We start from the raw sequence: 67805 nt of genomic DNA, 5'->3' as shown, positions 1-67805 counted from the left end.
TTTGTACACTGCCGATGTTATTCTCCCAAATATACCGTAATCAAATTCGATGGTACTCATTCTAGGTCCAATGACCTCACCTCATTAAACCTAACCACTTTATTAACATTCAACCCCAACATTTCTAACCAACTCCTCAAATTTCGTGAAAAGAATAATCATAGGTGCATGTGCTCAATTCCTCAAATACCATACTCAATAATATTATAGCATGTAGAGGAAGGAAAGACAATTAAATCAGATATGAGAAACATCACAACTTAAAGTTCAACAGTCGATTCCAGGCTTATTATAGCCCAAACGCAATCTGTGCATGGATAAATAGCCCTCTAAAAAGTCCTCGATGACTTAACCATAACCCGTACTATTATCTAGTTAACTTGTCCACACCTTCTTAGTCCGCAGCCCCAAACAATTTGCTTCTGAGAACTCCCAGTCCCCAAATCCACATAACATATGAACCGATATAGTCGATCCCAACTCCAACAGTTGAATGACTAACACACCTTTCATGCCCGATCATCCATTAGGAATACTTCCATAATTCTTTCTTGCCACATAACAATAATTTGAATATTAGCAGTCTATCAACCAGGTGAGTATCGCAATACCAGTGAACATCTGTAAGTCAAAACACAGTGTGCCTTTTGAAATGCGCACTATTCTCAAGATTTACCAAGCAGTTATAACATTCATCTAAGTGTCTAAAACTGGCCATGTTGTCCAAAATTCGTGACCTTCCATTCAAGACTGAACTGCTACCTTGCAAATGTAAGTCTTAATCCCGCATAACACACCACATCTATCATGCAATCATGTGAAAGGCACGAGAATCTCATTATCAACTCTGAGTCACCAGCAAATTACATACTCGGTTAGTTATAGACCTTCCATTTGCTCCCTTCCAGGAGGAAATCATAATACACAACATGTTCCTCACACAGGTAGAAATATCTGGTTCAAACCATCAAGGACACTTTAAAATCCATTCGCACATAACCAAGCTATATGAATTGAATTTTTCTAACTCAACCAAGCCATGCTTGTCACCAAATCCTAGTGTATTGCCACGAAACACTCGTAAGGCCTCGTTATAAGACATCCTAACTTAGAACCACACCGCCTAAGGCCCATAAGCCGTTGTATTCCTTCTTAAGCACCCTATAAGTACCACCACCGAGACACACACTCTGAAGAGACCTTATGTGAACTTTAAAATTATTCTTTTACCTTTCTTATACTGGAATGTAGAATCCATAGTCATACAGAATTACTGCGAGTCCCGACACCATCAAACGCAAATCTCAGATTCTATCCATACACAAGTCCAAAATTTTTTTTAATTGCTATATATAAATCTCGGACCCATTAGAACCTTCTCGGGAGTCACCCACTCGGCTCAAAATTGAATTGCACCGCTCAAACGGGCCAAAAGACACATGCCCCATTAGCACAACAATACTCAAAGAAATAATCCTGCCTTAACGCCACCGATCAAATTCATACTTTGTGCGCACTACATCACTCACAAATAACAACTCACTCATCCCATAATTTTTATATACTCATAAAGCACAATATAACCCGTATCTAGGAATTTCCTTACCCGAGTCACCCTTGATCTCTACCTCGGCAAGTCATAACTAACCCACAAGTATGCCTCAGACCAAAATTAAAATTTAACATATATCCATGAAATTTAATTGTCAATAGCAGGCTCCCCCACTTGGCTTAAAACCATAGAACAAAACACTCGATAACTCACAATACCCATACTTTATTACTATCATAATACTGCATTCAGTTCAACAAAAATTCTTCTCAATGCAACACCCACCATAAAATACCTCAATCATCCGTTAAGTTCGCATTTACTCTCGTGACAGTCAAATCAACTTTCTCAACCAGATTCAAATTCAAATCTCAACACATACGTCCTGATGGAAGAAAAGAAACTCCCCACTCCACATTATAAGTAACACACCTACGTAGATTACTCCGTAGGGGATAACCCACCTGCTTAGCCTCAAATTGGCATCTTGTTATACCATTTCACATTCAAAATTACTATACAATTACTTAATCTTTCTGAGTCCAAACTCATTAACAAGACATGTGTATTTAATTTGTCCCAAAATTTAACAACGTGAAATATCCTTCAAAACATTCATACTCGAGACTGTACGTCACATCAAAATGAAAAATCAAGAACCTAATGGATCTTTCTTTACATTTCAAGGAAACACTTCTCGTCACATTTAAATCGTCTTAACACCTCCCGCAGTCACATCATACTCATCACAAAGCCATTCCACCGCTCATCGAGCCATAAATTCCACTCGTGGGGACATTACCGAACATATGAGTCCAAATGTACAAGTTACAACTGAAGCTACCGAGCTTAAGCTACGGTCTAACCTTGGCCTTAAGTCCTCTAGACTGGAACATCAACAAAACACATAATACTCATCTCGAACCTCGTTCGTGGAATCATAAGTCGGTGATGCATAGTTGATACCGAGCGCTCATGTGCGCATACAAATACGTGGAAGGAATTCAAAGAGTTATGTCTCAAGATGAATCAATTCCACATGATAAGGAAAGAAAGATAGGAAGTATATATCCTAAATGCCCTGTAGCCTCTCGAAGATAAGTATGGACGTCATCATACCGATCCGCAAGACTCTACTAGACACTTGCTCATGACTCGTGAGACCTATGTAACCTAGGCTCTAATACCAACTTGTCACGACCCAAAATCTCACATGTCGTGATGGCGCCTATCTCAATACTAGGCAAGCCGACAATCTCAATAAACTGCCATATCTTTTAAATTTGAACACATAATTATTAAATTCAGCGAAAGAAAACCTCACAAACACAAATATAAACACTCCTAAAATCTAGTGTCACTGAGTACATGAGTATCTAAATGAATACAAAGTCTGACTGATAAAAATTACTGTGTGAAATATAGAACAGTACAATAACTAAACAGGAAGAAAATTAAGTCTGCGGATGTCAAGCAGCTACCTTGATAGTCTCCAACAGAAATAACTCTGAAATCTAGCAGTCGTCATATCCGGAAGCACCTAGATCTGCACATGCGGTGCAGAGTATAGTATGAGTACAACCAACTCAATAAGTAACAAGACTAACCTTTGGGCTAAAAGTAGTGACGGGCTCCACAGGTACAATGCAATACATAAATAATGGTACAGGAATGTAGGCAAGCTTTCAAGTTCAACAATTGCTTTCAATACAAATAAAACAGATCAATTCTGAACAATACGAGGAATATGACATCTCTGTATCTACGTGCCAATGTACATACTGTATGTGATGCACCTTAATGAAAATTTTGTGCATTCACAATCTAAAATACTCAATTACTCAGTACTGTATCAAGTCTGTTGCGACTCACCAAGTACTGTATATGGCCAATCCAGCCCAGGGAAGATCCATCCCAAAATATATATATGTATATCCATCAACTGACAGTCAGTCACTCAGTACTGTATAAGGCCAATCCAGCCCAAGGGAAGATCCATCCCCAAATATCAATGATTCGGACAAGATCCATGTCCAGGGAAAAATCCATCCCCGAATATCAATGATTCGGACAAGATCCATGTCCAGAAAAAATCCATTCCTCAATATAAATGCTTCGGGCAAGATCCATGCCTAGGGAAGATCCATCCCTCAATATATATATATATATGGCAAGATCCATGCCCAAGAAAGATCCATCCCAGATATATATATATCAACTACACTCACTGAGGGGCGTGCAGACTCCTGAGGGGCTCCTTCAGCCCAAGCGCTATAATAAGCCAGATTCAGGCCGAAGCGCTATAATAGCCAGATCCAGGCATAAATAAATAAACATAACTACCACTCAGAATCTCCAGTCTCTCGGTCTCTCAATGACATGAAAAATCAACCCGATATGATGATATGAAGTATCAATGAATGACAACAGAGACTGAGATATGATATGCAAGTGATAGATGTGACTGAGTACAAAACTGTAAATTTAAACAAATAGTTCAACAACAATACGACCCTTGTGTGTCCCAAAATATATAGGTGCATAGTCAAATCATGATCTTTAACATGAGTCTCAACTCAATTTCTCTAACGCGTGGAGGATATGCGGATAATGACATTTATTTAATTATGCAACTCCACGGAATCAATTAAGTCACAATTCCTATGATGCACGCTCACACGCCAGTCACCTAGCGTGTGCGTTATCTCCAAATAATTCATACAACATGTAATTCAGGGATTCATACCCTCAGAACCAAGTTTAGAAGTGTTACTTACCTCAACAAGACGAACCCAATGTCGAGCAAGCTAATCAATGCTCAGGAAATTTCATTACGCGCGTATCCACCTTTGAATGCCTTCTTGTCTCCTCAATTCAATGCCAACGATCCGAAACTGAAATTCACCCCTTAATGATACTACACCGATATACTATACTTAGCAACTTCAATCTACAATATCAACATCCAATGGAACCAACATTAGTAACCAATTCCATAGTTTAGGCCATTTAGACAATTTACCAAACACCTAGTGGGCATATATTTATACATTTCTTAACCATAGAATTAGTTCTTCCAACTACTATCATTTACCAACAATCCATCCCACCATCATTCTTTTAAAACTTATAATCTTAACATCATATGTGTGACCAACCATTCCCACCCAACCAACAAAATTTCATCAAATAATCAATTTTCAATTTCTACAATGGGTATTCATTTAAATTGAGAATTTATGGCTTCCAACCATTATACCATGAGTTCAAATATTTGATTCATACTCATATTTTCATAATAAATCCATACATGTATACATAATACTTTCACACCCAAGAATCATACTTCTTATGACCTACGTTTAATCCAAATCCCGAAATTGAAAATTAGGGTATGGAACCTTACCTCTTTGATGAAGAACTTGAGGGAATCTTGTTGGATTTCAAGGCTTGGACAAGAATTTGATGAACAAGACACTTCATCTCTCTATAACACCCTCACTTCTCTCTAAAATCATCAGTTAATTTCCCCAAAATAAGCTCCAAAGCCTATTTATCAAAATGGGGTCGGGTTATGAAAATAGAAAAATTAACCCTCCGAAATCAGGTCTGCGGTCGCATAATGGACCGCAGAATGGGTATGCGGGCCGCAAAATCGATGCCCAGAAATGGGCTTCAATGGACAGGTCTGCGACCATTTTGTGGTCGCATAACTACTTCTGTGATCGCAGAATTGGTCGCAGAATCGCATTTTTTCAGCCTTTGGTAATTTGGTCATAACCTCTTGTAGGAATATCCAAATGACGAACGGTTTGAAGCGTTAGAAACTATACTCAAAGATCTTTCATTTGATAGGTAGATCATCACATAACTCCATATATATATATATATATATATATATATATATATATATATATATATATATATATATGTAGATATGCTCGTTCAAAGTTGAGTCTTATGCGTACCCATTTAAAACTTTAGTCTATCATGAAATTTCCAACTTGACTTGGACTTAGGGCTCTTCTTAGACCATAAACCATTCTTAATGCACCTCATACATATGTTATCATGATCAATTAATATCATTCATATAATAGTCCTTGTCTATACACAAAATAATACAATTAGCGCACATCAACGTTCTTAATAGCGCTTAATTACTTCGAAATTTTTCGGAGTATTACAGTAACGAAACCGGTCGGTTCCCTTTTCCTCAACCCCTATCCGGCCCGGACCCTTGACACCTATACTTGGGGCTAACAGATACTCATATTTTATCTGAAAAAATTAGATATGCTTTTATAGTGGACTTGGACAGGTCAAAGAAATTAATCTCGAAATTGGTTAGAAATTTCCACCACAAAAAAATAATTAGTTTTGTGATAGAAATGTAATGATAACAATTGTACAAGCTTTTAAAAATGCAATCATAAAACATCTTTCTCAATCTCAATTGCCTTACAACTTATAATGTGGAAGCCAATATGTGAACTTCTTTGTACTCTGTTCACTTAAAAAGCAGAAACCAAATCCCATACCTCATCTCCGCCGTAGAAATCGCAAAACTAATTCTTGACAGAGATGAGAGGCTCTGCATTTCTGTCCGCATCATGAAGTTTCCCATGGACTTCGGGAGTCAACCCTACGTCGAATCCCTCTCTTCTACAACCCGCTTGCAGTTTGTCGACATCACACTAGACGAGAAAACTGTTGCTGAATTCTTGTCAAATAAGGAGACTTTCTTCATAGATTTCATTCGAGGTCACAAACCAAAAGCAAATGACTTGATTAATAACATGAGCTCTAATTCTCGGCTCGTGGGCTTCGTTCTTGATATGTTCCACACCCCCATGATAGACGTGGCCAATGAATTTTCTGTTCCAAGTTACATTTTCTTCACCTCAAGTGCTGCTTTACTCCTTTCATTTTGAGTCCCTAAAAAAAGATCATCATATATTTGTAGACACGTCCAAGTTCATGAATTCCGATGAGGAATTGGCAATCCCTCAAATATCGATTTTGTAATATTAAAAACAGCGGTAAATTACCAACTACAACATGTAACAATGAGTTGATGATGTAAAATTGCTTATAAGTGCTAAACAATCAATTAATTAGTAACTAATTTTAAAAGAAGATTGTCACGACCCAAAAATCCCACCACAGGCGTCGTGGTGACACTTAGTCTCTAAGACTAAGTAAGCCAATTACAATTACAGCATTTTTTTAAAAAAAATATATAATTTAATACACGTGTCGAAACCAACAACGGAAATAATTTTTACATCTTCCCAAGACTGGTAATACTGAGTCACGAACTCTAACTGAATACACGCAATGAATCTCAAAGATCGAATATACAATACTGTTCGAATAAGAGTTGACAGTACAATAAAATGGAAAGACTCAAAGGGACGGCAACGACCAAGCAGCTCTACCTTGAATTCTTGCGATCAACACACTAACTCTGCCCGAGTCCGATATTTTCAATACCTGGCTCTGCACAAAAATGCGCAGAAGTGTAGTATGAGTACATCACAGTCGGTACCCAGTAAGTATCAAGACTAACCTAAGTGGAGTAGTGATGAGGTACAGTCAAGATACTCGCTTGTCAAATAACCTGTGCAATATAGCAGTATACAATAGTACTGAAAAATATCTAGCAATGATAACAACAAAATCAACTAGTGATATAACAGCAAGGCAACAACAACATCATAATTATTGCTCAGACGAAAAAGGAACACAAGTACAACCAATTAGACATGTCCTTCAAATATAAATCTTTCACATATAATTCTTTCAAATAAATACCTTCCGAATATAATTCTTTGAAATAATATTTTGAATATAATTCTTTCAAATAAAAGTCTCGTGACACCTCATTTCATATTCATAAAAATATGGGTCTCAACCCACTTTCATATTTCCACGGCACCTCGTGCCCATAACTACACAGACAACTCACGTGCCAAAAATATCAATATATAAAAGAATTCGGACGATCAATTTACTTTAGAAATAGTTTGAGTGAAAAAAATGACATTTGCACTTAAATTAAAGCATCAGATAAACTACCAATTTGTATGTAATACTTATAAATTTAAAATATAATAGAATTTTTCTTTTATTTAAAATAATTCAATCATCAAAAATCAGTAAAAATCAGAAATATAAATCTTCAGAGTCTCGTACTAAAAAGACCAAGCCAACACAATACAACAAGGAGCATAAAACACATAATAATAATAATGTCAACTAGTACATCACCGAAGAAGACAAACAAAATAACCAAAGGCAAGTGCATCCATAGAAAAATATCAACAAAAGAGCACTCCCGAGGTACCGTGTCGTAGTCCCAAAAGTAGATATGCAAGACAGAGGGATCTCCCGGAATACCGTTCCGTAGTCCCAAAGTAAATATGCAGGGCAGGGGGATCTCCCGAAATACCGTTCCGTAGTCCCAAAGTAAATGTGCAGGATAGGGGAATCTCCCGGAATACCGTTCTGTAGTCCCAAAGTAAATATGCAGGACATGGAGATCTCCCGAAATACTGTTCCGTAGTTCCAAAGTAAATATGCAGGGCAGAGGGATCTCCTGGAATACCGTTCCGTAGTCTCAAAGTAAATATAATTTCAACGACTGCACATCAAGTGCTCACATATCACAAATGGCTCATCAAGTGCTCAAATATTACAACATATCACAAATTTCATTCATTGTTTGCAGATGAAAAATTCATAATAAAATTATCTCCAGGAAATAACAACTCAACAAAAATCAGGGATTCACATAACAATCAAAGTGGCAATCTTGCCACCAAATTATCATATTAAAACAAATTCAACAAACAAGGAATGAGGCATTTTAAATCAAGGATTTACTAAGTTCCAACAATTTTCCAATTTAATACATACGGGGGTCTACGAATTTCAACCAGTGTAATTTGCACATATAAACCAAGTACGTACTAGTCACCTCGTGTACATGATTTTTCAATTACACAATCTCCACATAAGACTCAATGCCTAATGGGTAATTCCCCCACTCAAGGGTAGGCAAGATACTTACATTTTTTTGAAGTTAGGCTGATATTCCAAAATCGTCTTCTTGCTTGAATTGACATCCGGAGAGCTCAAATCTAACCAAATTAATTCAATTCAGTGAATACTAATTATAGGAATTAATTCCATATGAAAATATTAATTTTCCAACAAAATCTGAAATTTAACTCAAAACTCGCCATGGGGCCCACGTCACAGAATCCGACGAAACTTACAAAATTCGACAACCCCTTCAATTATGAGTCCAACCATACCAGTTTCACTCAAATTCGACTCTGAATCGACACCGAAATCTCAAAAAATTATTTTTGTGAGATTTCAAAAATTTTCCCAAATTCTTTTCTCAAAACACTAATTAAATGGTGAAAACAAATGATGGATTCGGGTAATCTAACCATAATTGAGTTAAGAACACTTACCACGATATTTTCTCTGAAAATCTCTCAAAAATTGCCTCTCCACATGCTCCAATTTGACAAAATAGAAAATGGGACGAAGTCCCATACTTTATAACTTACAATTCTTCCCGGGCCTTGGCCTTCGGTCGGTCCTCGGCCTTCGATCGGTCCTCGGCCTTCGGTCGGTCCTCGGCCTTCGATTTTTCTAGCAGCTGTTTAAATCCAAATTTTGATTCGTTAACCATCCGAAACCTCCCAGACACAAACCATATATGAATTTTAATCATAAAATACTCTATGGACCTGCTCGCGCACTCAAAACACTGAAAAGAACTCGTCTTGGCCCGATATTGACCATGGTCAAACTCCCAAATTTCTTAACCTTACTAGTCTCTTAACCAATGATCCAAAAAGAAATACACCCAATCCCCTCGGAACTTGTCAAATCATATCAACAAGTCATATAACATCATACGGACTTAGTCGAAACCTCAAATCATATCAAACAACGCTAAAATCATGAATCTTACCCCAATACAAGCTTAAGGAACTTAAGAATTTCCAACTTCTACATTCGATGTCGAAACCTATCAAATCAAGTCCGATTGACCTCAAATTTGGCACACGAGTCATAAATGATATAACGGAGCTATGAAAAATTTCGAAACTGGATTCCGACCCCGATATCAAAAAATTAACTCCCCGATTAAATTTCCAAATTTAAATTTCTATTTTAGCCATTTCAAGCCTAATTTAACTACGGACTTTCAAAAATATTCCGGACACGCTCCTAAGTCCAAAATTACCATACGGAGCTATTGGAATCAGCAAAATTTCATTTCGGGATCGTTTGCTCAAAAGTCAACTCTCCGGTCAACTCTTTCCATTTAAGCTTCAAAAATGAGAATTGTTCTTTAAACTAAATTCTGAATCTTCCGAAAACCAAACTCGACCATACACACAAGTCATAATACATATTACGAAGTTGCTCGGTACCGTAAGTCGCTGAACGTCACATAAATTCTTAAAATGACAAGTCGGGTCGTTATATTCTCCCCCTCTTAAAACATACGTTCGTCCTCGAACGTGCCAAGAATTATTCTGAGGACATTAAATTACCGAGTGTATTATTACACACATACCCACGGGTGATTCTATGTTTCGCAATTTAACATGGATCCGACAACACCATCTCAGTTGAGATTATTTTTTTTATCCATACTTATAAACTTTATAACCAATTTCTTACACTCCAAACATTTTCAAAAGGCTTGATTTTCACATCAACGCACTGTATTAGTCTCAATTGGCTATATTAACTTGTGCATACACTGACATCAACTTTCTTGATAGTGTTGAAGTATTTCGGGGTGTTACATTCTCTCCCACTTATGATCATTCGCCCTTGAATGAGAAGTAGAGTCCACCCTCAAATACATAGCATAACTTATCTCTTTTTTCGCATGTCTCAATCCCCCAAATTTTATTAACTCCCAAAGTTTTCAGAAATTTCGGCAGAGTCTCCCCTGTAATTGGGCCTATCCACCTGTCAGAATAATACCAAAACAACTCCTAATAACACATCTACAGTATTACAAGCACTGCATTATCATAATGATATCTGGACATGAAACACATCATATGTATGTCCATAACCACATCTTTGGTCATAATAGTTGTTTATAATTAACTTTAGCATCCTCAATTAATCTTATCTTAACCAAAATCTCATATCTAATTTTCACAACACTGACGGCAATACGCGAGGCATGAAGACCTCATAATTATTTACTCGGGTTAACGAGCCATATTTAATGCCACCTGGGCGGGCACCTACCTCGTAGGTTAAAACTCAATAATTACAACACGAATTTGGCAAGTATGCACAGAGAATTTCATATAAGAATTTTCAAATAAGCCTAAAGGCATGACTCCCTATTAGTACTATAGTACAAATTTAATTTCACAAGGGAGAACTTAAATACAAAAATTTTTCCTCACAAGGATCTCGTCCTTATATAACTTCCACCGCAGCTCGTATCCCGGTTTAAACATATCAATTTATATTAAAAATGCGAGGATCTCGTCCTCAGTTCTGAATCACAAGTATTTTGCACATCGTGCGAACTGATTTTTTTTTCAATTTTCTTTCTTTCTTCTTTTCAATAAATTCCGTAAACGATTTTCATAATACATAATAAACCCCTATATCGGCAGGGCATATAATTCATAAAATTAAACTCAATTATTCTGAAATCAAATCAAAACCCATTGTAGAGAGTAATAGAAAGTCACTTTTGGACTTATAGTCCTCAATGGTGTACAATATAAAAATGATAGACACGGGATAATCTCATCAAATCTCCCAACAAGGATAACATAAAAGTGATTCACAAAATTATGAACCTCACCCATAAGCGGAGCATAATAGGAGGACTCGCTTCAATATTCAGAAGCGAATCAAATTAAGGACAAATATTCTTTTATAACATATCAGGATCATATCTGTAATGACACCATCTGGTGTAGTGGCTTCAGCCATACCAAAGCAAATATATCAACGGACTGGGCCTCCCCCTCTAGGGAGCCCTTTACCCGCCTGTTCTCCACCTCTAACTGGTTGTGCACGTGGAGTATTAACTGGAATAAAGCTTGTAGCTTAAGTGCTCTGATGAAATCCACCCCTCCCAAGTCTGGGACAATTTCTCTTGATGTGTCTAGTATCACCACACTCGTAACAATCCCTCTGCAGGTTCGGCTGCTTATACTGAGTCTGTGCCGGATAACTGGCATAACCATTATAGGAACCCTGTGCCGATGGTGCATTAAAAGAACTTACTGGAACACTTCGAGTATTCTAAAATGGTTTCCATGACCACGTTGATACTGAAAATGTAGAATTAATAAGGACGCGAGAGTACCACAAGTCCTAGCATCATCCCATATAAATCTCAACTCTTAATCATATACAAGTTTCGGAGAACCTTTCAATACCACATAAATACATCTCAGGACAAAACTGATATAACACATGACCCCGCAATCTGATCGTTGATAGTGTACTCCATTCACTTGGCGCAAAGCCATAGGACACAGTCCGATGATCCATAATACTAACCTTCATCACTCGTACGACACTAGTCATAAGACACCTCAAGCCATTTATTTGGCGTATGTCATCCTCGTGACAATTAAACTCACTTCCACCAGTGACTTGACTGCTATTATGTACCCTTAACTAAATGGAAATCCCATACAAACCACATAGTCCCTAATACCACCAACTATCTTCAAAACTACATCCACCTCGTGACCCTACACGATTGTGATGATTAGGAAACCAATTAAACTTTCTGAAGATCGTATATATCAACTAGATGTCAGAACCTGTTGCACCCCCATATGCACAACTAAATGATCTCTCAATACTTTCGCATCCTTGATCTGGATGACATATTATAACAATGGTCGAGCAACCTTGGATCCCTTATAACCCCTATGTAGTATCACTGTAATGATCCATCCGGTCATTTCGAGAGTTACAGCCCCGTTCCCCTATTTTGTGCTTCTTTTTATGTTCTTCACCTATTTTGGGTTTGAAGTGGCTTTGGAGTGAATTGAGACACATAGTCTCTTAGTTGAGAGCTTAAGTTAGAAAACTTGACCAGATGTTGATTTATGTGTAAACGACCTCGGATTTGAATTTTGATGGTTTTGTTAGCTCCGTTAAGTGATTTTGGACTTAGGAGCGCGTCTGAAATGTGATTTGGAGGTCCGTGGTAGAATTAGGCTTGAATTGGCAAAAATTAAATTTTTGGCGATTTTGGCTGGGAGTGAAAATTTTGATATTGGGGTCACATTGAATTTCTGGAAGTTGGAGTAGGTTCGCTGTGTCTTTTCTAATTTGTGTGCAAAATTTGAGGTCATCCGGACGTGGTTTGGTAGGTTTCGGCATCGTTTATGGAATACGGAAGTTTAGAAGTTCTTAGGCTTGAATCCGAGAGTAATTTGGTGTTTTGATGTTTATTTGAGTGATCCGAAGGTTTGACTAAGTTTGTATGAGGTTATAGGATATGTTGGTATGTTTGGTTGTGGTCCTGAGGGCCTCGGGGTGATTCCGGGTGGTTAACGGAAGGTTTGGAGTTGGAGAAGTGCAGCTGAAGCTGCTGCTACTGGTGCTTTCCGCACCTGCGAAGTGGAAACCGCATGTGCGAGGATGCAGGAGCGAAGGAAGAGCCTCAGGTGCAACTAAGGGAGACCAGGGCTATGATTGCAGGTGCGATGGAAATCCCGCATCTGCAGTGGTCGCAGAAGCGGTTTGGGAGGCGCAGATGGATCGCAGGTGCGACTTGGGTCTCGCATCTGCAATAACGCAGATGCGATCATGTGATCATAGGAGCGGAGTCAGGCTCTTAATGAATTTCCGCAGAAGCGGAGCCCGGTTCGCAGATGCGGTTCCGCATGTGCGGTTTTAACTAGGCAGAAAACCCCAGCTCGAGGTTTTGTCTTCCATTTTCAATTTTGGACTTGGGGAACCGAGAGAGAGGAGATTTTTCGAAGGTTTTCAAGGAGGATGTTAGGGTAAGTGATTCTACCCCGTATTGGTCTAATTTTCGTGAATCTATGGCTTTGTTCATCATTTAATTAGGGATTGGAATTTGGAAATTTAGGGATTTAGGGCTTGGGAATTGGAGAGTGAAATTTGGGTTTTTAGAGGGGCAATTAAGGTAAGATTTTGGTAAATTTGTATGACTAGACTCGTGAGCGAATGGGCTTTCGGGTTTTGTAATTTTTGTTGGATTCCGAGACGTGGGCCCGAGGGGCGGGTTTGAGCCGCTTTCTGATTTTGGCTATAATTTGGTATTGTTCTTGTGGACTTGGTTCCTTTAGCTTATATTGATCGTACTATATTACTTGTGGCTAAATTCAAGACATTTGGAGGCTGATTTAAGAGGCAAGGGCATCGCGAAATAGGAGTTTTTCTTGGTTTGAGGTAAGTAACGCTTACAAACTTGGTTTTGAGGGTTCAAAATCCCAAATTACATGTTATGTGACTGGTATTGAGGTTACGCACATGCCAAGTGACGGGCGTACGGGCGTACACCGGGAGAATTGTGGCCTGGGTGATTCCAAGGCACCGTTTAATGACTCTATTCTGTTAATATACATGCTTTCATCACGTGATAAAGTAATTGAGTTTTAAATCATGCTAGATATCATGTTTAAGCTTGATGCTGGTATTGTTGGGACTCTTAGTGGTCATTTCTTGATGTCATCTCATTATTTTCATTAATGCTAGATATCATGTTTAAGCTTGATGCTGGTATTGTTGGGACTCTTAGTGGTCATTTCTTGATGTCATCTCATTATTTTCATTAATATTCCGTACTCAATCATGTTCATGTATTTTTATATCATATCTCAGTCTCGATTAGTTATTGAGTCATCATATCATTGTTCCGGGTTTGTTTTCATGACATTGTGAGCCCGTGGGTGAGACTGGAGAGGTTGATGACTAAGTGAGGCCAAGAGCCTGGTTATGAGTGACGGTCATGGGATCGGGCTGCACGCCGCAGCAGTTATATTGATGTTTATGATAGCATTTGGGCTATAGGAGCTCCTTCGGAGTCTATAACACACCCCCAATGAGCGTGGATGATATTATTGAGGGATGGATTTCCCTGGACATGGATTTGTCCAAAGTACTTGATACCTGGAGATGGATTTATCCACAGGGTTGGATTGCCTTTTTTCTTGGTACTGGTGACTTATAGTCAGTATTGTATATGTTCCGGGATGGATTTCCCTTGGCCAGATGGCCATATATAGTACCGAGTGGTTGGATACTTGAGAGTGGAGCACATGGTGCATTTCATAGAGTGTGCATTGGTATGTAGAGATAGCTTAGTTGTATACCTTACACAATTCAGATCTGTATTTCCTTTACTGTTTGAGCTGTATATTTGACTTGAAAGCATGCCTTTGTTTCTGCACATTGATTTCTGTTATACCTGTTGAGGTTGAGTTTATCACTACCTTTCAGTCCAAAGTTTGGACTTGTTACTTACTGAGTTGGTGTACTCACGTTACTCCCTACACTTCGTGTGCAGATCTGGGCGATACCGGTCGTAGCGACGATTGATGATTGAGGATCCTAGAATTTTGGAGACTATCAAGGTAGCTGCACTACATTCGCGGGCCTTGACTCTCCTTCTTTATCTTTGTCATACTTTCAGTTTATATCTCTAGACACTGTAGTAGATCGTATTTCTGATCTAGACGCGCATGCACTCAGTGACACCCTGGTTTTGGGCTAGATTGTATCACTTTGGGATTTTTTTATGTTTCGAACAGTTTTTCTTTAATGTTAAATGCTTCCGTTAACGTTTTCAAAATTATTGTTGTTGGTGTTGGGTTGTTGAGTTGAGGTTGGCCTAGTTCCATGATAGGCGCCATCACGACGTTTGATTTTGGGTCGTGACAAGTTGGTATCAGAGCCTAGGTTACATAGGTCTCACGAGTCATGAGCGAGTTTAGTAGAGTCTTGCGAATCGGTACGGAGACGTTTGTACTTATCTTCGAGAGGCTGCAGAACCCTTAGGAAATTCCACATTCTTGAATTCTTGTCGTGCGAATCTGTTGATTCTAGTAACTAAACATTTGTTGTTTCATTCTCTCATAGATGGTGAGGACTCGTACTACCGGGCAGAATGGATAGCCACCAATACCACCAGCCAGGGCCGCGGTAGAGGCCACGGTAGGGGCAGAGGTGCAGCCCGCACAGCAGCTGGGACAGTACCTGCAGATCCACCAGTTGCCCCATATCAGGACCAGATTCCAGTTGTTGATGCACCAGCTCAGGCACCACCTGTGCCTATTGTGATTCCAGACCATTAGGAGGCCTTAGCTCAGATTCTGACAGCGTATACCAGTCTTTCAAAGGCGGTCTTTGTTCCGGCCACAGCAGCCACTTCTCAGGTCGGGGGAGGTGCTCAGACTCCCGCTGCCCGCACACCAGAGCAGGTGGTACAGGGATTCTAGACACCGGGGGAACCACCAGCCCAGCCGATTGCAGATGCTTAGGACTATCTGGTTCTTGCTATGCCTGAGGATGAGCAGCGTTGATTAGAGAGGTTTGGGATACTTCATCCTCCATCTTTCAGTGGTTCAGAGGCAGAGGATGCACAGGGTTTCTTGGACAGGTGTCAGAGGATACTCTGTACAATAGGTATTCTGGAGACCAGTGGGGTCTCGTTCACTACCTTTCAGTTCTCTGGGGCTGCATTCAGTTGGTGGGAGGCTTACAAGAGGTGTAGGCTGGTCGCCTCAACGCCCCTTACCTGACAGCAGTTCTCAGTTATATTTATGGAGAAGTTCGTGCCTCAGTCCCGTAGAGAGGAGTTGTGCAAGCAGTTTGAGCAGCTTCATCAAGGTGATATGTCTGTGATGTAGTATGAGATGCGATTCTCGGAGTTGGCACGTCATGCTATCTGGTTGGTTCCACGTACAGGGAGAGGATCAGGAGGTTTATAGATGGCCTCACCTATCAGCTGCGATTGCTTATGACCAGAGAGAGAGTATCTGGTGCTACTTTTGATGAGGCTGTCGACATTGCTCATCAAATTGAGATGGTTCACAGTCAGGAAAGGGTTGAGAGGGAGGCCAAGAGGCCTCATGGACATGGATGATTTAGTGGTGCTCCTTCTAGGGGTCAGTTACAACACGGTAGAGGTCATCCTTTCAGGCATGCTCAGACGGCTCGCCCAATGCACTGAGGTGCATCATCCGGTCATGGGCCTCATGGTTATCACTAGGGCCAGACATCATTCGGTGCGCTACCAGCTCAGAGTTCGTCTCATGCACCATTAAATCAGGGTTTATCTGTGTTAGGACCATCTAGCGGTTATTCCAGTGCTCGGGGTTCCCTTCACTCCATAGTGGCCGGTAGATGTTGCTTTGAGTGTGGGGATTTGGGTCATATCAAGAGGTATTGTCCCCGCTTGACGGGAGGTTCATCTCAGCAGAGGAGTCAGCCTTCGATTTTAGCACTAGTTCCTCCACCACCCGCCCATCCAGCTAGGGATCGCCCGAGAGGGGGAGGCAGATCAAGGTGTGGCCAGGCCTGTTTCTATGCCCTCCCTACCAGACCAGATGCCATTCCTTCAGATGTTGTGATTACAGGTATTGTCCCAGTTTTCCATAGAGATGCCTCTGTATTATTTGACCTTGGGTCCACTTATTCATATGTTTCCTTGTATTTCGCTCATTTTCTGGATATGACCCGTGAGTCTTTAGTTTTATTTGTTCATGTATCTACTCCTGTGGGTAATACTATTATTGTGGACCACGTATATCGGTCATGTATGGTGACCATTGGGGGTTTGGAGACCAGAGTGGATCTTTTGCTGCTCAGTATGGTCGATTTTGATGTGATATTGGGTATGGATTGGTTGTCTCCATGTCATGTTGTTCTAGATTGTCACGCTAAGACTGTGGAGTTGGCGATGCCGGGGTTGCCGAGGGTTGAGTGGAGCGGTTCTATAGACTATGTTCCCAGTAGAGTGATTTCATACTTGAAGGCTCAGCAAATGGTTGAGAAGGGATGCCTATCTTATTTGGCTTTTATGAGGGATGTTAGTGCAGAGGTCCCTGCTATTGATTCTGTTCCTGTGGTACGTGATTTTTCGGATGTATTTCCTGCAGACCTGTCGGGCATGCCGCCTGACAGGGATATTGACTATGGTATTGATTTGGTGCTGAGCACTCAGCCCATTTCTATCCCACTGTATCGTATGGCACCGGCGGAGTTGAAGGAGTTGAAAGGAAAGCTTCAGGAATTCCTTGATAAGTGGTTTATCCGACCTAGTGTGTCACCTTGGGGTGCACCGGTCCTATTTGTGAAGAAGAAGGATGGTTTCATGAGGATGTGCATTGATTACAGGCAGTTAAACAAGGTCACAGTCAAGAACAAGTATCCTTTGCCTCATATTGATGATTAATTTGACCAGCTTCAGGGAGCGAGGTTGTTCTCCAAGATTGATTTGAGGTCTGGGTATCACCAGCTGAAGATTCGGGATTCGGATACTCTTAAGACAGCTTTCAGGACCTGATATGGCCATTATGAGTTCTTAGTGATGTCTTTTGGGCTGACCAATGCCCTAGAAGAGTTCATCCATTTGATGAACAGTGTATTCCTGCCCTATTTGGACTCATTCGTTATTGTATTCATTGATGACATCCTAGTATATTCTCGTAGCTAGGAGGAGCATGCTCAGCATCTGAAGATTGTATTACAGAGATTGAGGGAAGAGAAGCTTTATGCAAAGTTCCCCAAGTGTGAGTTTTGGCTCGGTTCAGTAGCATTCTTAGGGCACGTGGTATCCAGTGAGGGTATTCTGGTGGATCCGAAGAAGATAGAAGCGGTGCAGAGTTGGCCTAGACTGTCCTCCGCCTCGGAGATTAGGAGCTTCCTTGGTTTGGCCAGCTGTTACGGTCGCTTTGTGAAGGAATTTTCATCTATTGCATTGCCCTCGACCAAATTAACCCAAAAGGGTGCTCCATTCAGTTGGTCGGATGAGTATGAGGAGAGCTTCCAGAGGCTCAAGACTACTTTGACCACAACTCCAGTTCTAGTTCTGCCGTCAGCTTCAGGTTCTTACACCATGTATTGTGATGCTTCGAGGATAGGTATTGGATGTGTTCTGATGTAGGAGGGTAGGGTGATTGCCTATGCCTCGCGTCAGTTGAAGACTCATGAAAATAACTATCTTTTCCATGATCTTGAGTTAGCGGCTATTATGCATGCCTTAAAGATTTGGCGGCACTATTTGTACGAGGTTCATTGTGAGATCTATACTGATCACCGGAGTTTGCAGCACCTGTTCAAGCAAAAGGATCTTAATTTACGCCAGCGGATATGGTTGGAGCTTCTCAAGGACTATTATATCATTATTTTGTACCATCCGGGGAAGGCCATTGTGGTGGCCGATGCTTTGAATCGTCGGGCGGAGAGTTTGGGGAGCTTAGCATATCTTCCAGCAGTAGAGAGACCTTTGGCATTGGATGTTCAGGCCTTAGCTGGACAGCTTTTCAGATTGGATATTTCGGAGACGAGTTAATTATTGGCTTGTGTGGTCTCCAGGTCTTCTCTTTATGACCATATCAGGGAGCGTCAGTATGATGACCCCCACCTGCTCGTTCTTCAGGACAAGGTTCAGCGAGGTGATGCTAGAGAAGTGACTACTGGTAATGATGGCGTGTTGAGGATGCAGGGCCAAATATGTGTACCCAATGTGGATGGGCTTCGGGAGTTGATTCTTGAGGATGCCCACAACTCGCGGTATTCCATCCATCCGGGTGCCGCGAAGATGTACCAGGATTTGAGACAACACTATTGGTGGAGGCGGATGAAGAAGGATATCGTTGGGTTTGTGGCTCGGTGCCTCAACTGTCAGCAGGTTAAGTATGAACATCAGAGGACGGGTGGTTTGCTTCAGAGGTTAGAGATCCCAGAGTGGAAGTGGGAGCGGATCACCATGGACTTCGTAGTTGGGCTGCCACGGACTTCGAGAAAGTTCCATGCTATTTGGGTTATTGTGGATCAGTTGACCAAGTACGCGCACTTCATTCTAGTTGGTACTACTTACTCTTCATAGAGGTTGGCGGAGATTTACACCCGAGAGATTGTTCGCCTACATGGTGTCCCAGTTTTCATCATTTCAGATAGGGGCACTCAGTTTACATCGCAGTTTTGGAGGGTCATGCAGCGAGAGTTGGGTACTCAGGTTGAGTTGAGCACAACCTTTCACCCTCAGACGGACGGACAGTTTGAGCTCACTATTCAGATATTGGAGGACATGCTACGCGCTTGTGTCATCGATTTTGGGGGTTCATGGGACTAGTTTCTGCCGCTCGCGGAATTTGCATATAACAACAGTTATCAGTCAAGCATTCAAATGGCTCCGTAGGAGGCTTTATATAGAAGGAGGTGTAGATCTCCAGTAGATTATTTAAGCCGGGTCAGGCTAGGCTCTTGGGTACACACTTAATCCAGGATGCATTAGACAAGGTGAAATTGATTCAAGATCGACTTCGCACGGCGCAGTCTAGGTAGAAGAGCTACGCGGACAGAAAGGTCTGTGATGTTTCTTTCATGGTCGGAGAAAAGGTTTTGCTGAAGGTATCACCCACGAAGGGTGTTATCAGGTTTGGGAAGAGGGGCAAGTTGAGCCCCCGGTTCATTGGGCCTTTTGAGGTGCTTCAGAGGATAAGGGAGGTGGCTTATAAGCTTGCCTTGCCACCCAGCTTGTCGAGTGTGCATCCAGTGTTTCACGTTTCTATGCTCCGAAAATATATTGGCAATCCGTCCCATGTTTTGGACTACAGCACAGTTCAGTTGGATAGTGATATGACTTATGATGTGGAGCCGGTGGCCATTTTGGAGCAGCGGGTTTGGAAGTTAAGGTCAAAAGATATAGCTTCAGTGAAGGTGCAGTGGAGAGGTCAGCCTGTGGAGGAGGCCACCTGGGAGACCGGGTGGAAAATGCAGAGTAGATATCCACACCTATTTGAGGCTCCAGGTATGTTTCTAGACTCGTTCGAGGACGAACGTTTGTTTAAGAGGGGGAGGATGTAACGACCCGGCCGGTCGTTTTGAGAGTTATAGCCCCGTTCCCCTATTTCCGGATTCTTTTTGTGTCATTCAGATATATTATGATATATCGGTGTAGTTGGTTCGGTTTCGGAGTGGTTTCAGAGTGAATTGAGACACATAGTCTCTTAGTTGAGAGCTTAAGTTGGAAGAGTTGACCGGATGTTGGCTTATGTGTAAATGACCTCAGATTTGAATTTTGATGGTTTCGTTAGCTCTGTTAGGTGATTTTGGACTTAGGAGCGCATCTGGAATGTGATTTGGAGGTTCGTGGTAGAATTAGGCTTGAATTGGCAGAAATAAGAATTTTGGCTATTTTGGTCGGCAGTGAAAATTTTGATATCGGGGTCGGATTGGATTTCTAGAAGTTGGAGTAGGTTTGCGGTGTCATTTCTAATTTGTGTGTAAAATTTGAGGTCATCCAGACGTGGTTTGGTAGGTTTCGGTATCGTTTGTGGAATTAAGAAGTTTAGAAGTTCTTAGGCTTGAATCTGGGCGTCATTTGGTGTTTTGATGTTGATTTGAGTGATCCGAAGGTTCGACTAAGTTTGTATGACATTATAGGATATGTTAGTATGTTTGGTTGTGGTCCCGAGGGCCTCGGAGTGATTCCGGGTGGTTAACGGAAGGTTTGGAGTTGGAGAAGTGCAAATGAAGCTACTGCTACTCGTGCTTTCTGCACCTGTGGAATGGGAACCGCAGGTGCGAGGACGCAGGAGCAAAGGAAGAGCCGCATGTGCGGCTAAGGGATACCTGGGCTCAGACCACAGGTGCAATGGAAATCCCGCATCTGCGGTGGTCGCAGAAGCAGTTTAGGAGGCGCAAATGCGCAGATGGATCACAGGTGCGACTTGGGACCCGCATTTGCGATAACCGCAGATGCGGTCACGTGATCACAGGAGCGGAGTCAGGCATTAATGAATGTCCACAGAAGCGGAGCCCGGTTCATAGATGCAGTTCTGTAGGTGCAGAACTAGGACCGCAAGTGGGGTTTTAACTGGGCAGAAAACCTAGCTCGAGGTTTTGTCTTCCATTTTCAATTTTGGACTTGGGGAGCTCGAGAGAAAGGCGAGTTTTTGAAGGTTTTCAAGTAGGACATTGGGGTAAGTGATTCTAACCCGTATTGATCTAATTTCCGTGAATCTATGGCTTTGTTCATCATTTAATAGAGATTGGAATTTGAAAATTTGGGGATTTAGGGTTTTGGAATTGGAAAGTGAACTTTGAGGTTTTGGAGGGGAAATTTAGGTCAGATTTTGGTAAATTCGGTATGACTAGACTTGTGAGTGAATGGGCTTTCGGATTTTGTGATTTTTGTTGGATTCCAAGACATGGGTCCGGGGACCGGGTTTGACCCGATTTCAGATTTTGGCTATAATTTGGTATTTTTCTTGTGGAATTGGTTCCTTTAGCCTATATTGATCGTATTGTATTGCTTATGGCTAGATTCGAGACGTTTGGATGCGGATTTGAGAGGCAAGGGTATCGCGGAGTAGGACTTTTTCTTGGTTTGAGGTAAGTAACACTTCCAAACTTGGTTTTGAGGGTTCGAAACCCCAAATTACGTGTTATGTGACTGGTATTGAGGTCAAGCACATGCCAAGTGATGGGCGTGCAGGCGTGCACCGTAAGAATTGTGACCTGGGTGATTCCATGGCATAGTTTAGTGACTATATTCTGTTAATATCCATGCTTTCATCACGTGATAAAGTAATTGAGTTGTAAATCATGCTAGATATCATGTTTAAGCTTGGTGCTGGTATTGTTGAGACCCTTAGTGGTCATTTATTGATGTCATCTCATTATTTTCATTAATATTCTGTACTCAGTCATGTTCATGTTTTTTATATCATATCTCAGTGTCGATTAGTTATTGAGTCATCATATCATTGTTCCGGGTTTGTTTTCATGACATTGTGAGCCCGTGGGTGAGACTGGAGAGGTTGATGACTAAGTGAGGCCGAGAGCCTGTTATGAGTGACAGTTATGGGATCGGGCTGCATGCTGCAGAGTTTATATTGATGTTTATGATAGCGCTTGGGCTGTATGAGCCCCTCCGGAGTCTATAACACACCCCCAATGAGCGCGGATGATATTATTGAGGGATGGATTTCCCTGGATATGGATTTGTCCAAAGTACTTGATACCTGGAGATGGATTTATCCACAGGGTTGGATTGCCTTTTTTCTCGATACTGGTGACTTATAGTCAGTATTGTATATGTTCCGGGATAGATTTCCCTTGGCCGGATGGCCATATATAGTACCGAGTGGTTGGATACTTGAGAGTGGAGAACATGGTGCATTTCATATAGTTTGTGCATTGGCATGTAGAGATAGATGAGTTGTATACCTTACACTATTCATATCTGTATTTCCTTTACTGTTTGAGCTATATATTTGACTTGAAAGAATGCCTACATTTCTGCACATTGATTTATGTTATGCCTATTGAGGTTGAGTTCGTCACTACCTTTCAGTCCAAAGTTTGGACTTGTTACTTACTGAGTTGGTGTACTCACGTTACTCCTTACACCTCGTGTGTAGATCTAGCCGATACCAGTCATAGCGGCGGTTGCTGATTGAGGATCCTAGAGTTTTGGAGACTATCAAGGTAGCTGCACTGCGTTCGCGGGCCTTGACTCTCCTTCTTTATCTTTGTCGTACTTTCAGTTTATATCTCTAGACACTGTAGTAGACTGTATTTCTGATCTTGACACTCATGTACTCTGTGACACCCTAGTTTTGGGCTGGATTGTCTCCCTTTGGGATTTTCTTATGTTTCGAACAGTTTTTCTTTAATGTTAAATACTTCCGTTAACGTTTTCAAACTTATTATTGTTGGGTTGTTGAGTTGAGGCTGGCCTAGTTCCACGATAGGCACCATCACGACGGTTGATTTTGGGTCATGACAATCACGAACCGTTGGTGCATAGTTGATACTGAGTGTGCAATTTCATACATGAGTGGATGCAAAAGAACATAAGATATATGCTTCAAGCTGAATAAATGTCGCACGATAAGGAATGAAAGAAGTGAAAATTTTCCTACTAGCTCTGTAGCCTCTCGAAAATAAGTACAGACGTCTCCGTACTGATCCGCAAGACTCTACTAAACTCGTTCGTGACTCGTAGAACCTATGAACCTAAAGCTCTGATACCAACTTGTCACAACCCAAAATCTCACCACAGGCGTCGTGATGGCACTTAATCTCTAAGACTAGGTAAGCCAATTACAATTACAATTCAAGTCATTTTTTTAAACATATAATTTAATACACATGTCGAAACCAACATCGGAAATAATTATAACACCATCCCAAGACTGGTAATACTGAGTCACGAAATCTAACTGAATACACGCAATGAATCTCAAAGATCGAATATATAATATTGTTCGAATAAGAGTTGACAGTACAATAAAATGGAAAGACTACAAGGGACGGCAACGACCAAGCAGCTCTACCTTGAATCCTTGCGATCAACAAACTAACTCTGCCCAAGTCTGATATTTTCAATACTTGGCTCTGCACAGAAATATGCAGAAGTGTAGTATGAGTACACCACAGTCGGTACCCAGTAAGTATCAAGACTTACCTCGGTGGAGTAGTGACGAGGTACAGTCAAGACACTCACTAGTCAAATAGCCTGTGCAATATAGCAGTATACAATAGTACTGAAAAATATCTAGAAATGATAACAACAAAATCAACCAGTGATATAACAGCAAGGCAACAAGAACATCATAATTATTGCTCAGACGAATAAGGAACACAAGTACAACCAATTAGACATGTCTTTCAAATATAAATCTTTCACATATAATTCTTTCGAATAAATACCTTCTGAATATAATTCTTTGAAATAATATTTTGAATATAATTCTTTCAAATAAAAGTCACCTCGTGACACCTCATTTCATATTCATAAAAATATGGGTCTCAACCCACTTTTATATTTCCACGGCACTTCGTGCCCATGTTTCTATCACAACTGCACGGACAACTCACGTGCCAAAAATATCAATACATAAAAGAATCTGAGATCAATTTACTTTAGAAATAGTTTGAGTGAAGAAAATGACATTTGCACTTAAATTAAAGCATCAGATAAACTATTGTTTTGTATGTAATACTTATAAATTTAAAACATAATAGAATTTTTCTTTTATTTAAAACAATTTAGTCATCAAAAATCAGTAAAAATCAGAAATATAAATCTTCAGAGTCTCGTACTAAAAAGCCCAAGCCAACACAATACAACAAGGAGCACAAAACACATAATAATAAAGTCAACTAATACTCACCGGAAAAAACAATAATTTATAAATCACGGAAAAACAAAATAACCAAAGGCAAGTGCATCTATAGAAAAATATCAACAAAAGGGCACTCCCGAGGTGCCGTCTCGTAGTCCCAAAAGTAAATATGCAAGACAAGAGGATCTCCCGGAATACCGTTCCGTAGTCCCAAAGTAAATATGCAAGGCAGGGGGATCTCCCGGAATACCGTTCCATAGTCCCAAAATAAATATGATTTCAACGATTGCACATCAAGTGGTCACATATCACAAATGGCTCATCAAGTGCTCAAATATTACAACATATCACAAATTTCATTAATTGTTTGTAGTTGAAAAATTCATAATAAAATTATCTTCAGGAAATAACAACTCAAGAAAAACACGGGATTCACATAACAATCAAAGCGGCAATCACACCAAATTATCATATAAAAACAAATTCAACAAACAAGGAATGAGGCATTTCAAATCAAGGATTTACTAAGTTCCAACAATTTTCATATTTAATACATACGGGCATCTACGAATTTCAACCAATGTAATTTGCACATATAAACTAAGTGCGTACTCGTCACCTCACGTACGTAGGTTTTCAATTACACAATTTTCACATAAGACTCAATGCCTAAGGGGTAATTCCCCCACTCAAGGATAGCTCAAATCTAACCAAATTAATTCAATTCAGTGAATACAAATTATAGGAATTAATTCCATATGAAAATACTAATTTTCCAACAAAATTCGAAATTTAACTCAAAAATCGCTTGCGGGGCCCACATCTCGGAATCTGGCGAAACTCATAAAATCCGATAACACATTCAATTACGAGTCCAACCATACCAGTTTCACTCAAATCCGACTCTGAATCGACGCCTAAATCTCAAAAATTCATTTCTATGAGATTTCTAAAATTTTCCCAAATTTCAATTTCAAAACATTAATTAAATGGGGAAAACAAATGATGGATTTAGGTAATCTAACCATAATTGAGTTAAGAACACTTACCCTGATATTTTTTCTTAAAATCTCCCAAAAATCGCCTCTCCCCAAGCTCCAATTTGACAAAAATAGAAAATGGGACAAAGTCCCCTGCTTTATAACTTACAGTTCTGCCTAGGCCCTCGACTTTCGGTCGGTCCTCGGACTGCGATCGGTCCTCGGCCTTCTATCGGTCCTCGGCCATCGATCAGTCCTCAGCCTTCGACCGGTCCTCAGCCTTCGATTTTTCCAGTAGCAGAAATTTCCAGTAGCTGTTTAAGTCCAAATTTTGATCCGTTAACCATCCGAAACTCACTCGAAATCGTCCGGACACAAACCATATATGAATTTCAATCATAAAACACGCTACGGACCTGCTCGCGCACTCAAAATACTGAAAAGAGGATGTCTTGACCCGATATTGACCATGGTCACACTCCCAAATATTTTAGCCTTACTAGTCTCTTGACTAATGATCCAAAAGGAAATACACCCAAGCCTCTCGGGACCTGTCAAATCATACCAACAAGCCCTATAACATCATACGGATTTAGTCGAAACCTCAAATCATATCAAACAACGCTAAAATCATGAATCATACCCCAATTCAAGCTTAAGGAACTTAAGAATTTTCAACTTCTATATTCGATGCTGAAACCTATCAAATCAAGTTCGATTGACCACAAATTTTGCACACAAGTCATAAATGACATAACAGAGCTATGAAAATTTTTGGAACTGGATTCTGACCTAGATATAAAAAAGTCAACTCCCCGGTCAAACTTCCAAAATTAAATTCCTATTTTAGCCATTTCAAGCCTAATTTAACTACGGACTTCCAAATAAAATCTCAGTCATGCTCCTAAATCCAAAATCACCATACGGAGCTATTGGAATCATCAAAATTCTATTCCGGGGTCATTTGCTCAAAAGTCAACTCTCCGGTCAACTCTTTCCATTTAAGCTTAAAAATGAGAATTGTTCATTAAATTAAATTCTGAATCTTCCGAAAATCAAACTCGACCGTACACGTAAGTCATAATACATTTTACGAAATTGGTCGGGACCTTAAGTCATTGAACGTCACATAGATTCTTAAAACGACAAGTCGGGTTGTTACAACGATTTCTCGGCGAGCTTAGGGCGAGGCATACCAAAAACCCACAGAGGCTTACTGGCGAGGCATAAATATCATGGGGCGTAAGCCTCAATCTTTTGGTCATTTGCCTAGGCGTAAGTACCAATGTTCTGGGCGTTCATTTGGGGATAAGCCTCGAGAACCTTTTAGAATTTGAGTCAAAACTGCTTATAAATCCTTTTTTAAAAACTTAAATATCCAAAATTTAAATCATAGTAAATTCTCAAATTAAAAATCTCAAAATTCAAAGGTTTTTTTCTAATTGCTTATCCTACCATAATATTTTTTATTTGTTATTTACTGCGTAACAAATTCATTTTTTTTTGTTATTGTTTTTCATTCTTATTCATTTCAAATTAGTTTGTAGACTATGATCTGGCTATTTGTATTATAATAAGTATCGGTAATTTGTTTGCTAGTGTTTAGGTTCTTAAACACTTAACTTTATATTGTTATTATTTTTTTCTTAGAATTATTTGAAACTAGAATAACATTTTCACTACTCTAAGTATGTTCTATCATAGTCATCTTTACGTCTTTCACTTTTTCAAGTAAAAGAATATTTGTTTGTATGTTTCGTGCACATGTTAGCATGTTTGTAATAGATATATACATTTTTTTACTAATTTTATAATTTTTTTTACAAATTTCCAATTTTAATATATTTTTATTTATATATTTATTACATTAATTTATAAAATATTAAAATTAAATAACCATGTGTCACCCATGTGTTAGATAAAACACCTTGTTTCATGCCCCCACCTAAAACACAGGTAATAACCTGACTAAAAATAGAACTGTTACCCAATAGTTCAAACGTTAAGGGAGGTTTCCATAATTTCAAAGACAATAGGGATGTTTATATAATTATCCCAAATACAAATTTCAAGTGAACAACCTTATCCCACGTATTTCCTTTTATTCCTCACAACTTAATTATAGCTGAAATAAAAGATTCAGAATTCGTCGTACTCTGCCTAATACGCTGATAACAGCGCTATGGACACAAAAAAACCAGAGCTAGTTTTCATTCCATCCCCGGGATTGGGTCACGTAGCTTCCGCTGTTGAAATTTCCAAACTCATTCTTGATACAAATGAACGTCTTTCCATTTCTCTCCTTATAATGAAACATCCTGCCGATTTCGGCGTTCAACCTTATCTTCAATCACTCTCTTCTCATTCCCGTTTGCACTTTGTAGATGTTTCAATTGACTCAAAAACAGCTGCTGAACTCTTGTCTAACAAGGACAGATTCTTGTATGATTTCGTCGACGGTCACAAATCAAAGGTAAGAGAATATGTTCGTAGCAACATTACTAATAATAGCTGTTGTGGGTTCGTTCTTGATATGTTCTGCATTTCCATGATTGACGTCGCCAATGAATTTGGTGTTCCGAGTTACATTTTCTTTACATCGGCTACTGCTTTTCTTGCATTATCGCTTCATTTTGAAGCTCTAAGGAGTAATGCTAACGAAGACGAAATTTCCAAGTATGATTACTCCGAGTCTAATGAGGAATTATCAATTCTTGGATTCAAAAATCAGTATCCTGCTAAAATCTTACCTAGACCAGTTAAATCTATTACACCTAGCTCGATTTTGTACTTCGATGGTATCCGTCGTTTCAAAGAGACAAAAGGTATTATTATTAATACCTTTGCTGAGCTTGAATCTTTTGCTCTTCAGTCTCTTTCAAATGCTAAAGTTGTTAAGCAAATTTACCCAATTCATCCTGTTGCCAATTCTGAAGAGGGGGATAACAAACCGGAAACTGAAAGTATTATCAAGTGGTTGGATGATCAGCCGAAGTCATCTGTATTGTTTTTGTGCTTTGGTACATTGGGTAGTTTTGAGCCTGAGCAAGTCAGAGAAATAGCGATTGCATTAGAGCGCAGCGGTCACAGGTTCTTGTGGTCGTTACGAAGGCCACCACCAAAAGGGAAAGTAGAGATGCCAAGAAATTATGAAAATTCTGAGGAAGTACTGCCCGAAGGATTCTTGGACAGGACAAATGGGATTGGAAAAGTCGTAGGATGGGCGCCTCAAGTGACCGTATTATCACATCTTGCTGTAGGAGGATTCGTGTCGCATTGTGGGTGGAATTCTGTACTGGAGAGTGTGTGTTGTGGGGTGCCAATTGCTGCTTGGCCACTTTATGCTGAACAGCAGATGAATGCGTTTTTGTTGGTTAAAGAATTGGAATTGGCAGTGGAGATTCGGATGGATTATGTTAAGGATTTTGAAGGGAAAAATCCAGTTGATATTGTCACTGCTGAGGAAATTGAAGGCGCCATACGGAAGCTTATGGCGGATGGTGAAGAGAATGAAGTGAGGAAAAAGGTGAAGGAGATGCAAAAGAAGAGCAGAATAGCCATGGAGGAAGGTGGATCATCTTATACATCTTTGCGACTTCTGATCGAGGATTTCATCAGCAACATTTCGTAAGAATTTTCATGGGACGGATTTAAGTTATATACACTCATGATGTAGTAATAATTTTTCCTACAACAAGTGGATTTTAACTTATAATAGTAGGCTAGATACCGCCTTCACCACATTATCAATTAATTCTTATTAAGAAATTTATTTATAATTGCTTAATATGTCCTGATTATATAGTTTTCTTTACGCTGTCAATGCATGAAACTTAAACTCACATGATAAGCAATGTTCTTAGTCCGGCAAATTAGTACTCCTCTGTTCTAAACAAACTTCATATACATTCTCAAGGTTCAAAAGGATAATGTTGCATTACCTATTTGTGGTTAAAATTGAGTAACCAACATTCATTGAGCTTATATTGTCTATCGATATTTGAATTGGTTCGGTTGAAGAATAATTGAACAATACTGTCGTTTGGGTTTGTTTGAGTTTGAAAAAAAAAATTGTTGAACTAAACAAAGTGGATTTGAAGGTTTAGATTGAATGTTAACCATTAAAAATTATTGGATTAGTATTAGAGATCGGATATCTTTTATTTGGTAAGTAAAAATTTTATTACCAAGGGAAGAATATATACAATCATAACAAGAAAATCCCAGAGTTGATCAGCAGCCCCACCTATAGAAACCTGCTAAGTTGCCTTTCTTCTATCTCCTCCTTACTCCGAATATCATATAAGCCATTACTAAGGATACATCAATCTCAATTCTACAGAACTCCTAAGCAGCCATTCTTCTATTCTTGTGCTTTCTCCTAAGAACAGACCAAACATTATAGGATAAAAATTCATTGTGTTAGAGATCAGGTATCAAATTTGGAATTGGTTAGGACAAATTTGGATAAATTTTGGAGCAAAAATGTATTGGTGAAATTTCTATACAAGCAAGTCCTGCCGACTTATCATATTGATGAAAATTCTATACAAGCAAGTCCTGCCAACTTATCCATAGAACTCCTTATCCAAATAGGCTGTAGAAGTTTTTCCCTTAATATTCTTGCAATTGTTTTATGACCAAAGGCATGACATCAATGCCATTCTTGATTGCCAAGGCAAGTATACTCTTGAACTCCAAATATCTGTACTTTTGACTCAACAATGGTTTCAAATCTTCCTCACATATATGCCTTATTGCCAGCTGCTATAAGACCACACCCACTGATAACAAATCCCATCTTCCTCTTCCAAGTTTAAAATATCACAATTGAAATCTGTAGCTTTAAGGCTCAAATTTTTTCAACAAACACTGAATGCAACTAAAATCACAGAGTTGGTCTTCATTCCATCTCCTGGAATGGGTCACCTAGTACCCGCAGTAGAGATGTCAAAGCTTCTTATAGCTAGAGAGGAACATCTCTCCATCACTGTCCTTATCATGAATATGAACCTCAACCCCAACCTCAATCCTTACATCCAATCACTTTCCTCAAATACTAATTTCAGCTCATCAAGATTGAAATTCACACAACTCCCACGAGACGAATCCGCTTTGCAACTCCTCAACAGCAATACATTCTTTTCTGGCTTTATTGATAGCCATAAGCCTCAGGCCAGACAAGTTGTGGCTCAAATTCTACAATCGGAAACAACAACACTATCCGGTTTTGTGATAGACATGATGTGTACCACAATGATAGACGTGGCCAATGAATTCGGGCTCCCAACATATGTTTTCTACATGACTAGTGCAGCCATGCTTGGTTTAGCCAAAACGTAGCTCCAGATCCCACTACTCGTCATATTTGATTTTATTTTAATTTTATAAAAAATAGAATTTTTTTCTTGTTGCTAATATGTGAATACAAAATTAACTACTACAAATACGTGAATACAAAATATGAATACAAATGCGTGAATACAAAATATAACTACTAATATAAATATGTGAATGTAAATTTCAACTACAAAAACTTTTGCTCAAAGTCAAAGAAAAAGAACATAAAAACCCTTAATTTTGTAGTTGCTACTAAACAACAACATTTTGATGATGACAACTGGATTGTAACTTCTTTTTTAGAAGTACTCGTGTGTACAATTCTAAACAGAAAAAGAATTATATAAAATCACATTATGTATAGTTAAAAATCACAAAAGAATTATTAAAAAAATAAAAACTCCTAAACTGAGTTCAAAATGCACGTGTTTTACCTAATATATATTTACAAAGAATTAATTTATCAAAACTTTATTAACCAAAAAAACACTAAATTTTATTAAATAAAAATCCTTCCTAAACCTAAAAGGAGAAATCTAAATATAAATGAAATTAGAAAGCAAACGAAACCTAATGTGAATTGCAAGAATTTAATACCGTTACCTTCTTAAACCTAAAAGGAGATATTTAACACTCCAAAATATATGAAATTTCCTATTTCATTAACAAAAAAAAAAAACTAAACCTAAAAGGTAACTACTCCTAAATAGCAGGAAATCAATTAAAATAACTATTGCCAAATATTAAGCAAATAACTTAAATTACTATTTTATTCAATGTAAATTCTATTGAAAGGGTAAAAAAAGTAAATCATTACAAATTACAACAATGATCCTGAATCAGAACTCTCTGTTCCTACGTATTTCAATCCTTTTGCGACTAAATGTTTGCCGTCTATATTCCTGGACAAGGATGGTGGTTCCACTATGTTCCTTGATATTGCCAAAAGATACCAAGAAACAAAAGGTATCTTGGTAAACACCTTTGTAGAGTTTGAAATTCATGCCTTGAAACCACTTTCTTTAGACGGGAAAATTCCACCCGTCTATCCAGTAGGACCATTGCGGAACCTCTATAGTGGTGTCAGTGATAACGACGATTTATCTGACCATGAAATTATCAAATGGTTAGATGAGCAAACTCCATCCTCTGTTTTGGAATATCAGGAAGTTTTAACGAGGAGCAAGTTAAGGAAATTGCAAATGCTTTAGAGGACAGTGGGTGCCGGTTCTTGTGGTCGCTACTGAAACCACCACCAAAACATTCATGGTATCCAAGTGACTACGAGAACCTAGAAGATGTCTTGCCTGAAGGATTCTTGCAAAGGACGAAAGGGATTGGAATGTTGATAGGATGGGCACCCCAAGGGGTAATTTTGTCGCATGGTGCCGTGGGCGGATTTGTGTTGCATTGTGGATGGAATTCGATTTTGGAGAGTATTTGGTTCGGAGTGCCAATAGCAACTTGACCAATGTACTCAGAGCAGCAAGCAAATGCATTTCAATTGGTGAAGGATTTGAGTATGGCAGTGGATATTAAGATGGATTATAAAATCGGAGGGAGCAACACGGATATAATTAAAGCGGAGGAGATAGAGAGTGCAATAAGACAGCTGATGGAGCCTGAAGGAGAAGAGCAGATTGGCGCTAAAGGAAGGTGGCTCTTCCTCCATCTCTGTTGGACGTTTTATCGAGCAGGTTGTGGGCAATAACTTAAAAATGGGCAATCACCACATCTCTGTTAAATTGCCGTCTAGTGTGGCCAAAGGCAGTAATAATAGTTCCTTTTCTTACTAAGAGCAGTGCATTTGCACCTTAAAATGGCTCCTTTTGTTTTATTTATTTGCATTAACCTCAAATAATCGGAAAATAATTTTTGATCAGCTATATGTTACTTTGTAGCACAAAAAAGATACTGTTAACATTTATTGTACTCACAAGCAGTGGCGGAAGCCTTCTGGGGTGCCCATCCCCGGCAAAACATCTTCTGGATTTTCATAATCAGTTGGAAAAATTGCATCTTTAGCTGAAATAGGCTTGTTTAGCGACCACAAGAATCGACATCCGCTGTTCTCAAAAGCATATGCAATTTCCTTTATTTGCTCCTCATTGAAACTTCCTACACTCCGAAAACAGAGGAGTACTACCGATGAATCGGGTGGATCATCCAACCAGTTGATAATTTCCTGTTGATATGAATCTCGATTGTTACTGTGATCATTATCAAGGTTTAGCAAGGGTCCGATCGTGTCCACATGTGGGATGTTTTCGTCGAGGGAGAGAGATTAGACAGCACGAGATTCGAGTTCCAAGAAAGTGTTCATGATAATAGCTTTGTCTTTTTTGTCAAAATCATCCCTTAGACTCTGCAAATGAAGCTGAAGACCGAGCATGAAAGCACCAGAAGCATAGAAAACATACGTTGGGAGTCCAAATTCATTAGCCACGTCTATCATTGCAGTGCACGTCATGTCAACCACGAAACCTGCAAGTCCAGTCGATCGTGAATTCAGAATATGAGTCATAGAGTTTTTGACTTGAGGGCTGTGACTGGATATAAATGTGGTGAAAGTGTTGTTAGTGAGTAACTATAAGATGGACTCGTCCTGAGCGAGTTCAATGAACTTCATTTGCGAGCTGTTTGGATTTCTAGAGACTGATGGGATGTAGGAACTGAGCGTGGTGTCAAAAGAAAGATTGATTATATATAAGGACTGTAATGAAGAGATGTTTTTCTCTAGCTATGAGAAGCTTTGTCATTTGGTAGATTAATCCACTTAGTCATCTGCTAGAGTGAGGGGACACTGCCATGAAATGGAAAACTTGAAACTGAGAGTTTCTCATGTCCGTTCTTCACGCCTTAACTCCTTAACCTTAAACATCAAGGTAAGTGTATTGGCATAGACATTTATCATAAAAGAAAGATATTTGTAGTATAATTTCTTTAAGCTGCAGTGTATGCATCTGTATATGGTATTCCTCAAGAAAAGGAAAAGAAAAGACATTGTTTCTTGACTAAGAAAATTTGATAATTGCAGTCTAGGAACTGATTCCTTGCACTTACATCATCTTATCATTTTAAGGGTGTGAATCAATATTTGAGGTGCAGTCCTATATCATGGTTCTCTTATGGAATTTATGAAGCTTGGACAACACTAGTAAAAACCATGATATCGTGTAGAAAGCAGTACGTGCATCTCTACTTTATTCAAGGAAATGATGCAACATTGATGATAGTACTGGTTTAGGCATGAATTCCTGCTTATTCTTGCTAAATTAGTTTTTCATGACAAAAGGGCAGCCCGGTACATTAAGCTCTCGCTATGTGCGGGGTCCGGGGAAGGGCCGGACCACAAGGGTCTATTGTATGCAGCCGTACCCTGCATTTCTGCAAGAGGCTGTTTTCACGGCTCGAACCCGTGACCTTCTGGTCACATAAGGCAGCAACTTTACCAGTTACGCCATCCCTTCTAGTTTTTCATGACAGTCTCAACAAAATGCCCAAGAGCTACATATGATGATCCGCCCTCCAGCAGTGCTGCTCTACTTTTGTCCTTCATCTCCGTCACCTTAGCCCTGATTTTATTCTCTGAATCCATCAGCTTCCTAATTCCATCTTCTATCTCCTCAGCTTTAACCAGTGGTGGATTTCTCGTATTAAAATCTTCCCTGTAATCCATCTTAATCTCTACTGCCATACCCAAATCCTTCACCAGTTGAAATGCATTGCTCTGTTGCTCTGCATACAATGGCCATGTTGCTATCGGCACTCCACTTCGAACGCTCTCCAGAGTTGAATTCCACCCACAATGCGACACGAATCCTCCTACTGAAGGATGAGACAAAATAGCCAACTGGGGTGCCCATCCTATCACCTTTCCTCTTCCTTTAGTCCTTTGAAAGAATCCCTCTGGTAAGACTTCCTCTGGATTCTCGAATTCGCTTGGGAATTGTAGCTTGTCTTTTGGTGGCGGTCGCCTTAGCGACCACAAGAAGTGGTAGCCACTGCTCTCTAGAGCATTTGCTATTTCCTTCACCTGATCTTCTTCGAAAGACCCCTTGCTTCCAAAGCATAAGAACACCACTGATGAATTAGGCTTCTCGTCAAGCCACTTCATAATCGCATCATATTCTTGATTGTGATCTTCATTCCCATTTTCAAGGTTAAGTATAGGTCCAACTGGGTAGATTGGTGGGATTTTTTCATCATCGGAAAGGGCTTTCAAAGCGTGTGATTCAAGCTCAGTGAACGTGTTCACCATAATTCCTTTCGTCTCCCTGAATCTTCGTGCATGATTGACAAACATGGTGCTACTTTCATCATTTACTAGTATAATTCCGGGCAAACATTTGACTGGAACCGGATTCATGTAAGTTGAGATCAGAACTTCTGATTCAGGTTCAACGTAGTTATGAACTTTCGGACTGCATTCAATGCTAAGACTTTGAAAATGCAGTTGTAGTCCAAGCATAGCTGCACTAGAAGTGTAGAACACATAACTTGGGATTCCAAACTCGTTCGCTACATCAATCATCGCAGTGCAGAACATGTCTATTACAAATCCTGCAAGTTTCACAGAATTTGACGAACTAAAGGAGGTTTCACTAACAGCATCTTTGACACGACCCTTGTAGCTGGAGATGTACTCAAAAAAATTGATGGCATTAAAACTGCTCATAGTAACAGAGGTCTCAGGTTGAGAGAGTGGAAGCAGCGTTATACGAGAACTGTAGTCTGAGGACAGTGATTTAGTATATGATGGAATATTTGTTTCCAAAGGAATTGTCATGATTAGAACTGTGATCGAAAGCTGCTCGTGTCTGTCGACTAGTTGCTTTGCCACCTCCACAGTTGGTACAAGGTGACCCATCCCAGGAGCAGGAATGAATACTAACTCTGCTGTCTTCATTTCCTTTTCTTGTTTTACTGGAATTTAGGGATGTTTGAAAACTCTTGACTATGTTTCAGTGGGAGTTTTGGTTCTTACTAAGATATTCACAGTTATTGGAGGTTTATATAATGTTATATTATTCTTGGAGAATAAGATTCAAGATTTGTTTGAACCTGAATGATGTCACTGCTTTGCTGGTTTGGTGAGAAGCAACTTCCTTGAACTAAAGTTGATCTACAATGTAAGAATATTCAATTAGGATCAGATTTGTGTAATATGCAGTGTATAACAGTGAATTTTGATAGGAAAGAAAGACAAACAATGCAATGTTTCTTTATGACATCAGTAATAACGATTGATTTGATACATCGAAAGAGGACAAGTTCATACACAATGAAATTAATGGTCTAAAGCCAAACCTTAATAAGATAAGATGTCTTAAGTTTATTTAATTAAATTATATATATATTATTTGATTTTTGTAAATAATGGTGTACGGACTTTCTTGTACGTATCTTGATCATTTACTCAGTTACCTACTAGCTTCCACCATTAGAGATATTTGGTTTGATGGTCTAGTACTCATTTACATAATCAAGAAGAAATTAATTTTATTTTTTCAAAATTTGTGCTTATTTACATATTTCAATGTGTCAAGGTAACAATTAATTAATATTAATTTAGTGAATACAATCTTTTTTTCTCTAGGAGTTCGTATTTTCTTAGTGGTGTGTCAAAGGTAAAATGGTCATTTATTATGATAGGGAGAGACTACTAGAAAACAACTTTTCATGCCTATTAATACCGTGCAAGTCCCGGCATTGGGGCATTAAGTATTCTTTATTAGGAAATACGTTAAAATTTACTTCTTTACTAATGGAAATGTATTAAAATTATCCCTATGGAGCTTTAGCATAGAGTAGCGGAGCCTTGACCCGATTAAATCTCGATCTAGTAGATTTCAAGCATCAAAATACTTCAGGGAAAACTGTTTAAATTTATCCATCTACATTTGTTTTGGTTTTAGAATTAGGAAAAATGGCATTGTATAGCCGCTATAAAAATAATAGTCGAAAAAAATGAATAAAAAATGTATATTTTTTGTATATATATATATATATATATATATATATATATATATATATATTTTGTATTTTATATATAAAAATTATACAAATTTGATATATTTTTTCGACTACTAGATATAAATAATTTATGACGTGGGTTAAAAGTGATAATACCCCTTAAAATTACCTTCCATTATAGTTCGGTTCGTTTGTTTTTTTAAAGGTAAACCAACATCTACAAGTCAAAATACAAACGCTGTCCTCTTTATCTAAAAGAAGCTGCTATGTGGTCTCTATTCATTTCATCTCTAACACAAATTTGTGGTTCTTTCTTATACAGTGTAAGAAATATAATAAGATATGGAAAAAGAAAGCTTATCCCATGAGATTGTACAAAACAAAGAAGCAATCAATCTCTAGCCCAAATAAATAATCTTCTTCATCGTATACAACAGAACTAATGTAAGAAACATCAAGGCAATAGGAAATAGCAATATTAGAAGAAAAATAGTGGCACCTCCGGCTAAAAAACCAGTCTCTCCGATGTTTACACCTAATCAAATAATACTACACATATATCTTTCATACGCATATTTATCACATAACCATGGTTAAAAGTTTTACCTCCACCTCCACCTAAACTAGAAATTGATGGCCAAAAAATGAGTAGGGTAAGAAACAGTACCATTAGTGAATGAGTGATAGCCTTCTTTTGCGCATATTTGCCTCCCAATACTTGACATTTTGGATCAGTTCACCAGAAATATATGTAGTCTCTTGCCAAGATTTTACCACCATGAATGTCAATAAAAGGAATATCCACCACGGCTTAACACAATTCTTCCCCCTTAAATAGAAAACTACAAACAAAAATTTTTACAAAAAGAAAATAAAAGGTACAAGGAAAATTTGCCACCTCTTAAATTCTTATCTGCTCACATAGACATATCACATACGACACAACAAGCACAACACATATATTTTTCATTCTGCATTTGCACACTCAGGGGGAGGGACCATTCTCAGTTTTTAACATATATAATTCACTCTCAATCATGAAAGTACAAGAAGGGTCAATTGTAACCGATTAAAAAATCTTAGTTGACTAAGTATGAATTTAGTCGACTAGACTTTGTGTAGTGATTTATTTCAGTAGAGATAAACTAAATGAACAGAAAGGTAAAAAAGACACAACAATTTTTATACTGGTTCAATGCCGGTGTGGTACCTACGTCCAGTTCCCTTGGGTCGCAAGGGTTCTCTTAGATCTTTGATGAATGTTTACAGCAGTGATGGTTTTAGTACGTTCACCACCAACGATATACAGCGACAATGATTCTTTCCAATGTTGACACAACTCTCGTTTTGTGTTCTAACTCTTCCTATCTTTTGTGACACTTGTAGACTCAAGAATACAGTGTTTGTACTAAGAACTAGAAAGGCTTAGAAACAGATGATGTAGTTGCGTGCTTTGAATGTTCTTCTGCTTCTTCCTTTATAGCTTGATGAGTCTTCTGTTTCCTTATCTTCTGGAATTGTATTGCAACAATTCTAGGAGTCCTTTCCTTGTGAGGCATATACATCTAAGAGAAAAATTAAAGGGTAGCCTTATGAATCTAGCTTGAAATGGTAGCTAGATTCATCCTTAATCTTGACGAGTTGCTTCCTACATTTCTCCTTGATTTGAGCTTCTGTAGAATCTTCTGGATTTGATCTTTGGCCTTGATTAGCTCTATTCCCATTCTTGCGCGCTTGAGAATCTTTGACAAAGCTAACTGATTGACTTTTCTTCTTTGTTCTTTGACTGATTGATTCATTTTCCATATAAAACAAAGTTCAAAATACATAGCCGTTGAGTAGGATCTTCTTTCCAAATCTGCATACAAAGATATGTCATTAGTCAAGGCTTCTTTTAGATTATTGATCATTATTAAAATTATAAACTTGACAATCTCTCCCTTTTTGATGATGACAATAATCTAAAAGGAGTTTGATTAATTTATGGGTACTTCCTTTTTTTCAAGTGTGCTCCCCTTGTCTTGAAGCTGGTTCTTGTGTGTTTCTCCCCCTGTCTTGTACTTGTACTCTTTTTCTTTCTTCTCCCCCTCTGTCATCAATCAAAAAGAGCAAGAAAAATAATTTGCAATAATAGTATTAGTTAAGCAGGCAAACAATATATACAGGTACGAAGTTATACTGAGCATAGTCGATTGACATGCTCGTCCAAGACACAACCAAAAGAAATAGTTTTAACTACCACCACATAAAACAAAACAAAAAGAATGTCTAAGCATCCCAAACACCTAATTCCTTCCAAGGAAATACTTCAAGGTATTGATCACTTTAGTGCAAAAACTATCATAAGAAGCATCAATGTCTTTGGTGACTTTGGTCAGCTTCTCAATTACATCATGCATGGCCCTGATCCCTTGCCTCCTTGTGGCTTGGAGAGTGATCCTTAGCTTAGCCACGTCTGCTCCAGTTTTCTTGGTTACTGCCCTGATCTTGTCCACCTGCTCCTGCATAGAGGGTAGTAACTTCTTGATACCTGCAATGTTTTACTGCATCAGCAGCAGCTGATCTGAGGAATAGGATTTGCTGGCTTCAGATTTGATCCCCCCAGTGCTCTGAGGAGGGATGAACTCCGGTTCTTTGTCTTTCTTAAGCCATGTTCCCTCAATCAAGGTATAGCCCATCATGGCAAAGGCAGTTTTGTCATAGGTGCTGAAGATAGTTTTAGGAGCATAGAGAGACAGATCCACTTTTATAACTTTCAAGACGTGAGAGATTAGTAAACCATAGGGCAAACTGATTGCAGAAGATGAAACATCCCTGATGCTTTCAAGCATGTACTGACGTACCCAGGCAAACCAGTTGATAGCTTTATCATTTACCAAACAATACAGAATAAATACATCTCTGAGAGACAGAGTACTCAGTGAACCAGTACGGGGTAGCAAAGTGGTAGCAATAATATAGGCTAGGATACGGTGTTCAAATTTCAAATTTTTTGGACCTATATCAGGGGGGTTTCAGACAATACACACTTGGCTTTCTCAAACGACACTTCAAAATTATCTGGCCAGGAGTGTTGCACAAAACAATTGTACCCAACAAACTTTATTGCAAAGATTTTTCTCAAACTAATAAGAGTCAAGAATGATATGAGTTCCTAAAACTATGGATTCTAGATCATCTTTATTATTCACAAATAGATTTGCATAAAACATACGCACATGCTCTTCATAGACAGTATCACCAACAATAGCAAATAGAGAGACAAGTTTCTGAGTTTCGAAAACAGACATAACATCAAAGTGAGAGTTTTGCATAGACTTTAAACTTACAGTGCGACCAAAAGCAATCGACTTTCCTTTGAAGGCAACAAACCTAGCCTTCTCTCCGGGGCCATAGAAGTTCATCTTGTCTTCAGGGCCAAACTCTGCACTTTCAGTTTTTCCCTTTTTCTGAGAAGATTATTTAGGGAAGGACTCCATTGGTCGTTTTCCCGCCTTCTTTTAGGAGATGCGAATGTCTTCTTTAGAGTCATTGGAATCTTTCTCGGTCAGTAGATGGTCTGTGCTTTCTGAGGATTCTACATCAACAGGATCATCTTTGGTCTTCTTGAAGCGATGGCTTCTTCTGGGTATGGAGGAGGAAGGAGAATGTTTGGTTTTGGCCATGAGTAAAAGAAAACAGAGAGATAGAGATTGAGTTTCTTTGAGAGAATGGGAGATATCTCTTACTCACCGCAGCCTTCTTTTGAGCCCTTCACTTTTCACTCAACACTTGCTGCTGGCTTCTCCTTTTTCACCCCCGTTTCTACATTACTTCTTCTTTTTCTCAGTTGCCTTCTTGCCTTTCTTCTTATCAACCTCACTTTTCAGCTGCTCCCCACTTTCTTTTTCATGTACCACCTTTTTTTGGAGTGGAGTGGTATCTTGCAACACTTGACCTCTTCTCAAGGTCACAACATTCACTGTTTCTTTGGGATTTCTCTCAGTGTCAGCTGGGAAAGTACCTAGGACTTTCTAAGACAAAAGAATGGCTAGCTGCCCAACCTGTCTTTCCATATTTGGAAACCCAGTACCTATTTCTTTGATAGCTGCTCCATGTTCACGTATAGCTGCGTTATGAGTTTCAAGCCTCTCATCAGTCTTGATAATGAAAGTCTTCATTAGATCCTCTAGACCGGTGTGCAGTAGTTGCCTACTTCCAAATATTCAGGTTCAGTAGTAGATAGGGCTACACAGCTTTGTTTGTTGCTGTGCCAGGATATAAGAGATTTTTCAAGTAACCGGCACGTTCCACTTATGCTTTTCCTATCAATTTTATCTCCAGCAAAATCTGAATCTGAAAAACCTTTGAGATCAAAATTATCTAAACTTTCGTACCATAATCCATAGTCGACTGTCCATATCAAATATCTAATAATATGTTTAACAGCAGTCAAGTGGGATTCTTTAGGAGCTGACTGATATCTTGCACATTTGCAAATGTTGAACATAATATCTAGTTGACTAGATGTAAGATAGAGTAGTGAGCCAATCATACCTCGATACATTGTTTCATCAACACTTTTACCGTCTTTATCTTCATCCAAGGTAGTTGATGGACTCATAGGTGTTCCTATGGCCTTCGCGTTGGACATGCTAAATTTTTTGATGAGTTCTTTTGTGTATTTTGTTTGACTAATAAAGATCCCTTTCTGTACTTGCTTGATTTGAAGCCCAAGGAAGAAAGTTAGTTCCCCCATCATACTCATTTCAAATTCCCCTTTCACGATATTTGAAAAGTCCTTGCACAAGACAGGGTTAGTGCTGCCAAAAATAATATCATCTACGTAGATTTGTACAATTAAATTACCTAGAGATGATCGTTTGATAAAAAGAGTAGTATCAATATTACCTCTGTCAAACCCATGTTCGACTAAAAATCAGCTCAGCCTTTCATACCAAACTCTAGGAGCTTGTTTTAGACCGTATAATGCTTTGGACAATTTGTAGACATGATTTGGAAATAATTCATTTACAAATCCTAGAGGTTGCTTAACAAATACTTCCTCAAAGATGAACCCATTTAAGAAACCACTTTTCACATCAATCTGAAAAAGTCTAAAACATTTGTGAGTAGCATAGGCTAATAGAATGTGAATTGATTCTAACCTAGCAACATGAGCGAAGGTCTCCTCGTAATCAATTCCCTCTTATTGTGAATAACCTTGTGCGACCACTCTAGCTTTATTTCGCACAACTTGTCCAGATTCATTCAACTTATTTTTGTACACCTATTTTGTTCCAACAATGGATGCATTTAGTAGTTTGGGAATGAGTTCTCATACCTTATTTTCTCAAATTGATCGAGCTTTTCCATCATTGTAGTTATCCAGCTTTTGTCCCCAAGTTCCTCATCTACCTTTTTTGGTTTGAACTGGGATATGAGAGCAACGCTCGATGTCTGCTTTAGTGATCTTCTAGTTTTCATTCCCTCATGAGGGTCTCCAATGATGTACTTATGTGGATATCCAGACTCACTTTTTCATTCATTTGGAACAACTAATATTGGCTCATTTTTAATAGAATTTGTTGGATTAGTTGTAGAAGATCCCTGATTTTCTGTAGGACTGTTAGTCGACTGATCTTGCTGATCAGTTACTTCATTAAGAGTGTTCTCACCTGTATTGATAGACTTTGAAACTATGGAAATTTTCTCATTTTTAGTAAGTTGTTCATTCCTTAAGCGAGGGTTAGTGTCCACAAAAATAACAGGTATAGATTCTTCAATAGATAAAGTGCGCTTATTAAAAATCATATATGCTCTACTAGAGGGAAAGTATCTAAGAAAAATACCTTCATCGATTTTGGGATCAAACTTACCAAGATTGTCTTTTCCATTGTTATGTATGAAGCATTTGCAGCCAAAAGGATGAAAATAACTGATGTTGGGTCTTTTTCCTCTCCATAGTTCATATGGAGTCTTCTTGAGAATAGGTCGAATTAGGCATCTGTTGATGATGTGACATGCTGTGCTTATAACTTTTGCCCAGAAGTGATGTGGTAGAGAATTTTCCACAATCATGATTCTTGTCATATCTTGCAAGGTTCTATTTTTACGTTCTACCACTCCATTTTGTTGCGGTGATCTTGGAGATGAAAAATTATGAGAGATTCCTTGATCATTGCAGAAGTTTTCAAATGCTTTGCTTTCAAATTCTCCTCCATGATCACTTCTTATGGAGGATATGTAGTAACATTTTTCCCGCTGCACCTTCTTGCAAAAGACTTCAAAATTCCTTAATGCCTCATCTTTATGACTTAGAAAGATAACCCATGTGAATCGAGAAAAATCATCTACTATAACAAATGCATATTTTCTACCATCTATGCTAGCAGTTCTAGTGGGACCAAAAAGGTCTATATGCAGGAGTTGAAGAAGCTTTGTAGTAGAGACAATATTTTTAACTTTAAAAGAGGACCTGGTTTGTTTTCCTAGTTGACATGCATCACAAATTTGATCTTTTAAAAAATCTAGTTTTGGAAGACCAATGATAAGATCATTTTTGAAAAGTTTATGAATGGTATGCATGCTAGCATGACCAAGTTTTCTATGCCATACCCAAGGATCATCAATCATAGAAGCTAGATAGATTTGATTACCAAGACAGTCTAAGTTACTGATGGTATAGACATTCATGTCCCTATTTCTAGAGAGAATAATTTTACCTGATTTGTCTTCAATGAACCAACCATATTTTTTGAAACGAACCTCGTAGTCATTGTCACATAGTTGACTGATACTGAGAAGATTGTAGCCAAGTTCATCAACCAGGTACACTTCGTTTACATCACATGTTGAGCTGAGGGGAACTCTTCCAACTCCAATTATATTTACTTTTGATTTATCTCCAAAGGTGATTGTTCCTCTATCTAGTTTGGTGACCGTTTTAAATAGTTGTTTGTCACCAGTCATATGTCTGGAACACGCGCTATCAAGGTACCATTTTCTTTTTCGATTCTTCTTGCGGTGTTTCTGTAAAAAAGGATTACTTATTTTTAGGTACCCAAGCCTGCTTGGGTCCTGAATGGTTAGAGCTCTGAGTATTAGCTTGACTAGAATACTTGGATTGCCAGACCCATCTCCTGTTGTTCTTGAACCTGCAATGGTTAGAAGTATGACCAAGTTTTCCGCAATAAAAATAAGAGGGATTATTGGGATTTTCAGAGCATTTTTCTCCTCTGATTTTAATCCTGCATTGGTTAGTATTGTGACCATTTTTGCCATAATAAGTACATGCAGAAATATTTCTAGTTCTAGTCGAAGATGTATGAGGAGCAATCTGATTTGATCTAACAGAACTATGACTGGTGAATTTTCGCAATCCATTCAGTTGGAGTTGAAGTTCATTAACTTCATCTTGAAGCATATCTCGCTCAATTTCATACACTTCCAACTTTAAAGCCCAGTCTTTCTTTTCTCTTTTGATTTTTCTAAGTTCATTTAGAACTCTCTCAACATCTGCAAGAGCAATATCAATAAATTCTTGGAGTTCATAATAATTAGGACATGTAGGAAGACGAACCTCACTAGTTCCTTCGTCTGCCATGAGACCAAGTTCACCTGAGTGCTCATTGCTATCTTCTTTCATGGCCATGAAACACATGTTGGCAATTTCTTCGTGATTAGATTCATCTTCATCACTCCAAGCTCCAAAGGACTTTTTCTTTTGAAAATTTATACTTAGTTTCTTTTTCAGTTCAGGGAAATTAGCTTAAATGTGTCCATATTTTTCACACTTATAGCATCTTCCATCATTTTTATCATTATCATTGTTCATCTTTTCTTTTCTGAAGTTTGATTTACCTCTCCTGCTATTTCTATTTTTCTTCATCATGCTTGTTATAACTTTGGAGAGCATAGCTATATTTTCATCTTGTTCTCCTCCTTTCTCTTCTTCTTCATTTTCTGATTCAACCACAGTTGCTTTGAATGCAACTGTCTTCTTCTTTTCCTGTTGAACATGCCTGTCTAAGTGTATTTTTCCAAACGCAATTAGATCACCTCTAAGTTCATCATAGGACATTTTGTCAAGATCCTTACATTCTAGTGCAATGACTTTGGGTTGCCAGATTGTGGGAAGACTTCTCAAAATTTTTCTGACTTGTTCCCACTCTTGATTGGTCTACCAAATGATTTTAAACCTCTAATAATTTTGCTAAACCTAGAAAATATTTCCTCCACTAATTCTCCATCCTTCATTTGAAATAATTCATAGTCTCGAACTAGGAGATTTATCCTTGTTTCTTTTACTTTATTGGTGCTTTTATATGTGACTTCTAATTTATCCCACATTTCCTTTGCAGATTCACAGCTTGATATTTTTTTGTATTCTTCCCCGCTGATAGCATTGCACAACAGATATTTTGCCTTGGCATTCACTTGAATAACGACTGATTGTTCTTTAGTATAATTATCTAAATCAAGAGGATCGGATGATACTATGATTTGACCGTTTTCATCCTTTTTTGGCGAAATTGGAAGATTTTCTTTTTAGATCACACGCCAAACCTTAATGTCATAAGCCATAGTGTAGGTCTCCATGCGCACTTTCCAGTGAGAGAAATGCTGGCCATTGAAGTACGGGGGTCGTACCTGAGATGTTCCTTCTTGAAATAGTGCTCCAACGACTGTATTTGATGCCATGATGTTTTCCTCACTTGTTGTTAAGCAATATTCGTGAGTCCTGCTCTGATACCAATTGAAAGTACAAGGAAGGGGGAGGGTTGAATTGTTACCGATTAAAAAATCTTAGTTGACTAAGTATGAATTTAGTCGACTAGACTTTACGCAATGATTTATTTCAGCACAGATAAACTAAATGAACAGAAAAGTAAAGAAGACACAACAGTTTTTATACTAGTTCGGTACAGGTGTGTTACCTACATCCAGTTCCCTTGGGTCACAAGGGTTCTCTTAGATTTTTGATGAATGTTTACAGCAATGATGGTTTTAGTACATTCACCACCAATGATATACAACGACAATGATTCTTTCTAATGTTGACACAACTCTCGTTTTGTGTTCTAAATCTTCCTATCTTTTGTGACACTTGTAGACTCAAGAATACAGTGTTTGTACTAAGAACTAGAAAGGCTTAGAAACAGATGATGTAGTTGCGTGCTTTGAATGTTCTTCTGCTTCTTCCTTTGTAGCTTGATGAGTCTTCTGTTTCCTTGTCTTCTGGAATTGTATTGCAGCAATTCTAGGAGTCATTTCCTTGTGAGGCATATACATCTAAGAGAAAGACCCGAGGATAGCCTCATGAATCTAGCTTGAAATGGTAGCTAGATTCATCCTTAATTTTGACGAGTTGCTTCCTTCACTCCTCCTTGATTTGAGCTTCTGCATAATCTTCTGGATTTGATCTTTGGCCTTGATTAGCTCTATTCCCATTCTTGCGCGCTAGAGAATCTTTGACAAGGCTAACTGATTGACTTTCCTTCTTTGTTCTATGACTGATTGATTCATTTTCCATGTAAAGCAAAGTTCAAAATACATAGCCGTTGAGTAGGATCTTCTTTCCAAATCTGCATACAAAGATATGTCATTAGTCAATGCTTCTTTTGGATTATTGATCATTATTAAAATTCTAAACTTTACAAATCAAGTGCTTTTTGACGCGGATAAATTTATATCCTAAACCCAATTTATAGCCTTGTGAAACCGGGTTAATCTTCTCTTTTTGATTGCAAATAATTAATGAATGTGCATTTTTTTCCTTGCTTGCTTGTGTTTGCAGCCTAACTGCTTAGAAAATTAAATGAGACTTATAAGTAAGGTAACCGTAATTTTTACATGACTGGGGGTCAAAAACTTTACTCTCAATCAACTGAACCTCCTAATCTAAAACTTTTAGTGGCTCACCCGAGTCAAATTAATTTAATGTGGATTTCTTTTAGGTGGTAAATCAACCATATGAAAAGCTTCTTGAATACCTACTTTTGTCGCAGTTCAATTTTCAAAGCATTTCCCTGGATGGGACATTCCTATTATTTCTTCAATTGATATTTCGACGAAGGATCTCTTTTTTTATTTCACTAAGAATTCTTGCATTAATTATTGAAAAATATTATGGTATGACACATTACCTCTTTTGCCTAATATTCATCTTTCAACTACTTTGCATCAATAGGCAACCAAGTTAACAAAGTATCTCACATTCACGCAAGATTTAGGGAAAGATCGCACTATTATACAAATAACCTATCCTAATATAAGTATTAGCGATTGGTTAATCAATCAAATACAAGACACAAAGTGCTATTGTGTTGATCAATATTCACTCTCAACACAAAAGTGTTATTGTGTTGAGCTACGAATAAATTGTACGTGTAATATATAGAATATAAAGGAGAATTCTTGTAAAAAAATGTTTATCTTATTTATGACAATCCAAAGGTTGATCTCAATCAACACGTTCCAAAGCACACAAGGCACACAAACAAGGAAGAATCTTCCATGTAATCAATACAAATCAATATGATGAAATAAATCATGGGGAAATGCAAATTCAAAAAAATTACAGTCACATTCTGTTTAAGACTCTGTCAAGAGATAAGACAGAAAAAATAAAAAAAAGACAAATAATGTGAATTTGATAATAATCAATGTTAATCAATTAAGCCCATTTGGCTATGAGAGCCATGAGTCCAGCACCGAGAAGAAGTGAAATATTTGCCCCTAATTGAAGCTTTCCATTGCCTTGCATTCTTGGATGCATAAAATCAGCAGCTAAAAAATCAACAAGTGCCATATAAATCAAGATACCAGCTGATGCTGAATTAAATACTCCTTCCACAATAAGAGCCGTTGGACTGTTTTCATCGTAAACATTTGTTATTCCTAATCCAATTGCAATACCGACTGGAGTTGTAAGAGAGAAAAATAAAGCCATTATTGCCACTGCACGAGTCTTGAATTTTGCCTGCAAAATGGCCAAAAATGAGTTTGAACTTTGTTTGCTGACATGTAAGAAATATTTATACGATGACCTATTTACAAAGTATATGTAGCTCAATTTAACAAGTATTGATAATTCAAAATGGCGGGATAAAAAGGTTTTTTTTAGGGTACACTCGGGAACAGATCCAGTGGAGACAAAGTGGGGCCTGTAGGTCAAAGGATTAGAGTACGCAACTACAAATCACGGTGTCGGGGTTCGAATTCCTCTCCCTCAACCGGCCCAAAAGGAAGTACCTTTCCCTCCGGGATAGGATAATTATGTTCGCAATAGCGAACCACAAGCTTTAGAACTTGGATGTGGTCTTTTGGCGAATAGGCGATAGAGAATAAATGAAAAATAACCTACTACAATGAATGTTAAATTTTTGTACACTTATATATAAAATTAGTTGACTTACAATAAATACATGAAATACAAACAAGAAAAGTCTTGCCCACAGTATCTAAGGAATTTACTGAACACAACATTATGCGTCGATGGCTAAAGTTTTGGTGTAGGCGGATTTAGGATTTAAACTTTATGGGTTCAACCTTTAGGTTTTATATTATTCAACACATTATATTTTTAAATTTATGGGTTAATATCTATTATTTGTTGCAATTTTAATAGATTTTTACATACAAATTTATGTTCCACGTCAAAAGTTATGGGTTCAATTGAATCTATTATTATTGTTCTACATCCGCCACTGAGTGTATACATCTCGTTCCGGTAAGTATTTACCGGTGTTAATGCTACCACCCTGAAAAACTTTAGACTCATTGGCCTCTGCAACACTATCTATTAAAACTTTCACTAAAATTATAGTCAATAGAATCAAACCATTACTTAGCAAAATTATTGACCCAAACCAAACAAGTTTCCTGAAGAATATAAGAGCGGCCAATAACTCAATCATTGTACAAGAAGCTATCACACATTATAATAAGATGAGAGGTAAAAGTACCAATATGATTATTTATGAAAATTGATCTTGAAAAAGATGAAGTGATATGCATATTACCTGAGCAATACATCCACCAAGTCCCATGCCTTCGAAAAATTGATGAAAAGTCAAAGCAGCAACAAGAGGCCTTATGGTTTTGGGACTTTCAGAAGCACCCAAAGCTATTCCTATTATCACAGAATGCACTATTATCCCCATTTCCAATACCTGCATGCCCCAGGAGAAATGGAGAAATGTTAATGATAATAGAGTTTAACATCTATAAACAAATAATGTAAAAATAAATATTACTCCTTTCGTTTCAATTTATGTGAATCTATTTAACTAGGTACGGAGTTCAAGAAAAGAGAGAAGACTTTTGAATTTGTGACGTAAAATAAAGCACATATATTTTTTGTGGCTATAAATCACTACAACAACAACAACAAAAAACCCAGTACAATCCCACACGTGGGATCTGGGGAGGGTAATGTGTACGCAGACTTTACCCTACCTTATGAAGGAAGAGAGGTTGTTTCCGATAGACCCTCGGCTCAAGAACAATGAAAATGACACAATAAACAAACAATAACAACGTCAAGAAAATAAAATAACATAAACAAATAGCACATCATGTAATAGCAAAGAATCTAGAAATACGAAGCTATAAGAGATGTATGAAAACTACCAGCAATAATGCCACATCGTCTAACAACAAGGAACTCGGAATAGGAGAATACAAGACTAGTACTAATACTACTAGTACGACTAGAAGAGACTCTCGACTACCTGTTGTAAACACATAATTTTTGACCCGCACAAATTTTAAGTTAATTGTAGTATTTTAAATATTTACTTGAGTTATTATAGATTCTTAATCCATTTTTATTACCACTTTATTAGTTTAATTTTATTGCTTTAGTATTTCAAAATTAAAATTAAATACAAAAAAATAGTTTCAATTTTTATATTTAGTTTTATTTTAATTAATTAAGAGTGATTTTTATTTTTTATATGTACATTACATTGTTTTTGTTTTCCTACTATATTTAAACCCAGCAAGACAAAGGCTCATTCTTCCTAATCCTTTAGCCCACTTAAGTGCAAGATTTAATTCAAGCCATCTATTCCCCTCATCTAATGGCTCATGTCAATTCTTTAACTCATATTTAAATCTAATTATAGTCAAACCCCAGCTTACTTTTGAATTTCCAAAATTCCTACACCCCTAAAGAAACGGCAGCCAACCCCCCCAGTGGAGATGATGATCTTTGTGCCTAAATCCAAAAAAAAACTTCTGCCAAGCTAATTCCTAAAAAAATACCAAAAGTTCAGCACCACACCCTAATCTCTAGGACTTGAGAATCCAACCGCCACCACCTAGCTAAAAAACAGAACACAGCAACTGTGTATATAGCACCAACAATGGGCATCTCCCAGATTTGATCTTCCATATACAAGCCGGAACTTCCACTCAAGTCCTAGAATCCAAATTCCTTTTTCCTCAAAAGAACTAAGACGTTCGTCCTTATCTCATTTCTGATGGTGGTAACATTGATGTCGTTTCTGTCGAGGACGACGTCGTTTCCCTCCAGCTTCAAGCTAATTGGGTTGAGAATGAAGAATCGAGGTTGCCGTTCGAGTTTCCGGTCAAAGGCGTCCAAGCTATTTTTGTTGTTCGCCGCTCAAGTCTTGTCGGCTTTACTCTACTGTAAATCTCACTTGGAGTTGTCTACTAGATCAAGTCATGGAAAATTATTTGGCTTAAAGGTCCACTCTCTCGTAACTACACCTTTTATTTTGCTAATTTGCATGATATTTCGTTTGGTTCTTGTGATAGAAAGCATGAGCATTAGCTTTAGTTTATTTTAACTTGTTATTGTGGCCTTATTTCAAAAATGTTTCCACATTCTGTTAGTATAGTTCTGTTAATGTTAGTTGTCCATGGTTTCATATAGCTGATCTTTGATTTTGTTAGTTAGTTAAGTGATAAATAATTTGGGGTTGGATACAGGTTTGCATTTTTTCCACGTGAATTTGTTATCCATAATTCAATAGCTTCACCTATAATCTCAAAGATTAGGAAAATAATTCAAATGCGCTAGTTGCTTGAGGCGCGATTAATAATAAATCATCGTGACTATGGGTACGGTTTTCGTGGCTAAACCACGATACATAAATTCCAATTCGGGTGTGCATTTCATGTGACTAGACCATAATTTCGAATAATAATAAAAGTTAACACGTTGTAAATCGCGGGTGCGTTTCACGTGGCGCGATTCACAATGTGTACAAAAGCAAACGAGTGCGCGACATCGCGACTTGTTCAAATAAACTCCATAAATCCTAAAAGCAATTAAAACTCTATTAAAAGCGGTTAAAAGTTAAAAATGCACAACAGGTTTTAAGCATGTAACAAATCAGATAATTAGGCCAATTATTAATAGTTGAGCGACCGTGCTAAAATCACGGAACTCGAAAGTGCCTCATACTTTCTTCCGGGTTAACAGAATTCCTTACCCGGTCTTATGTATTCGCGGACCAAAAATAGAGTCAAATTTCCTCGATTTGGGATTTAAAATAAATCGGTGACTTGGGACACCATAAATTATTACAAGTGGCGACTCTGAATTAAATAAATAATCTCATTTCGATTAATGTCACTTTAATTGGAAAAACAACCTATCCCTTCGGAAAAAAGGAGGTGTGACACCTGTCAATTCACAACCCTAATTCTCGACCTCCACACCTTCCTATCAAGGGTCATGTCCTCGGTAAGCTAAAGTAGTGTCATGTCCTGCCTAATCACCCCTCCCCGGTACTTCTTAGGCCTCCCTCTACCTCTTCTCTGACCTGCCATGGTCAACCTCTCACATCTCCTCACCGGGGCATCGGTGTCTCTCCCCTTCACATGCCCGAACCATCTCAGCCTCGATTCCCGCAGCTTGTCTTCCACAGGAGTCACACCCACCTTATCCATAATAACCTTATTCCTAATCAGGTCTTTCCTGATATGCTCACACATACATCTCAACATCATCATCTGTGCTACTTTTATCGCTTGGATGGTTATAAGTCACTACATAAAGGTAAATTGTTTCCAAATATGGAAAGTAGTCATTCTCTTTGGCACGGACTAAAAAAAATAGATTCACATAAATTGAAACGGAGAGAATATAAACAAGGGTGATAGTGCCTCCTTTTTCATCTTTTTTTTTTTTGCGAATTGGAAATGTATAGGACAACGAGGGTTAGTGAGGAAAAAAACAAAAAGGAAGAAACAGGAATTATCAATGAAAATAGCTCCGCGCATTCTATTATCCAGAAAAAATAGCTCATCCGAAAAAACTTCCCTTTTTTCTGATGAGTTGAACAGTATATTGTTTAACTTCTCGTAATTATGATATCATATTGTTGACTTCAGTATAAAATTCTCAAATCTCTATAGCATTGAAAATTGTTTATGTCCATGCTATTGCTGACTTGATTACAAAAAATTTGTGCTTTCGCCGTTTTCTTTTTTCCTTTTGGTTAACACAAATGATAGATTATATACAAATTTCATACAGAAGAAAAAACATCTTCAACCTTGAGTTGCTCAGGAATTATAGTTAATCTCAATCGAAAAAACGAAAAAATAAAACCACCTTCATAACAATCTTACGTTGAAATAAATATAAATTAGAAAAAAAAGGAATAGCTAAGGAGAACAAAGAGACACTCTCTTTTAAGTCTAGTTGTATCGATAGTGAGAAACACACAGAAGAACAAGGCATGGTTCAATTTTCATGACTATCCTCCTTTTTCCTTTTCCTTCTTGATCCCCCAATGTGATAAAAGAAATATTTAAAAAGTAGTACTTCTATATTATGTGTTCGACTAAACACGAAATTTAAGAAAGAAAAAATTATTGAAATTTGTAATTTTAAAAAGCCAAAGAAATTTATGCGACTATAAATATGTGTCATTAAGGTTAAATGAAAAGTTCAGATTTAAATTGTTACTACTAAATATAAATAGATATATACTTTTGGGATTAACTAAAAAGAAAAGAGTGTCATGTAAATTGACGCAGAATGAGTAAGTGATATTGGAGTTAGGGTTACCTGAGATACAACACGATAACGAAGGAGCTCAGAACTGGAATCACCCATCAGTGATGCTGAACCATGTGAATGAACATGAATAGCTCCTCCTTCATCTCCAGACTGAGCCACCAATCCATTTTTCGTGTCATTTTTGTTACTGAAATATGAAGTTGCATAAGTATCCACCATAAGAGTTCCCATTGCAGAAACCATTGCAATAAATCCACTAAAAGGAAAATTTCCCCACGGATTCTCTTTCAAACATGGCGATGTTAAGCTTTCAAAAGCATCAGGAAGTACATGTATAAACCCTGTCGCGAGGATCACACCAGCAGCAAAAGCTTTGATTATGAAGAAGAAATTCTTCTCTGGGCTTAAAGCTGGAATTGCTTTTCCAAGTACAGGAATACAAACCCCAATTGCACTGGCAATCAGAATGGAAGCGATTGCTACCATTTTATACTTCAGTGCTTCAGTTTTGTTTCTTTCTTCATCCTCAGAATCACAAGTACATTCGCCTAATACTATAGCAGGAAGAAGCAAGAGAATGTACCAAAAAATAACTTTTTCTAACTTTGTCATGACTCTAGGTATAGAAAATGAAAAAGGGTTTTGGAAGTACGATTGAGAGAAAAGAATCACTTAGAATCTGAAATGTTACAAATTCCAATGTCACAATCGTGGTGAGATAGGCTTCTTAATTATCTGTGATCCTAATTGATAGTTTAGCTCTTATATTAGTACTTGAACATGAAGTGTTAATAAAGAAAATGGCAGAGAGATAACCAAGAAAAAACTGTCACAACTTTTGTGAAATTAAAAAGTAAAAGTCAAAAGGATTATCAAATGCATGAAGCATCCCGTAACCTCGTTTGCACGTCGGATTCAGGAAAAGGCACACTTCAAAGGAATGTAATGTAGACCGTCTACCCTAATACAAGTGATTTCGCAACACAAAGTCAAAACCTGAAAAAATAATATATGAAAGGTCGATCAATGTATAATAGAACATATACATTACTTGGTTATCGCAGATGTATTAGGAAACACGTATTAATGATATCAAAAAGTGAAGACATAATAAAGTCACAAGGGTCTATAAAACTGGACAGAAGGAGAAAGAACGGAGAGAAATAGAGCAAAAACAATTCTTAACTACATTATGTGTCGAAAAAATGTCGACATATATTCTAGCTGAATAGATTAACGGGATATACTTCCTCCTCGTAAATTGCTCTTACTTAGCTGGCTTATAATTTTTTTTTTTTTGCTGGATTCTAAACAAATTTATTCTTTACTATTAATTATTTCCTGATTACATTTGTGTGTTTAATTCCTTATAATTATAATAACTAATTCTATACGTGCTAAAACGTTCTTGTCATTCTCCTTTAATTTGTCAATTAAAAGTACATAACGAGAAGGTTTTGAATCTTAGCCCCCTCTATTCATTCTTCTTTAATTTGTCGAATAAAAGTACACAACGAGAAGGTTTTGAATCTTAGCACCCCTTTATTGAGATAGCAGGTCATCACGATAACGTAATCCAGTGTAAATAAAGTCATGGGTGGCTCAAGGGTGAGACTAGTAAAGTTTGCTTTACTCCCCAAAATTTTGAGGCCCAAAAAGTATTAATGGTGAAATGCATAAGTATAGAAAAACAAATACAAATTTTATGTAAAAATGAAAGAAACAAAGAATGTCTACCTTTTAACATTAGAATTTTTTTAGAACTTTGAATTAAACTACTTAAACCTTCATATTAGTAAATCAAAACTTTTACGACAAGATTCAAGGTAATGTAATGCAAATATATGGCTAACATTTTTGAATTAATCCTTGCTAATATACATAATAATATTATTAAATAAAGTTAAAAGTCTTATATCTTGTAAGAATACAATACTATAAATAAGTACGGAAAAAAAAGAAAAGATAACTTTATATAGGTGTATAAAATTTGGATTCTTATTAAATTTTGGGTTTAGACCACTAAATTTGTTTAGCCGTCCCTAAATAAAGGGGTCAATTGATTTTGTGGCTCTTTACAATCTTGTTTTTAGTTTTATGACCCTACCTCAATTTTTACACTTGAGAGATTTACTTTTACACGTAACAGATTTGTCTTTTACACATAAGAGATCTAAAAAGATCATTTTCTTAAATTATAAATTGTAAAGGGGTATGATGTACAAATAACACTAAATAAAGTCAAGAATAATATAATTAAAGTTATATAATGCGCACACGAAAATTAAGCTATTGCTATAAGAAAATTAAATTATAGTGGATGTCTACTCTTCTCAATTATCTCCACAACTCCCAATACTCTAATAATTATGGAGTTATGATTAACTCCATAACCTCCTCCATGATATTCTCTCAAATGCTTAATGACATGTTCAATGATATATTTTGCATGACATATTTTCTTCACTTTTCATGCCTATATAAAGGCCTTGTAATAGATAGGAAAATACACACAATTAAAGAAGAAAATCTCTTCCTTCTCTCTATCTCTATTTCTTGTTCATGTTTTACTAAATTGATTTTATTTCATAACAACATTTCTTGTTCATGTTTTAATATTTGCTAGACCTTAGTTTGACATATCATCTTATTCAATTTGATGATGAGTGTTATATCTTCTTGCTTCAAATTCATGAAAATTAAGACTAATATTAACCCCAAAAGGATTGCATTTTGAACCGTGCAACAATGATACATTTGCATAGACATGTGATAAATTATAAATCTAATTATATTATTCTTAAGCACAATCATTTTTACTTAGAAGCAATCCCATTCTCATTTTTAGAAATGGTGCCAGTAAATTTTTAAAGCCAATCATGCATAAATATTGTCAATGATTTTTTCAATTAAAGAACGTTGTAGAATTAGATAATTTAGAATGTTATACGATAAGTTATGAGAGATAAATGATTTTTGCCACTAATTTTTATAATGCTTTTAAAGCTTCAGTTATGCATCAGACCACCAAAAGCAAGAATAGTAATATTTTATGTCTTATTAAAACTTAATTTACTTTTGCATATAATTACGACCTGATATATTTTTGAATGCTTAAGGGTGAATTCCAGTAAACTTTGGCATATGATGTCATTAATTGAGGGTAAGACGGTGGGTTCATGTCCCAACGCACCATGAGAATAAGACGTAAGTTCGAGTCCTAATGCACTATGGTGATAAGAGTTGAGTTAGAGTCCCAACTCATTATGGCCTAACATGCCTTTATATAGGTAAGGTATTGGATTTGAGTCCCAATGCACCATATTGATGATATAATGATGACTAAAAAAAAATATGTTTTTCATGAAAAAGCATGAACCTTATCCCACTTGATTTGCTACATTCTTGAAGTGAATGTAATAGCAGTGCATAATAAGTCTAAATGAAGATAAATGGTTGACGAATGAACATTGGTGTGATAAATGGAAAAATAATAATAATCATCATTATGGTAATTATAAAATTTGTCTTTTACACATAAGAGATCTAAAAAGATCATTTTCTTAAATTATAAATTGTAAAGGGGTATGATGTACAAATAACACTAAATAAAGTCAAGAATAATATAATTAAAGTTATATAATGCGCACACGAAAATTAAGCTATTGCTATAAGAAAATTAAATTATAGTGGATGTCTACTCTTCTCAATTATCTCCACAACTCCCAATACTCTAATAATTATGGAGTTATGATTAACTCCATAACCTCCTCCATGATATTCTCTCAAATGCTTAATGACATGTTCAATGATATATTTTGCAATAGTGATTCTTCACTTTTCATGCCTATATAAAGGCCTTGTAATAGATAGAAAAATACACACAATTAAAGAAGAAAATCTCTTCTTTCTCTCTATCTCTATTTCTTGTTCATGTTTTACTAAATTGATTTTATTTCATAACGACATTTCTTGTTCATGTTTTAATATTTGCTAGACCTTAGTTTGACATATCATCTTATTCAATTTGATGATGAGTGTTATATCTTCTTGCTTCAAATTCATGAAAATTAAGACTAATATTAACCCCAAAAGGATTGCATTTTGAACCATGCAACAATAATACATTTGCATAGACATGTGATAAATTATAAATCTAATTACATTATTCTTAAGCACAATCATTTTTACTTAGAAGCAATCCCATTCTCATTTTTAGAAATGGTGCCAGTAAATTTTTAAAGCCAATCATGTATAAATATTGTCAATGATTTTTTCAATTAAAGAACGTTGTAGAATTAGATAATTTAGAATGTTATACGATAAGTTATGAGAGAAATGATTTTTGCCACTAATTTTTATAATGCTTTTAAAGCTTCAGTTATGCATCAGACCACCAAAAGCAAGAATAGTAATATTTTATGTCTTATTAAAACTTAATTTACTTTTGTATATAATTACGACCTGATATATTTTTGAATGCTTAAGGGTGAATTCCAATAAACTTTGGCATATGATGTCATTAATTGAGGGTAAGACGGTGGGTTCATGTCCCAACGCACCATGAGAGTAAGACTTGAGTTCGAGTCCTGATGCACTATTGTGATAAGAGTTGAGTTAGAGTCCCAACTCATTATGGCCTAACATGCCTTTATATAGGTAAGGCATTGGGTTTGAGTCTCAATGCACCATATTGATGATATAATGATGACTAAAAAAATATATATTTTTCATGAAAAAGCATGAACCTTATCCCACTTGATTTGCTCCATTCTTGAAGTGAATGTAATAGCAGTGCATAATAAGTCTAAATGAAGACAAATGGTTGACGAATGAACATTGGTGTGATAAATGAAAAAATAATAATAATCATCATTATGGTAATTATAACATGAGATCTTTTACATATAAGAGATCTAAAAAGATCATTTTCTTAAATTATAAATTGTAAAGGGGTATGATGTACAAATAACACTAAATAAAGTCAAGAATAATATAATTAAAGTTATATAATGCGCACACGAAAATTAAGCTATTGCTATAAGAAAATTAAATTATAGTGGATGTCTACTCTTCTCAATTATCTCCACAACTCCCAATACTCTAATAATTATGGAGTTATGATTAACTCCATAACCTCCTCCATGATATTCTCTCAAATGCTTAATGACATGTTCAATGATATATTTTGCAATAGTGATTCTTCACTTTTCATGCCTATATAAAGGCCTTGTAATAGATAGAAAAATACACACAATTAAAGAAGAAAATCTCTTCCTTCTCTCTATCTCTATTTCTTGTTCATGTTTTACTAAATTGATTTTATTTCATAACAACATTTCTTGTTCATGTTTTAATATTTGCTAGACCTTAGTTTGACATATCATCTTATTCAATTTGATGATGAGTGTTATATCTTCTTGCTTCAAATTCATGAAAATTAAGACTAATATTAACCCCAAAAGGATTGCATTTTGAACCGTGCAACAATGATACATTTGCATAGACATGTGATAAATTATAAATCTAATTATATTATTCTTAAGCACAATCATTTTTACTTAGAAGCAATCCCATTCTCATTTTTAGAAATGGTGCCAGTAAATTTTTAAAGCCAATCATGCATAAATATTGTCAATGATTTTTTCAATTAAAGAACGTTGTAGAATTAGATAATTTAGAATGTTATACGATAAGTTATGAGAGATAAATGATTTTTGCCACTAATTTTTATAATGCTTTTAAAGCTTCAGTTATGCATCAGACCACCAAAAGCAAGAATAGTAATATTTTATGTCTTATTAAAACTTAATTTACTTTTGCATATAATTACGACCTGATATATTTTTGAATGCTTAAGGGTGAATTCCAGTAAACTTTGGCATATGATGTCATTAATTGAGGGTAAGACGGTGGGTTCATGTCCCAACGCACCATGAGAGTAAGACTTGAGTTCGAGTCCTGATGCACTATTGTGATAAGAGTTGAGTTAGAGTCCCAACTCATTATGGCCTAACATGCCTTTATATAGGTAAGGCATTGGGTTTGAGTCCCAATGCACCATATTGATGATATAATGATGACTAAAAAAAAATATATTTTTCATGAAAAAGCATGAACCTTATCCCACTTGATTTGCTCCATTCTTGAAGTGAATGTAATAGCAGTGCATAATAAGTCTAAATGAAGACAAATGGTTGACGAATGGACATTGGTGTGATAAATGAAAAAATAATAATAATCATCATTATGGTAATTATAAAATGAGAGAACAAGGATGGTTCTCAAAATATATCCTTCAAAAGGTGAAGGCAATATTTACCATCAAATTGGTATGAAAAATAATAAAGTAGGCCGCTGATTATGATCCATTCCTTGAAGAGAATGTGACTTTTGATAAGCATTGAGATTGGAGACACATTCCTAAAGGTGGATTTGGCAATATGTGATAAAAGTAATGAATAAATACACGCAATGCATGATTGGATGAATACCACGCAACTCACCTCTAAGAGAGGTTTGAGTGAAATAAATATAATAAATATTATTGTGTGGTTACATGAATATGTCATTGGTCGCGTATATGTGATACGCCAAAAAGTTTTTGTCATGCCTTGTAAAAGTTATTAAAGGCAAAAATTAAGCAAGAAATGATTTTGCTATGATGATTTTGACCATGACAATTTATTATGATATGATTTTCTCCGTGAATGAGACATTCACCATATGGATGGTATGACAAAAGATCTTGTTGTAGAAGATCAATTAAGAACTCTGGAAGAACTAATTTGTTACTACCCGGATGAATGAAATTTTTCATGATATTGATATTGTAGTAAGTCTCAAAAGAAACATTTTGAGTTTCAAATATATTAGCCAAAGTGGTTGGCATATTGAGACTATAAATGAAAATAAGATTGAATATCTTTATATTACTATAATCATACCGGGTAAATATGAAAAGTTACCTGATTTTTTTTCTATTTGTTCTACACAAGTATAAGCATGATGATGCAATCATATGCCATAAGTAAACTAGAGGTTTATTGAAATAAATAATAGTTGGCATGTCCGGTTGGCCATCCCGGTTCAATTATGATGCGAAAAATTAATTGAGACTTACACTAGCATATATTGAAGAAATAGAGGATTCTTCAAGAATTCTCTTGTGTTGTTTATTCTCATGATATACCAGTTAAGGTTGGGACTGAATTACTTGATTTCTGGAACGAATAATAGGTGATAAATTTATGGGCCCAGTCACCTGCCATGTGGATCGTTTTCTTATTATATAATTTTAATAGATGCATCTATTCTATGGTCACATATGCATTTGTTCAACCTGCAGTTTGACTTTTGCAAGGTTACTTGCTCAAATTATTAGAGCAAAGTTCCAGAATATAAATTATGATGATTTATCTCGATAATACTGGTTTAAATCTAAATTATTTTAGTAGAAATTGTATGCCTCCAATTATAGCTAAACTATTGGTTATGAGAAAAAAAAAACTCCCAAAATGAAATTTGGTATGAGATGTATTATTTAATATACAACAGCACTTATACGCATCTAGCCAAGTTATGAAAATTTTTCCCTTTCACAATCAGTTTAGAGTCAGGAACCAAATAATTTCCATCTAGAAATATGGATGTGCTATATAATTTAATTATTCCACCACAATGCACAAAGATGGGTTCCCAAAGAAGGTTGGAAAATGTATTGGTGATCCCAACATTAGGGGGAGAAAATGGGCAGATGAGAAAATGATACGTGGAATGAATTATTATGAATACATATAGATCCTCGTACAAGAAAATATGAACTTGAAGTTATTCATTTGCAAATTATTACCAGACGCATTTGCTTACCCAAAGCTAAATGTCATATTTCAGCTGCTAATGCTCCAAATAGAATAAAGTCCATGAGGGACAGAGTCTATGGCACGCAAGAAGCGTAACAGACCAATCGGTTCCAAAGATAAAGATGGTCATACTAAGGAGGCAAGTGCTCTAGAAGAGTACCACGACATAACACTTCATAAGACCTCATGGGAGAGGCTCAGGTACCTGAAAATAATGAGATCTCGATAAGTTATATCTTTATGTAGTAATAATGGACCCGATATAAAATGATCGTCGACGATGTTGTTAATATAATATAGCGCTCAATATTATTAATATGGACGAGGATCTTGAGCTCAAATCTGTCATGGAGTGTAGACAGATAAATGATTGGCCAATAATAAAAAATAAAAAAATACGCAATCAAGATTGATTTCACCTGAATGTGAAGTTAGACGGATAGTCCCAACACCTGAAAGTATAAAGCTAGTGGAGTTATAAATGTAATCTTGTGCGAAAAAGGTCAAGTCAATAGACATAAAGACGACTTGTGACAAAAGAAGATTAGTAAATATCCTGGCATTGATTATATAGAGACATATTCTCTTGTGTTGGATGTAGTCATTTCAGGTTTTAATCTGGCAATACATGAAAAACTTGATATACGTATAATGAAAATCATTGAAGGATTTAAATTGTTCTGAAGCATATTAAGGTTTCCAAGAAATTTATTAAATAAATCTTCAAAAATCATTATATGGATTGAAACAATCAGGGCTTATGCGGTATAATCGCCTGAGTGAGTACCTGTTGAAAGAATGGTACAAGAACGATTTAATTTGTCCTTATAAAAGGATCTGAATTTGTTATAATCGTCGTGTATGTCGATGATTTAAATATCATTGGAACTCCTGGTGAGCTTCCTAAAACAGTAGACTGTTTAAAGAAAGAATTTGAAATGAAAGATCTTGGAAAGACAAAATTTTGTCTTGGTCTACAAATTGAGTATATGACAGATGGAATTTTTGTCCATCAATCAGCATACACTAAAAAAATTTTAAAGCGATTCTATATGGATATATAAAACACACCCATTGAGTACCTCGATGGTTGTGAGATCACTCGATATAAATAAAGATCCATTCCGACCTCATAAAAATACTAAAGAGCTCATTGGTCCTGAAGTACAATATCTTAGTACAATTGGTGCACTAATGTATCTTGTTAATACTACAAGACCTGACATAATTTTTTTAGTTAATGACTTGGCAAGATATAGCTCTACTCCTACAAAGAGACATTGGAATGGAATCAAGCACATATTGCGGTATCTCAAAGGGACTACCGATATGGGCTTATTTTATGGCTATGTGTTTACGTGTGGAGGCACTACCATATCTTGGCGATCGACTAAGCAAACAATCATGGCTACTTCATCTAATCATGATGAGAAAGTTTCTATTCATGAAGCAAGTCGAGAATATGTATGGTTGGGGTCTATAATACATTTATTCGAGACAAATGTAGTTTGAAGTGTGACAAACCACCCACAATTTTGTATGAAGACAATGCAGCATGCATAACCCAATTGAAGGGAGGATTCATAAAAGGAGATAGGACAAGGCACATTTCACCAAAGTTATTTTTCGCACATGATCTTCAAAAGAACGGTGATATCAATGTGTAACAGATTCGTTCAAGTAATAATATGGCTGATTTGTTCACAAAATCTCTACCGACGTCAACCTTCAAGAAACTAGTATACAAGATTGGGATGCGAAGGCTCAGGGATATGAATTGATGCTCTCAGCAGGGGGAGTTAATACATGTTGTACTCTTTTTCCCTTACAAGGTTTTTGTCCCCACAAGTTTTTCTTTGCAAGGTTTTTAACGAGGCAACCAAAAGGCGTATTTCTAAACATGTATACTCTTTTTCCTTCATTGGGATATTTTTCCATAGGGTTTTTTCCTAATAAAGTTTTAACGAGGCACATTATCTATGCACATCCAAGGGGGAGTGTTATAAGAAAATTAAATTATGGTGGATGTCTACTCTTCTCCATTATCTCTGTAACTCTCAATACTCTAATAATTATAGAGTTATGATTAACTCCATAACCTCCTCCATGATATTTCTCTCAAATGCTTAATGACATGTTCAGTGACATATTTTGCAATTGTGATTCTTCACTTTTCATGCCTATATAAAGGCCTTGTAATAGATAGAAAAATACACACAATAAAAGAAGAAAATTTCTTCCTTCTCTCTATCTCTATTTCTTGTTCATGTTTTACTAAATTAATTTTATTTCATAACAACATTTCTTGTTCATGTTTTAATAAATTGCTTTAATTTCATAACAGTTATTTCCTTTTGTATTATGTTTTATGTCAAATGAAATATTAATAGCTTGGAGAATAAATCATATTAATTCACCACTGATGTTTAAGAAAAATAGTCACAACTAGATTAAAAGGTAGGCATGATGTGGAATTAAATAGTGGTCTTGTTGGTACATATACTTTAAGTCATAACAACATATCTCATCAATATCAATCATCTCCTCTAGAAAGTCAAAGAAATAAGGTAAAATGATCTGATAAATCTATCTCAAAATTGGAGCTGAGATATTTTTCTGTATCATTATTATTAGTTTGCTATGATCCTTAAATTGCACTAGTAAATCTTTACTATTTTAGTCATACAACAAAATTAATCTCATTTCCTTATTAAAAAAATATATATATATAAGGGAAAAGAAAATGGTTGCTTTATAAGATTGGATTGCCAACTATGTCAAGTTTCATATCCATACCCCGGCCGAGAAAGTAAGAGAATCATCATTTTAGTCAACGACTTCAAATCATAAACTTTGATCTAAACAAGTGTGCTTTCACTTTATGACGTGTCCGTACGAACAAGTCATTTTGTCACTTCATAAGAAAAAATAATAAATTATTACTCCGCTCACTATCTTTCCCGTTGAATTTTCAAATTCCACATATGACCAAATTTAAAAACGTTATAAGTGGTTTTCGTGGACTTTAAAAAGGTTCTTTGGCTAGATTTGTAAACTTGCGCACAGGGCCAAAACGGTAAAATTATCATGTGGCACTCACTTTTGTGTTATCCATTAAATTTGTACCAACTTTTTAAAAAAAATTAATTGATACCCAATTTTCGGATAACTTCAAATACATTTACTTCTCTCTTTTTCTTTATTGTTGTTTTCTTCTTCTTTGTGCTTAGAGTTTCTGCTTCTTAGTTGTAAAATGAGTTTGTCAAATTTGTTACTTTTTTGACAATTTGATGATTGGGATTTATTCTTATGATATTTGAAAGTTATTTTTTCAAATTTGAGCTCATTTAGAGTAGATTTGGGCATTGAATCGTGTATTGGATTGTTGAAATTCGAAAAACAAGTTTATATTTCAGAACATAAGATTCGAAATCTAAAGTTGTATTCAATAGATTGAACTACTTAATATTCGAATTTCTGAAGTTGTATTTGAAAGATATAAGAATTTTAGATTTAATTTCTGAAGTTGCATTGAAGAGATTGAACTACTTCAGATTCGAGCCGGTACATTTTGTAAAGTTTTGTGCAATACAGATATATCTTCAATGGTGATCCCAAAAGTAGGTATATATGAAAATGCCCTGCCAAAACGTGTCCCATCTGTGTCAAATATTCTCAAATTATTTGCCAATAAATTATTGATAAGTATCACTGGATTAGTTAGTTCTTTCTGTAAAAAGTAAAAAAAAAAATTACCACCAAAATTTAGAGTTTCATAATATTGATTAAAAAAAATATATAACGACAGTTTTACCACGGGAGTCCCCAACACTTTTTACTTGATCAATTGAAGCTCTTGGTCCAAAATTCCAGTGGCTCATTGGTGTGAGTTAAATAAATTCAAGAAGAATTTTCTTTATAAATTTAAAAGTAATTTCCCAATTAAAATAAATCAGGTGATCTAGCACACTTTAAAAAAAATGTTAGGTGATGACTCCATTAATTAACAACCCTTTTGAATAGCTATTTTTGGCACAGTTTTGTCAAATTTAATTTCTTCACTGAGGACTATTGCATCAATTATTGAGCATAAAGGTCTAATACGTTACCTTTTTGCTTAATATTTATCTTTCTATCCTTTCACGTTAAATGGATACATGTTACAATGTGTTATTTATTATAAATAGTATTTTATTTATGATGAGTGTCTATATTTTAGAGAAATTTTAGGAATTACTACTTGGTGGCTAAGTCACTCTTTCCCTATAAATAGAGGGGTTCTATTCCATTGTAATTGATCCCAAATCAATAAGAATTCTCTCTCTTTCTTTGCAATATTCTTTTTTATTGTTTCATAGCACGTTACCAGCATGAGATTCTAACAAATTGAATAAAGTCAAATGCTTTGGTCAACAACAAATTGAATAGAGTCAAATGCTTGGTCAAATAGGTTTTGGGATACATGCATGGTGCTCTAACATGTATATAATATTGAGCATAATAGTTGTCAATTGTTTCATAAACTTTCTTTAGGAATAAATTCTGGATTGAAGGTAAATATTTTACCTTATTTTTCTCTTTTAAACTCTTGAAATTTTATAATTTGATTTTAAATACAAGCAAAGACAACAAAGTTTGATTATAACTCTAATAGAGTTTGTGAGAAATTATAACCACCTGAAGTGGTAAAATTTCTATGTCTTGCCATGATCAAATTCATGTATGATTGTGAGCACAAGAAGCAGAAACCCGCCCCATTGAATTTGTTTCATTCTCATTCCCTTAAGAGAATGTGGTAGCAATATGTAATAAGTCTAAAAGAAGACGAAATTATTACCGTGAATGTATCAATGGATGTAGGCGTAGCAATAAATGAAATTATAACCGTCATCATTGTAGTAATGAGAACAATAAGGATTCTCAAAATAACCATTCACTTTGTGAAAGTAATGTTTGTCATCGATTTGACATGAAATTTTGTAAATTATATATAGATGATTATGGTTCATTCATGATTTGAATGTAACAACATGTGATTTATGATTACATATTTATTCTTCGAAGAATATGAACGTGCTAGTGGTAGTGAATATACCACACTCACCTCTAGAAGGAGGTTTGAGATGAAATAAGAAAATAATTTTATTATTATGACATGAATGGTCATTGATCACGTACCTATTGTGATTATGCCAATATATTATGGCAATATGATTATTACAGGGCAAAAGTAATGAAAACAACATATCTTGCCTATAATGATTTTAACCATACCCATAATGGTATAACTTTCTCCTCGAAAGAGATATTCACCATATGGATATTGATGAATATGTGGTAGTATAAAATTAATTGAGAGCTCTAGAAGAGCCAGTTATACTATTTTAGAGAAATAAAATTGATTATCAATAAGGTATTGTGTCGTGTAAGAATTAAAGAAACTTATAAAAGTGGGTAGCTATGAAGGAAAGCAGCTTGAGTTTCTAAAGTATTCGCGAAATCGGTTAGCTATATTGAGACTATAAATAAAGGAAAGATTTAAAGCGGTTAGCAGTTAGCTTTATTCTCCAGTTTGTACTACAACAAAAAAAAGAATGCCAAACTAAAGTAGAAATTTATTGATATAAAAACCCATATCATAATAAACTAAAAGTTTAATTAGAAATTACACATGTCATGATGTAAACCTGAAGTTTACCGATACATACAGTTTTACCAGGCATGGCCTATTGAGAAATCTTGATTTAAGTATGATGTGCAAAAGTAAAAGAGAATTCACATGGGCAAATATTAAAGAACTAGAAAGTTCTTTACGAATTCTCTTATGTTGCTTGTTCTCATTAATTAATAGACCAACTAAAATTAGGATTGAATCCCATGAATGCTGGAAATATCAAAGGTAAATATAGGCTCATTCACCTGCCATGTATACCACATAAGATGCATTTATGAGATGGTTACATGTGCGATTATTATTAACCCGCAATATAATATTTGTAAGGTAACTTGCTCAATAATTTAATTTAGGGCGTAAAATCTAATTTTTCTATTCAATACAGTTCATCTTGATAAATTGGTTTACTTCACAGTTGGTTTAGCAAAATAATTTATTGAGTGCCTCCACTTGATAGCAAAACTATTTCTTATGAGAACAAAGTCATCTATATCAGTTTGATATACGTTATATACGAAAGTATATTACATTCTCCCCTCACAAGTGGTTTAGGTTCAGGAACTAAATAATTTCATCTTATTTTTATTGATGTGAGGTGTATATTTTGATTAACACCATAACGCACAAAGGTAGATTTCTAAAGTTGAGGAAGAAAGTTAGTTTTTCTAACAAGAGGGGGAGATAGAATAAACAATTGAGAAAAAGTTACGTGGAACGAATTATCATTTATACATCTCGATCCTCGAATAATATAATATGAACTTGAAGTTCATAAAAAGATAATTCATCTGCAATATATTGTAAAGAATGCCAGCCGCATTTGCTGACCCAAAAAAAGTAACTATATTCTCATTGCAAATACTCCTATTAGAATAAGTCCTAGAAGAATAAAGTCTATGGTACACTTAAAGCATATAGACAAATCGGTTTCAAATAAAATTCTTGATAAAGAAGATGAGCAAATGATCAAAATTATTATAATAAGGAGGCAAGTGATCTATAAAATCACATGACATAACACTTCATAAAATCTCATGAGAGGTTCAGGTACCTGAAAATATAAA

At 36.6% G+C, this 67805-nt stretch overlaps 2 protein-coding genes and 2 pseudogenes across 3 annotated transcripts; 1 reads left to right on the top strand and 3 right to left on the bottom strand.

The window, feature by feature from the left end:
- Positions 1 to 27954: 27954 nt before the first annotated feature.
- Positions 27955 to 33706, top strand: LOC107798762 (UDP-glycosyltransferase 71E1-like; annotated as a pseudogene).
- On the bottom strand, positions 33054 to 33768 carry LOC142167936 (UDP-glucose flavonoid 3-O-glucosyltransferase 6-like; annotated as a pseudogene).
- A 742-nt stretch (positions 33769 to 34510) lies between these two features.
- LOC107798763 (anthocyanidin 3-O-glucosyltransferase 2-like) lies at positions 34511 to 36370 on the bottom strand. Of its 2 annotated transcripts, none has more exons than NM_001404670.1 (1): positions 34511 to 36370. In NM_001404670.1, exon 1 carries the CDS (start codon positions 36151 to 36153, stop codon positions 34714 to 34716), a length of 1440 nt encoding a protein of 479 aa, NP_001391599.1. In that variant the 5' UTR covers positions 36154 to 36370; the 3' UTR covers positions 34511 to 34713. The 2 variants fall into 2 exon arrangements, with proteins under 2 accessions (NP_001391599.1, NP_001312584.1); NM_001325655.1 differs by having other exon boundaries at positions 34511 to 36202.
- Positions 36371 to 47725: 11355 nt separating this feature from the next.
- LOC107803903 (zinc transporter 5-like) lies at positions 47726 to 53906 on the bottom strand. The gene is given in 3 exon segments (NM_001325745.1): positions 47726 to 48183; positions 49226 to 49375; positions 53254 to 53906. Coding segments are annotated over 3 exon segments (1020 nt in total). The 5' UTR covers positions 53818 to 53906; the 3' UTR covers positions 47726 to 47877.
- Positions 53907 to 67805: the final 13899 nt, after the last annotated feature.

This window comes from Nicotiana tabacum, chromosome 2 (genome assembly GCF_000715075.1).
Source record: "Nicotiana tabacum cultivar K326 chromosome 2, ASM71507v2, whole genome shotgun sequence".
NCBI classification, from domain to species: Eukaryota; Viridiplantae; Streptophyta; class Magnoliopsida; order Solanales; family Solanaceae; genus Nicotiana; species Nicotiana tabacum.
Note: the sequence above shows the minus strand (reverse complement) of the source record. Positions and strands in the feature narration are given on the sequence as shown.

Excerpts from the sequence above, each read along its gene's own strand:
- LOC107798763 (NM_001404670.1), bottom strand. The coding sequence starts at position 36,153 with ATGAAGACAGCAGAGTTAGTATTCATTCCTGCTCCTGGGATGGGTCAC.